The 72,089-nt window shown below is 36.0% G+C and overlaps 2 non-coding genes across 2 annotated transcripts; one reads left to right on the plus strand and one right to left on the minus strand.

Moving 5' to 3' along the window:
• Nucleotides 1–35,704: 35,704 nt before the first annotated feature.
• Nucleotides 35,705–35,810, minus strand: LOC121210405 (small nucleolar RNA R71). The gene has a single exon (XR_005905518.1). It is a non-coding gene; the product is annotated as a small nucleolar RNA R71 (small nucleolar RNA).
• Nucleotides 35,811–52,374: 16,564 nt separating this feature from the next.
• LOC121210723 (small nucleolar RNA R71) lies at nt 52,375–52,481 on the plus strand. Its single transcript, XR_005905836.1, has one exon. It is a non-coding gene; the product is annotated as a small nucleolar RNA R71 (small nucleolar RNA).
• The last annotated feature ends 19,608 nt before the right edge of the window (nt 52,482–72,089 follow it).

The raw sequence follows: 72,089 nt of genomic DNA on the forward strand, positions 1-72,089 counted from the left end.
AAAAATATCTCCTATAGGACGCGTTTTTAGCTGCCGTGGCAAGAGAGGGGGTGAAAGCTTTTTGCCCCAGCTGAAACACATCATTTACGACGCGTTTTTGAAAACCCATGACCCTAAACCTAAACCCTAACCTTAAACCTGGGAATCTCGAGATAAAATTTACATCCAATCCTTCTTTTACATGGAATAATAAGAATCTTTAAAAATATAATAATAAAAAAAAACACTTCTTGTTAGAAGCGTTTTTTTGATTTGTCATGTCCAATCTTTTAGCATTTTGAAATTATGTTTCATATTCGATGGTAGAGTTTCTTATAAAATGAAGAAATTCTGCGAAGAGGTTTTCATAATTAAACTTCGAACAGATTGTCTTCATAAGAAGATAAGCATAAGGAGAAGATAGTTAATGTTAAAAATCTAAAGTTCAAAAATCGAGTCAACAAAGTAAATTAGTTTAAGGTAAGCGTCATTGTTTGAATTTGGATAATGAGTACTTATTTTTCTATGTAAGGTTTTCGTTTTAAACATGTGAAACAAACTTTTTTGGCGAAGATGAGTAGAAAAATTAGAGTCATTATTTATTACGTGGTCAAATTTCTGACACGAAAGTAGGGTTTTTTTATTAGCCTAATCTATAGAATTGGCTTTCAACCGAAGCATAAAATTGAACGAGCTTTGGTCCGGTCAATAAAGGAAAGTGTCGACTTCAAGCTGGAAGAGAATTTCAAGCTTGAAATATGGATATCAAATGTTATTGAACCCTGTTAGATATGATATATTTTAGCTCAAAGATGACACGAATGTCGAGATAATACTTGATAGACATTGCTTTAGTGAAAATGCTATACTAGAGTTATATGCCCAGTTTGTCGATGTTGAGGAAGGTGGTTTGAGTTCGACAACAGTTCCAGTAAATTTGTTTTGAGAATAGGAAGCAGAAAGTCCAACCACACAGTTGTGCGATGGTTTCAGAATATTGTTACAAAGCTTGGGAAATGCTGGAATAACCAATGGGAAGGTGTTACTCAATTTTAGTCCTCGATTTCAACTTTGGCGTACAGTTGGTGCAACCTCCGCAACTTAACCTAGACATTATTGCTAAATTGTAAAGACCACATAAGCCACCGATGTGACTAAATGACCTTTCCCTACTTTGAAAACCTTAGTTACTCTCTTTTAAGAAAAAACACAGTTTGCTCTTGTGTCAATTTGAAAAACATTCATTTTATAAGTCAACTGTTCTTAAGTCATTTTCTTAGAGATAGTGAGGTTTTAGAAAAAAAAAACATGTTGTGCGTCATTTCATCCAAAAAAATTCTAACAACTTTTGTTGCAACGAAAAACTTAGTTCATGAAAAATTTTAGTTAAGCCAGGTATCATGCATTGTCTGATTTCAGAACACATATTTAAATCCAATCAATGATATGAGTATGCATGCATAAAACCCTAAGATGAAGAAAAACCCAAACCACAGTCCAAAACCAAATAAACCTTAATAAAATTTTAAGCAAAAGAAATGTTTAGTATGAAGTCCATCGTATGTCTGCATGCCGAGTCCATTCCTAGTCTCGAGCATTACTTGATATGTTTGAAACTATGGGGTGAGCTAACTAGCTCAGTATGAGTCGAAAATAATATAAACACTCAATTAATCATACGGATAACAAAAACCAATTTAATATAACACAAAACATAACATTAATCATTATCATTTGAGTGTGACATGGACATAATACAATGCAAAATTATTCTTACCCAACCATCTGCTACACTCTACGAGTTCCCCAGAACCCGTCTACCAATCTCCAAACATTGTGAGCTATGCTCGATGTGGTTAAACCACCATGATATACAATGTAGTTATATTGCCAATCATTATACGATATAATCACTGTTCTCCTTATTACTCCCAGTTTAGTGTACTGAAAACATAAACGTGGACTTAATCTATCACCGTTACTCCATGAAACTCCTCTATCATCCACAATATCTCACCCCATGCACATGCATTATGTCATACATGATGCAAACAAGTACTTGTTTCCATGACAATTACATTTCAGTGGCATGCTTTACACGCCTTCATTATATCATTCATTTCCATTCAGTGGTTACACTTATCAAGCTTTCAATTTCACAATCAATTCGATGACAGTCTAACATGCCTTAGTTTCATAATTATTTTATAAGCAATTTAACATGCTACAAAAGCAATTTTCTAGTGTATGTATAACAACTTTCAATTAGTTTGTTCCATGGCATCTCACTCAAGTATACAGTTCAAACTTTCAAACTTTCATTCCATAATAACACATGCTATACAAACAACCAAAAATATTTAATAATCAACCAATCATGTTATATCATATCATTTCGAAACAATTAGTTTTGTATTCACGTTATTTGTTAGGGCTCGAAATTTACCTGGTTCGGCCAACTTTAAATTACTTATTTAGTAATTTAATGAAGCTTATCCAGCAAGCTTAATTACCACATGAAATAATAAAATACTTATTTAACATTTATCTTACTAATTTAGAACCCACACCTTGATTTCGAAAATCACAACATTAAATCGTAAAATTTATACTTTTGCTCCTAAGCCTTAGGTGAGCCTATATCCAAAATCAAAACTTAATACGATAATATACGGTTAATGACCAGACTTACAACATCCAAAGGGGTTTTACCAAAGCAGTGTTACAAACACAAATTTTCATATTCAAATTATCAAGCGAACTTACACTGTATTGATACAAAACGCAAGTGCGAAAAAGATCTGCAGCAATTGTTGATTTGGGTCGTTTGAACCAACAGTTAAACATAATTAATACCAAAAAATTAGTAACCAAAAACTCCTATTCAGACTTTAAAGCAATTAGCCAAAGAAAAAAAATTATTAACAAAGCGAAACAGTGCAATATCTTGCATAAATCTACACTTTGCACTACCCATTACCTAGATTATAGTTGTTGGATGATCATTTTGGTTAATTACTCAATTAGGAACATCTAAATTAGATCCAAATAGGGGGAAAAATCCAAAAAATTAAAATAGTAGGGGCAACATCTGAAGAGAAACAACAATCCCAAAACAATGATGTTTTAAGGGGTGGCAACACCACTTGAGACGACAAAAAAGGTAGATCTGGGGTGGCACAAGGAGGGATAATAACCAGTAAAGTGGCTGGAAAAATAAGGGTAAAAGTTTAGCAAAAGGAAGCGACACAACAATGGTGAAATCCTAGAGAAAAGAAAAAAATTCGAGAGGAGAAGAGCGGTTAGGGTTAAAAAAAATGACTAAATGCTAAAAAATAAGTGAAAAAGTGGTATTTATACTTAGGTTACTAATCTTGGGCAGCACAAAAATAGGGGGAAGGAGAAAAATTACCAAAATTAAGATATTTTGCAAGAGAAAGGAATTGAACTCGAGTCCTTGATCTAATTACACTATTTACTTTTTTTCTTTTAACCACTAAGCCAATTACTTATCCTTAGAACACTTTTACAACCTTTAAACCATAAATTTGGGATGTTACAGTCGGGGTTAGTTGGTAACTCGAACTTGGAGACCTGGGCTCAAAATTCTGTGAGTGCTTTTAATTTCTACTTTGAAACATTGATGTTTTATGCTAGAAACACTTATGCATGTATGCCATCAAGTGACACGGGTGAACAATTCAGAAGTAATATTGGTTTTAACATAATGTTGGCGAGAATGGATAATGTACTCCTTACAACCTACATCGGCGAAGGGACATCCAACTAGGTTGATAGTGAAGAGGAGGTTGAGAACGAAGAGAACAAAAAGGGAGCTAAGAACGAAGATGAATCTAAAATCGATGATGATCCAATCCGAGAGTCTGGGCCAGATGGTTCAAAAATTGCATTATTTTTTTAACTAGAGGTCGTTCCTACTTAAATAGAAAGGAATGGTTCTAACGATGAAGGTCTGGAAAATGCTAGAGGAACCCATCCAGATTTTACGACATATGCACCTCCATCGCACATGCTTAATGTCAAACTTGATGCTGAAGATAGGTTAGAATTTCCAGAACTTCCTTATAAAAGACTGGACCATGCGAGTTCTTTTACAAATTTAGAAGATTTATAAGTTGGAATGGATTTTTCCTCTAAATATGCTTTTTTTGTTGTAATGAAGCGGTATAACATAAAGCATGGGTCAACTTCTATGTTAAAAAATCACGAGCCAAAAAATATGAGGTGAAGTGCACAATGCATGACAATAGATATCCATGGAAAATAGAAGAAAATGGAAAAGATGCATAATGGGTGAGATAAATCATTGAATGATTTGTGGCAATGGTTGAAGGTACTGAATCAGTATGTTCCAAGTATCATCAATCTTGTGAAGTTTATCGAGTTCCTGGTGTGAGGGCAAAATATTTTGCACAAACCCAAACTGCTGCATCGCTCAGTCAGATTAATGCATCTCAACTATTGAAAAAACTATCAATGACACATTGACATGTCAAATATTATGATTCGTCAAAAATTTGACTGAGATACATTCTTGAATTCTCAGATTAGAGTACGACATCCATTCAAATTATAGTCTAAAATTATAAATTTTATTACGTACCTAATATTAAATTTCAAATCCTTACGTAATTATTATATAATTGAAAATTTTAAAAACTAACCTTGGCTTCTGAATATTGATCTAACAATAACCATATGTCTTCGAGCTCGTTTGGTATACCCTCAAGACTTGCATCATTGTTCCACCTATTCAAATAATATGTTATTTCAAAAATATAATAATAAAAAATAATATGACAACTACAATATTAAATGAAGCTTACCTTATTACAAGTGCGAATTGATAAGATAAGTTTACTTGGGGAGGTAAAAATGGTATGCAATAGTATTTCCATGACTGAAGAAGGAAAATACAGCCACTAATTTTAATTTTCTGTGCTTTAGTTCCCTGACACATCTCTCGGTACAATGTAGTCAAGATATTCTGATCCCCAACTGAATCGCTCAGCTTCTTTTAAGTTGATTAGTTGTAGGAGCCACCTTAAATGTACCAAAATTTGAGATTTATCTAGCATTTGAAGACCCTTGATCAACCTCAGCATGAATGCTCGAGAGAATTGTTGTCTTTCAATTACACTAGAAGAGTTGTCAAGATGTGAGAAATTTATCTGGCTACCACTACACTTGTCCGTCACCTTGCCTGATAGGTGGTGGTAAATTGCGCTCTAATTGCTAACATGCACTACCACTATAATAACTGACCCATCAACTAGTAAACCGAGTTGTAGTGCCACATCCTCAAGTGTAATCATACACTCACCACACGAAAGATGGAATGTGTGTGTATCGGGTCTCCATCTAACACTCCATGATAGGTGCTAAAAGTAACATGTTTTAACCTCATTCTTAATGCATTTTTGGGTGATTATTCAATATTAATGGTGAATTTTATGCTCCTAATCCTTTAAATTCATATTTTTATACTTAAGAGAGCATTTGGGAGTCAAAGGAGTGAAAAAAAAGTGAAAATCGAAAAATCGGAGCAAGTTATAGGAGCCACAAGGGCTGACCCATTCCATACGGCCTGTGCACATTGCCGTGTGAGCCACATGGCCTGCCACACGACCATGTGGCAGATCGTGTTGATTTCATGAATTGCACCCAAATAGTGGGAAAAAATGCAATTTTTAGGGTTTTTGGGGCATTCTAAGACCTATATCTGACAAAAATAAAAAGATAGGAGAGAGTTGTTATAGAATATTCAAGAAAACAACTCAAAAAATACCATTGAAGTGATTCTAAAGCAGATTTCCATCAAGATTGAAGATTCCTTTTCGATTTCTTTTGATATTATTATGAGGTTCTTTGTTTCTTGTGGTTATACAATGTTTTAGATGTTTTTATTTGCATGTATGAACTAATTTTCTAAATACCTAAGGGAGATGAACCCTATGATGGATTCTGTTGTTTTATTTTTATTTTACACAATAAAGACTTAGATCTTTTTCTCAATTATGTGTACTTAAGTCTTAGTTTAATATTTATAGATTATTGATCTATGTTTGATGTGCTTAAATTAGAGGAGTTATTTAAGAGTAGATCTAGCGTAATTGAGTGGAGTTACATGCAATCCTAGAAATATGATGACATAAATCTACCAGATTAGAGTCAAATCTAATAGGGGAATCCATAAATCGAGTTAATGATATAACAGGGGTTTTAATTAGAAATAAATTTCAATTAATCAACCTAGATTCAGATGCTCTTATTCTTAAAGAGAGATATTAACATAATTTTGGGATTTCTACGGATCAAGATACTAAGTGAAGAAATTGCGTAATTTAGATTGATAATGACAGATGAAGTCTAGGCGAATTCTTTCCTGGGTATTATTTCGCTTCTTGGTTATTATTCGATTATTTTCCCAATTTGTTTTTTTTTTGCATTGGTAGTTAATTATTTTAGTTAATTTTAGTTATCAATCAATCGCTCCAATTATTCGGTTAAATAATAGAAAGATAGTAATTACTAGTACTTCTAGTCCTTGTGGGAATGATATCTTTGCTCACCGTAGCTATACTAATAATTGATAGGTGCACTTGCTTTAGTTGGATTTTTAGTTAGTTTACGATTTCATCACCCCATACCTGACCTAATCACTGAGTCCAAGCTACAAAGTGCCACATTAATTGCCAGAGCAACTACGATAAAATTACATTTGATATAAACCATTAAACTTTAAAATATAGTTAAAACAAGTGTATAATATGATATTGATCTTCCGTAATTTGATACGTCAAATTAGGCTCTCCATTATACTTAAAGAGCTTATTCTCAAGCAATTTAGGTGTATTTTTGTTACTTTTTTCAATTTTTAGTTTTTATCGTTAATGAAGTATTTTTGTTAGTTTTATGGAGTTTTGAGACTCAAATTGACCAAATGTACCATGGGGAACCTAACGTTATAATTGAGTTAGTGTAGGAAGTTGGTAATGGCCCAAACATGAAGAAATCATCTTTAGGAGGGGGTATCAAGATATTGAGCCATGGAGAATGTGATAACCCTAATAGTGTTGAAGTGAAGGAAATTAAGGCCAACTCCAATGATATCTTGATACCGAGGATGGGTATCAGACTCCCAAAACTCTCAATTGCATTATTGTTTTGGGTATCGTGATACCGAAGTGCGATATCGCTACCTGAAAAGTGAAAAAATGCAGGGGCAATTTTATTTCCAAACAAGATTAAGTCTTTTTTTTTCATTTAAGGGCATAATGGTCAATGTTAGGTTAAATATTAGTAGACTATAAATGTAACACCTTACACCCAACTCGACTGTCGGGTCTGAGCTACAAGATGTCACATTCATAGCCGGAGTGACTGTGATTAATTTTATTCAACTTTAAACCATTGTAAGATTTAATTCAATCAAATGAACATTAATCACAATAACCAACCATTTACGAGATTTATATGATGAGCTTACAATAGCTCCTAGAACAAATCCGAGGTTGAATAGAGATCAAACATCCATCATATAATAATAAATTCAATAGGCGTATTCACTTAAGAACAAACCAAACTAGACTTAACTAGGTACATGCCAACTTAGAATAAAAACAGAATATAAAAATATTGATGAGTTCGGGATTGTTGACTGAATGCTAAAGTTGTGGTTCAAATATCTTGAATTATACCTAAACTATGCACGAATAACAAACCGTAGGTTGAGCAATGGAACTCAATAGTATTTCTATGATTTAAATAACAAAATTTCAAGTTGAGAAAATTGTAACATCAAACTAATATGTCATTTATATCAAGTGGAAAACCAATTCATTTAGCATTGCAAAAGAAATGATCTATAACACCCCTTACCTAAGTCCGAGGCTAGGACTGGGCATGAGGCATTACCATACTTAATCACATGCATACAATCATTTCCAAGTCACCAAAACTTAATCAAATTCAAAGCTCTTTCGAACTTTGTTTAAACTCTTTAAATGTGGGCCTACAAAGCCTCAAACTTTCATTAGAAACCATTTGGAACCAACTCGGGTCCTTAAACCGTCTAAATAAAAATTACTCTTGAAACAGGGCACACGCCCATGTGGAAGGGTAACACGCCTGTGTGGTCATTATAATATGGCCGTATTGATGGCTCGTGTGACACACACGGCCTAAGCACCTAGGGACACACCCATTTCCCATACCCCTGTGAATTTAATTCCAACATCGAACCTACAGGGGTTTTCACACGGCCTGACACACGCCTGTGTCTATGGCCCGTGTCCCTCACATGGCCATGACACGCCCGTGTCTAAAAATCTTAACATTCTGTTTCTGACTTCAGAAATCCTTAAGGGTCACACGGCCAAGGCATACGTCCGTGTGCTAGGCCGTGTCCTTCACACGGCTGAGACACACGGTCGTATCTCTACCCGTGTGTTTACTACCATGCATACTGATTTGAAATTTCTACATGCAGGGGACACATGGTTGGACAACACGCCTATGGGGCTTGCCGTGTGTCACACACGGCCTAGACACACACCCGTGTGTCTAGCCGTATGGACAACATAGGGCTTGGTCCAAGCCCTTTACCACCCTAAAAAACAAAATAACAACATCCATCATGCTAAAGATTATCATAATATGATTCCCAATCCAACAACCACATCTAAGGCCTTCACACATTTCATTTTTACTAAAAAAACTAATAAATTACCCATTCATGAAATAACTTATTGTATTCATATAACAACTTTCAACTTTAGCCATTTTCGTTGCCTTATACAAAATAAATCAAAATGCTAAAATAAGCCAACATATTTGGCCAATTAACAATGACACAAAATTTTAAAGTCAGGGTCCTATACATGCCATAATCAAAATAAATAGATCTAACTATATCAAGTGCTTCGATTGATAGTGTGACCGATGCCCCCGACGTCCGTTGATCCACGAGCTAATTAGGCGGCACTATAAGAAAATGGAAAGAAATAGGGTAAGCATAAAGCTTAGTAAGTTGCATGCAATAAATATAACAACAACTTTCCCATTCATCATCATGCTCATAGTACTTAAGTAGGCATAAGCACAACTTACTCATCACTAGCCAATACATTTCACATAGCATATATTGAGCTCACATCTCATACATTTCAAATAGGTACCTGTACCGCTCATAACATGGTTTTTAACTTAAATTGTGACTCTCACAGTTGAACCATTTGGAATGCTATCAGATATTCATTAAGCCTCAAACATAAGGTGTAATGCCGATTCCATGTCCCAGACATGGTCTTACACTGACTATCAAAATTGAGGCCGACGCCATGTCCCAGTCATGGTCTTACACTGGCTCTCACATCTCCGTGCCAATGCCATGTCCCAGACATGGTCTTACACTGGCTTTCACATCTCCGTGCTGATGCCATGTCCCAGACATGGTCTTTCACTGACACATCTCGTAGCTGACGCATGTCCCAGACATGTCTTACACTGGCTTACATCACGAGACCGATGCATGTCTCAGAAATGTCTTGCACTAGCTCTCGTCTTCATGCCAATGCCATGTCCCAAATATCATCTTACACTGGCTCTCACAATGTGGCCGATGCATGTCCCAGACATGTCTTACACTAGCACACAAATAACCTGAATGTCATGGCATGAATATCTGATTTATTTCCTAAGGTTCAAACGGGAATTCTACAATCTCAATATTCAACATACATAATCATTTCCAAAAACAAGCAATTTATGCTACATCAGTTCTAACACATATAATAACAATGTAGTTGTATTATTTATAGACAACTTACCTCGGTGCTTAAAATGTGGCGACTAGTTCGGCTTAGCCACTTGTTTAGCTTTTCCCCGGTTTAGGCCCGGATTTTGTAATTCTTGATCTAGAATGATAAAAATTTACGAATTTAATCATTTTATTAATATAGATACTCAACAATTTAAAATTGGAAAAAATGACCATTTTGCCCTAGACTTTTGTAAAAATGACTATTTTACCCCTAGGTTCGAAAATTGATTTTTATCGAATTTCTTTATATCTTAAGTCTAGTCGATTACTTTTTACACTAGAAGTAGTCCAAAATTCTCAATATTTCACACCTTTATAACCTATTTTACAACTTATGCAAAATGGTCATTTTTAGGGTTTTCATGAGAAATCTCTTCACAAAAGTTGTTTGCTTCACAACCGTGGTTCATTTTCTTCCATAAAATTTCAGAAAAAAAATGTCTACTATCATGGCAAAACCCTAGACTTTCAACCATTTTGAAAAATAGTTCCCTCATTTGAATGCTCATGATACAAGGATCTCAAAAGTATAAAAATATTCAAGAAAAGCCCTCAAAATCACTTACTTGTAGAGAGACTAAGTGGATGAAATTTCATTGTCAAAAAATCCTCTAATGGATGATATTTTCAATGAAAGAAGGAAAGGTAAGAAGAGATGGCAACATTTTTCTTTTATTTTATTTCTAGACAATATTAAGTCATCAATTTACCTAACCCTTTAACTTGATGAATTTTCTTGTCTCATGGCCAGCCAAGCTAAAATCCAAGGGTCTATTTTCCCTTTAAAGACCCCTAATTTAAGTGTCATGGCAATTTAACACCTTTACCTATCAATTCAAAACTTTTGAACTTTATGCGATTTAGTCCTTTTTCGCGATTAAGCTTACAAACGCTAAAATTCCTTCACCAAATTTTCCATGCACTAATATAAACATGCTATAACTCTAAAATACTAATAAAATACTTTCTTTGAATTTGGATTGGTGGTATTGAAACCACCGTTCCGACTGAGCCCAAAATCGGGCTGTTACAATTCTCCCCCTTAAGAATTTTCGTCTTCAAAAATCTTACTGGTGAATAGATTTAGGTAATGGTCTCTCGTTGTTTCTTCAGGTTCCCATGTGGCTTCCTTAATTCCATGTCTATGCCATAATACTTTTACAAGTTCTATACTCTTATTCCTCAACTTTTTAACCTCTCGAGTTAAAATCTTAACCGGTTCTTCGCCATAAGTCATATCCGGCTGAATTTCAACCTCAGTTTGTGCGAGCACATGCGAATGATCCAATCTATATCGGTGTAACATGAACACATGAAATACGTCATGAATATTTTCCAACTCTGAGGGCGAAGCCAACTAGTAGGCAACAGGCCCCACTCTCTCCATAATCTCATAAGGTCCTATGAAACGAGGACTTAGCTTGCCCTTTCTACCGAATCTGAGGACTTTTCTCCATGGAGATACCTTCAAAAATACCTTATCACCAACTTGAAACTCGATCTCTTTCTGTTTCAAATCAGTGTAGGATTTCTGTCTATCCGATGCAGCTCTCAGGCAATCACGGATCACCTTAACCTTTCCTTCAGTCTCTCTGACTAAGTCAACTCTGTGAATCTGATTCTCTCTCAACTCGATCCAATATGAAGGCGTTCGACACTTACACCCATACAAAGCCTCATAGGGCGCCATTTTCAAACTCGACTGATAACTATTGTTGTAGGCGAATTCCACCAGTGGTAAATACTTTACCAGCTGCTTTGGAACTCAAGAATACAACACTGCAACATATCTTCTAAGATCTGAATTACTCTCTCTAATTGTATGTCGGTTTACGGGTGAAATGCTGTACTAAAATTTAGTTTCATTCCCAATGTCTCTTGTAAATTCTTCCAAAACCTTGAGGTAAACCTTGGATCTCTATCCGAAATAATTGATAAGGGCACCCCGTGAAGTCTCATTTTCTATGAAACATGCAAATCAACCAATTTCTCAAGGGAGTAGTCAGTACGCACTGATATAAAATGTGCTGACTTGGTAAGTCTATAAAAAACGACCCAAACAGAATCCTTTTTCTTTGGCGTCAAAGGCAACCTTGTCACAAAATCAATGGTTTCTCAGTCCCATTTGCACCCAGGAACCATCATAGGCTGAAGCAAACCCAAGGGTACTTGATGTTCGGCCTTTACTTGTTGACAAACTAGACACTTAGAGACAAACTCAGAAATGTCTCTTTTCATTCCCGACCACCAGTACATTTTCTTCAAGTCATTGTACATTTTCACACTACCCGGATGGATAGATAAGCAACCACTATGTGCCTCTCGTAAAATCTTCTGAATGAGCTCCTTATCCTTGGGTACACAGATCCTGTCTCGGTATATCATACAACAGTCAGTAGTAATACGAAATTCTGATTCACATCTCGTCTTACACTGAGCCATTTTAGCTTACAAGTCCTCATCACTTTTTTGAGCCTCACAAATCTCTTGAAGGAACATAGGTCTAGCTCTCATCTCGGCTAGAATTGAGCCATCATGAATCACATTCAGCTGAGTATTCATAGCCCTCAGGGCGAACAATGATTTCCTACTTAAAGCATCGGCGACTACATTCGCCTTTTCGGGGTGGTAGTCAATCACCAACTCGTAACCCTTTATCAACTCCAACCACTTTCGTTGTCATAAATTCAGTTCTTTCTGAGTCATCAAATACTTTAGACTCTTATGGTCAGTGAACACTCGGCATCTCTCGCCATACAAATGGTGTCTCCAAAATTTCAGCGCGAACACAATGGCGGCCAACTCGAAATTGTGCGTCAGGTAATTCTTCTCGTGTGGCTTTAGCTGTCTCGAGGCATATGCTATCACTTTGCCTTCTTGCATGAGTATGCACCCCAATCCATTTAAGGAGGTGTCGCTATATACCATGAATTCTTTCCCCGATTTTGGTTGCACTAGAACAGGAGCCTCGGTCAACACGGCCCTTAATTCTTCGAAACTTTGTTGGCACTTCTCTGTCCGTTCAAACTTGATGCCCTTTTGTTACAACTTTTTCATTGGAGTAGCTATTATTATGAACCCATTTAAAAATATTCTTTAGTATCCAGCTAAACCCAAAAAGCTTCAAACCTCTGCCACATTCCTCGGCGATTTCCACTCAACAATGGCCGAGATTTTGTTTGGGTCAACTCTGATTCCATCTCCCGACACAATGTGTCCCAAGAATCTGACCTTTTTAAGCCAAAATTCACTCTTACTGAACTTGACATATAACTGCTTATCTCTCAAGGTTTGTAAAACCATTTTCAAATGTTCCGCATGTTCACTCTCATCACGTGAGTAAATCAGTATGTCGTCGATAAAGACCACCACAAACTTATCCAAATACAGCTGAAAAATGCGGTTCATAAATTCCATAAACACCGCAGGGGTATTTGTTAAACCGAAGGGCATAACAAGAAACTCATAGTCCCATACCTCTCTTAAATACGATTTTAGGTACATCTTGCTCCTTAACCCTTAGCTAGTAGTAGCCAGACCTTAAGTCGATCTGAGAAAACACGGTGGCTCCCTTCAACTGATCGAACAAATCATCGATCCTTAGCAATGGATACTTCTTCTTCACAGTCATCTTGTTGAGTTGTCTATAGTCTATACATAACCTCATCGACCCATCTTTCTTCTTCACAAAAAGTACCGGAGCACTCTACGGGGAAAAACTCGGTCTCGTAAAGCCCTTATCAGTCAATTGTTGTAGTTCAACCTTCAACTCCTTCAATCCGTAGGAGCCATTCTATACGAAGAAATCGAGATGGGTGTCGTATCGGGGACTAACTCAATTCTAAATTCAACTTCCCTCAATGGAGGCAGTCCAGGTAATTCTTCCAGAAACACATCCGTGAACTCACATGCCACTGGTACGGACTCAATCTTCAATTCAGATGCTTGGGTATTCAATAAAAAGATGAGATAGGCCTCATATCCCTTTCTTAAATATCTCACTGCTGATATGGATGATATCATCACAGGTAAGTCATCTGTTCTACCCGATTCAACTCGAAGAACATCCCCGCTTTTGCACTTCAACTAAATAACTTTTCTCCCACAGTCCACTACAACACTATGAGAAGTCAACCAATCTATCCCAAAGATTACATCAAATTCATTAAACAAAAATAACATCAAGTTAGTCAGAAAACAGTGACCTCTAATTGCCAAAGGACAATTTCTACACACTTGGTCAACTAGCACATGTCTGCCTAAAGGGTTGGACACTTTTATCACAAATTCAGTGGACTCTATTAGCATGTTCATACAGGGTATCAATTCCATAAAAATATAAGAGTGGGTAGATCCTGGGTCAATTAAAGCAACAATAGATATATCATGGATAGAAAAGGTACCCGTGAGCACATCGGGAGACTCTGCCTTTTCACGGGCACGTATAGCATAAGTCATTGCAGGCGTTCTGCCCTCGGACCTCACAGCTGCATCTCTAGGTGCACCTCTACTGCTAACTCCACTTCCCATGTTCTTATATGGTCTAACTCTTGAAGGAACGTTACTCGATCTTACGCTTTGATCCTTATCTTTTTCGATCATCTCAGGACAGCTACGAATAAAATGGTCCAACGACCACATTTAAAATAGCCTCTTTCATTTCCTCAGCATTCACCAAAATGACATCTGTCGCACTGTGAACATTTTGGTCTATTCGGGCGAGCACTACCAATAGTCGCAGTAGAAGTAGTTTGGGCTTTTGTTACCATGTACTGCTTATTCTTGCTCTCGTTCAAGAACTGCATTAATGCGTTTGATCGAGTAGGAAACTCTCTCGATCTCTTAGATGAGGATTGCTGTGATTTCCCCATCTTTCTTTTCATTGAGTCTTGGGACTCGATTCTGCCTTTCTCTTCTCTTTGGCCAACTCCTCGGCCTTGCAAGCTCTTTCAACCAGTACCACAAACTCCCTCAACTCTAGGACACCAACTAATAAACGAATGTTTTCATTCAGATCATCTTTAAACCTTTGACACATGATGGCCTTTGTAGATATACATTCTCGTGCATATTTGCTGAGCCTCACGAACTCGCGTTCATATTCTGTCACATCATACAGCCTTGCTTTAGTTCTAAAAATTATTTCCTTTTCTGGTCTATAAACCTCTGGCTAATATACTTATTTCAGAACTTTTCCTGAAAGAATTCCCACGTTATCCGCTCTCTCGGTACAACTAAGATGAGAGTATTCCACCACTGATAAGTCGAATCTCGTAAGAGTGACACTACGCACTTCATACACTCTTTCGACATGCATGATAATTTATCAAATACTTTAATGGTATTTTCCAACCAAAACTCGGCCCTCTCTGGGTCATCATCGATATTTGCCCGAAATATTTTGGCCCCATATTTACGTATTCTGTCCACTAGAGGTTTCTCTCTCCTAGCCATCTTTGTTCCTTGAGGAGGTATATGAATGGGTTGAGGAATTAGGGGAGGTGGAGTATTCAGATTCGCTCGAATAAACTTCGGTTACCACACATCCATCATATGGAGGTAAGCTTCTCTAGCCTCTCCGCCCTGACTCATTATCACGGGCCTACTATCAACTAGCGCGGTCCCTTCAGTGGGAGCCGGCGCATTACTTTCCACATCATCCGCCATAGCTATGTCAGGATCCATTTACTATATGAAAAACATAATTTACAATCATCAGGGGTCGTCATACTATCAATATACAACTATGGCATGTATAGTTAGACTCGTACTCAGGCTAGGTTAGTCCTAGAACTGACTAATCCATAGCTCTAATACCACTAAATGTAACACCCCTTACCCAAGTCCGAGGTCGGGACTGGGCACGAGGCGTTACCATAATTAATTACATGAATACAATCATTTTCAAGTCACCAAAACTTAATCAAATTCAAAGCTCTTTCGAACTTTGTTTAAAGTCTTTAAATGTGGGCCTACGAGGCCTCAAACTTTCATTAGAAACCATTTAGAACCAACTTAGGTCCTTAAACAGACTAAATAAAAATAACTCTTGAAACAGGGCACACGCCCATGTGGAAGGGCAACACGCCCGTGTGGTCGTTATAACATGGCTGTGTTGATGGCTCGTATGACACACACGACCTAAGCACCTAGGGACATGCCCGTGTTCGATACCCATGTGAATTTAATTCCAACATCAAACCTACATGGGTTTTCACATAGCCTGATACAAGCTCGTGTCTATAGCCCTGTCCCTCACATGGCCATGATACGCCCATGTCCTAGCCTGAGTCTAAAAATCTTGACATTCTATTACTGACCTCAGCAATCCTTAAGGGTCACACGGCCAAGGCACACGCCTGTGTGCTAGACCTTGCCCTTCACACGGCTGAGACACATGGCCGTGTCTCTACCCGTGTGTTTACTACCATGCATACTGACTTGAAATTTTTATGTGTAGGGGACACACGGCCAGACAACATGCCCATGGGGCACACGGCCTAGACACACGCCCGTGTGTCTATCCGTGTGGACAACATAGGGCTATTTACCAAGCCCTTTGCCACCCTGAAACACAAAATAACAACATCCATCATGCTAAAGATCATCATAATATGATTTCCCAATCCAACAACCACATCTAAGGCCTTTACACATTTCATATTTACCAAAACAACTAATAAATTACCCATTCATGAAATAACTTCTTGTATTCATATAACAACTTTCAACTTTATATATTTCTATAGCCTTTTACAAAATGAATCAAAATGCTAAAATAAGCCAACCCATTTGGCCAATTAACAATGAAACAAAATTATAAAGTTAGGGTCCTATACATGCCATAATCAAAATAAATAGATCTAACTATACCAAGTGCTTCGATTGATAGTGTGATCGATGCCTCCAACGTCCGTTGATCTACGAGTTAATTAGGTGACACTATAAGAAAATGGAAAGAAATAGGGTAAGCATAAAGCTTAGTAAGTTGGATGCAATAAATATAACAACTTTTCCATTCATCATCATGCTCATAGTACTTAAGTAGGCATAAGCACAGCTTACTCATCACTAGCCAATACATTTCACATAGCATATATTGAGCTCACATCTCATACATTTCAAATAGGTACCTGTACCACTCATAACATGGTTTTTAACTTAAACTGTGACTCTCACCGTTGAACCATTTGGAATGCTATCGGATATTCATTAAGCCTTAAACATAGGGTGTAATGCCCATGCCATGTCCTAAACATCGTCTTACACTGAATATCGAAATCGAGGTCGGCGCCATGTCCCAAACATGGTCTTACATTGGCTCTCACATCTTTGTGCCGATGCCATGTCCTAGACATGATCTTACACTGACACGTCTATACGTGTCGATGCCATGTCCCAGATATGGTCTTACACTGACACATATCATAGCCGACGCATGTCCCAGACATGTCTTACACTGGCTTACATCACGAGGTCGATGCATGTCCTAGACATGTCTTACACTAGCTCTCGTCTCAATGCCGATGCCATGTTCCAGACATGGTCTTACACTAGCTCTCACAATGTGACCGATGCATGTCCCAGACATGTCTTACACTAGCATACAAATGACCTGAATGTCATGGCATGAATATCTGATTTATTTCCTAAGGTTCAAACGGGAATTCTACAATCAATATTCAATATACATAATCATTTCCACAAACAAGAAATTTATGCTATATCAATTCTAACACATATAATAACAATGTAGTTGTATTATTTACATACAACTTACCTCGGTACTCAAAATGTGGTGACTAGTTCGGCTTAGTCCACTTGCTTCGCTTTTCTCCGATCTAGGCCTAGATTTTGTAATTCTTGATCTAGAATGATAAAAATTTATGAATTTAATCATTTTATTAATCTATATGCTCAACAATTTAAAATTGGGCAAAATGAACATTTTGCCCCTAGATTTTTACAAAATGACTATTTTACCCCTAGGTCCGAAAATTGATTTTTATCGCGTTTCTTCATATCTTAAGCCTAGTTGATTACTTTTTACACTAGAAGTAGTCCAAAATTCTAAGTATTTCACACCTTTATCACCTATTTTAAACTTATGCAAAATGGTCATTTTTAGGGTTCTCATGAGAAATCTCTTCACAAAAGTTGTTTGCTTCACAACCATGGTTTATTTTCTTCCATAAAATTTCAGAAAACTACATGTCTACTATCATGGAAAAATCCTAGACTTTCAACCATTTTGAAAAATAGTTCCCTCATTTGAAAGCTCATGATACAAGGATCTCAAAAGTACAAAAATATTCAAGAAAAACCCTCAAAATCACTTGCTTGTAGAGAGACTAAGTGGCTGAAATTTCAAGCTTCAAAAACTCCTCTAATGGATGATATTTTTGATGGAAGAAGGAAAGGTAAGAAAAGATGACAACATTTTTCTTTTATTTTATTTTTAGACAACATTAAGTCGTCAATTTACCTAACCCTTTGACTAGATGAATTTTCTTGTCTCATGGCCGGCCAAGCTAAAATCCAAGGGTATATTTTCCCTTTAAAGACCCCCAATTTAAGTGTCATGGCAATTTAACACCTTTAGCTATCAATTCAAGACTTTTGAACTTTATACGATTTAGTCTTTTATTGCGATTAAGCTCACAAACGCTAAAATTACTTCACCAAATTTTCCATTCATTAATATAAACATGCTATAACTCTAAAATACTAATAAAATACTTTCTCTGAGTTTGTATTGGTGATCTCAAAACCAACGTTCAGATTGATCCCAAAATTGGGCTGTTACATGATCGATTCTAGTTATAAGCCAACACCTACCGTAAGGCCTTTTTAAAATTCAATACCAATCATGAATCAACCATTCATATCCTTGACATTATAACAATCAATTCCATGTTCATTCCAAAATGATAAACCATTAAACTCTCTTTCTGAATTCAGTTGACACATTCATATTCATTTCAGCATCCTTTAAGGCTCGTTTCCAATTTATTCACACAGAAGTTCACGTATTTCCTTTATCATGATCCACACACACACACACACACACACACACACACATATGTACAATTGATGCCATAACATTATACTATTTCATTTCGATATCTTTTATCAAGTCGTAAACTCACCAATTTCACATAACTCATTTCATTACATTTCAATCCAATATATATATTCACATTTAATTTTAGAATCACAATTCAATTCATCATCAACACATAATGTCTCATGATAAATGTGTCTTATGAATCTTCTTAAACATGAACAAATAACTAGTTAGAAATATGTCATATTAACATGTAATTTCCTAAATTGAATCGTTGAATTTATCACAATTTCGTACCAACCTTCTATACTTATAAATCCAAATTTCTTTCACATTAACAATTCTTTTCATTATCATTATAAATTTTTATATACTAAATCCAATTAACTTGACTCAGACATGAATGGATACGCAAATCCAACCAATACCCCACAATTTCCAGAGAAAATAGATTGCGCCCAACGCTTATCGGTATGACCGAAGTAAAAATTGTGCCCAGTACTCTTCAAAACATAGTCGAATTATCCATTTGACACCCAGTGCCTCATCGAAACGTTCGAAGTAATTAGTTTGCACCTAGCGCTCATTGGTATAATTGGAGTAAATGTTTTGCCCATCACCCATCGAAACGTTCGAAGTAAAAATTGTGCCTAGCACTCATCAACACGTAGTTGAAGTAACTATTTGACACCTAGTGTCTCATCGGAATGTTTGAAGTAATTAGTTTGCACCCATCACTTATCGGTATAACCAAAGTTAATGTTGTGTCCAGCACTCATCGAAATGTCCGAAGTAAAAATTGTGCCCAGCACTCATCGACATGTAGTTTAAGTAACCATTTGGCATCCAGTGCCTCATCAGAACGTCTGAAGTAATTAGTTTGCGCCCAGTGCTCATCGATATAACTGAAGTAAATGTTGTGCCCAACACTCATCGGAACGTCTGAAGCAAAAATTTTTCCTAGTACTCATCGACACGTAGTCGAAGTAACCATTTGGCACCCAATGCCTCATCAGAACGTCCGAAGTAATTAGTTTGGGCCCAGCTCTCATCGACAAATAGTCGAAATAACTCTGCCTGAGCAATTAATAGGGTAATCATTTATCCAATTCCCTTATAAGATGAATTCTCGTTCTATTGATCTCAATATCCTCAATTCATCACTCATCATCAATTCAATTTAATCCTATATCACAATAATCAATTAAATTCACACCAATATGATACAATCAATCATAATAAACTATTAATTCATTTATAGTTCTTGTATTATTTTTCGTCCCCCTCCTCTCCATTCCACTTCCTTTATCTACGAGTATTTGCACCAGAATCTTTAGCCTTAGTATGACATGCTTTTATGTAACATGAATTATCCTTTCACTATTTATACATATACTTGTAATAAAGTTGTCTTCTTGAGTAGTATTCACTAAATTATTTATATCCAGACCTACCGAATTCGAAACTAAGATCCACTTTTTGTTTTTGAAACTAGACTCACTGAACTTTTTATCCAAAAAATTTTAGAATTTATTTCAAAGTAAATTGATACTAGTTTTTTTTAAAACCTCCCCTGTTCTACAACTAGGCAGCTTCGACTCTTTTTCACTAAAAATTAAATATCTTTCAATACAAGTCTCATACTATGTTGTCGTTTGTTTCATTTGAAAATAGACTCATTAGGATTTTAGGCATATAAATATCATCTCCTAAACATTTTTGTACAATTTATAATGATTTTGATATTGCCTCATAAAATGTATTATATGTTATAATCTAAAATTTCATTGCTTTCACCGTTGCTTTTATGCAAAATTAGACTCGATAATATTTAGTTTCATATTTTATTAAACCTCTAACTCGATTCCTACAATTTTTGGTGAATTTTCAAAGTCGTACTACCATTGATATCCATAAAGTGTTTAGTGAAACATTTTGCTCTTCCATGATTTGATTAAGTTTTTCTCATTTCATTATATTACATACTACATTCCAACCAAATTCAATGTCAAAACATATAACCATTAAGTTACACAAATTCTTATTTTTGTTCAAATTAGTCATCTAGTTCAATAATCAATCTCAAACATAGCATTTTAAACTTAAATAATCATTTTCAGTTTACCTTGGTGTCGTACTTTACAAAATAAATTAAATATGTAACGAATATAATGATTCAATTTATAGAAATACAAATATAACATGAATTATCTTAGTAATTTCCATAAGAACTTACTTGACACACACAAAATGTTGAGGCCTCATCCGCCAAAAATTGACTTTTCCTCAATTATCCCCCGATTAGCTCAAATCTCTATCTATAATATAATTTATTTCAATTTATTAATTTTAAACATCTCCAAAATACCCTATTATAATTATATATTAATTCAAATATTTTTTTCAATGTTCTCTAATTTTTTTCATTTTATTCAATTTATTCCTTAAAACCAAAATGATTATATCTTTCAAATTTGAGCACCAAAATTTTTTAAAAGATTTCAAATACATCCTATTACAGCCCTACAAACAATAATTACAGAAAATTCATACTAATTTTAAAATATTTACACTTTGGTCCCTATGTTCAAAACTAACAATTAAACTTTACAAATTAGTCTTCTTTTTTTTTACAAATCTAAGCTTAAGAATTAACCATTTAACATCAGAACTTAAAACATTCAACTAAAGTAATATCCTCAAATTTTAATAATAACAAAATTTACAACATGGATCAGCTAACTTATAGTATTGGGATTCTAAAAATATAAAAATTACAAGAAACAGACTAAATTAAACATGCCAATTGAAGCTTTGAACATCCTTCTCCAATTTTTTTTCTTTCCCTCTGTTTGGACGATCTGCGGGATGGAAGGAACAAAATGTTTCTTTCCACCCACCACCACTCATTTAACTATTTCTTTCTTTCTTATTCTTATTCTTATTCTTATTATATACATATATTACAACATTCACCACCTAACGACACGAACCACTTTAGTGGTTAATTGCCACTTTAGTCCTTCTTATTTATTTCTAATTATAATTCTTTTATAACTGGCATTTTTACCTCTTATGCAATTTGGTCCCTATATTTTAATTAAATATTATATAAACGAAATTACCTAACCAAGATTCAATTTGCCTACAAATTAACCCCGTAAATATTATAAAAATATTTATGAGTTAAGTTTACGAAAACGAGGTCCCGATACCTCAAATTTTAAAATCACTGACTTTAGAATCGATGCACTTGTGCTTTAATTTTCTATCAATTAAACAAAATTACTAGACCAACTTTAATATGTTTCTATATTAGTCTCATAACTATTAAATATTAATATCCAAAAACAAGTTTTGTGAAAATGACATTTCAAAACCATAATTTTTTACACCACCGGAAACTAGGTCGTTACAATAAATACTACTTTATAAGCTTTTGATTTAAGATTTTGTTGGCCAAACATTTTCTCAGTTTCATAGTTCTTAGTTTAGGATTTCATTTTTTTCTTTTCTTTTTATTTTTGTTGAAGTATTTTTATTTCTTCTTTTTTTCTAGAACATCGTGGATGGATATGTATTAAACGTTTACGCTTCATTGGATGTTTGTCTATTAATGTACATTTTCTCAACCTTATCTTTTATATTTTATGCCTACTATGTGTTTTAAAATGCTTGTATGGAATTTAAGTTTAATCATGTGTTGAATTGTTTTATTGGTTGATTGATGAATGAGCTACTTAGCTAAGTTATATCTATGCTTTGATTGGTTGTTTCTTCAAGGGTATTTGTAACACCCCTACTGAGTTCTGTAATAGCCCGGTTTAGACCCTAGTCGGAACAATATTTTTGGGACCACGAATCCTAGTCAGAAAAATATTTTAATATTACATTATGTACTTAAAGATGTGAATTGATATGTGTGAAAGTTTTGTACAAAAATTTTATCATTTGTGTGCTTAATTTAGAAAAAAAGGACTAAATCGCAGAAAATGTAAAAGTTACATTCTATATGTGAAAGGTATTGTAGTAGTTAAATTTTAATGATATATGCCATGAATAAAATAGTAAAATAATTAATAATGGATATTAAATAAAGAAAACAAAGTGGAAGCATGCAAAAACATTTGGTACAAGCAAATATTGAAGAAAGAAAAACCATTTTAGGTTTTTAGCATTTAGCACTTTGAAGATCAATTAGGTATGTTATTTTTATTCGTTTTTGATAATTTTTACGTTTTTGAGATCGTTGCTTTGAGTATTAGCTAGCCCATGCTTGAATTTTTGAATTTGATGATGATTGTGTGTTTTTCCATTGTTGAAAGCTTGATGATTTTTGTGTTTGATGATGAAAAATAAATATGTGTTAATAGATTTTCATATTTAATTAAGTAATTTTTAGTAAAAATGCCTATTAAGGACTAAATTGAGAAATTTGTAAATTTTGGGGTCAAAATATAAAATAAATGAAAGAAATGGGCTGCTAAGGACCTTAGTGAAATTTGGCCAAGCATGGGTGTGGTCAAATTTTGAATATTTTGTGTTTTGTGAAATAGAGACTAAATTACGAAAAATATGAAATGTCAGGGGAAAAAGTGTAATTAGCCCCTTTATGTGTTTTTAGATGAACTTGATTGAATATATGATTAAATAATTTGAATTTGTATTGAATTAGATCAAGAAATTAGAAAATCAGATTTTGATCGGGGAAAGTAAAAAATTATCGAATAGTCATTCCGGTCCATTCATGTTAGTACGAGGTAAGTTCATAAGTAAATAAATGTTATTAAATTGAAATGTATGTGCATTATATGTGCTGAATTAAGTTGTAAAGGAATATGATTGTGAAGTTGAAGTATGCAAAATGTGAATTGAATTTGAGGCATTACGTGTGCGATAAATGAATTAGCTACGGCTATTAAAATGGCACTGAGTGTGCGAGATTATAACAAAATTGGCTGAGTAAATGGCACTATGTGTGCGATACTGATATAAGTTCAATTTAATGTAAAGACATTAAGTGATCGATATAATTATAGCTTCGACTAATTAATTGGCACTAAGTGTGCGAGTTCGTTGAATGTTCAAGGGTGATCGAATGAATTAGTGTTTCAAGCATTGAAGTGATAAATGGGATAAATAAGAACGTAATGGTACAGGTATGTACAGAACCTATGTGGTTGATTATGTTAAGTATGAAGTAGATGAAAAATTATGTAAATGAATGGTGAAATGAGTTGGATTGAATAGCATTATTAATGCTGTTTATAAGATTAAAGTTGTGAAATGAGAGTAAGATATGGTTTTGAATAAGGATGAGTAATATGATGTGTTATATGCACTCGGTATATGAAATTATGGTGTTATGTTTCAGATATGAGATTTACGAAACATGAAACATGGCTTTGATGTATGATTGCTTGGTTCAAAAACTTGAACTGATAATGAAATTAAAATGGTTGAATTGGTTATATGATTCATGTATGCGAACTTGGTTTATGTGAACAAGGAAGTTATAGATGTTCAAGTTTGGAAGTGTCTATAAAGAAGTTGATATAACTTTATGTATGATTTGTAATAAATGACCATGGTTTGGTTGGCGATGAAATGAATATGTACGAGCTTGACTTATATGATTAAGTTAACGATTGTTAATCGAATTTGAAAGCATGGTTATACGTTCATTGATAAATAAGTTAAGTGAATTATTTAATATGGTTACATGAATTTACGAGTATAATGAAGGTATATGTGATTGAGATTTGTTAATTTTGGTTTAGTGATATTGGATTATAAATATCATTGAAATGATTTATTTGCTTATGGCTTACTAAGCTTTCAAAGCTTACTCTGTGTGTTTTTTCTATGTTTATAGATTTTCAGAGATCTGCTCGGGTTGGAAGTCGATGGAGACGTCATCACACTATTCGGTTATCATTTCGGTAAATAATATTCTGAAATTTGGTTATGTGGCATGTATAGGCTATAAGTATGTGAATATGGTTTGAGATGTAAATATATGTTTTGCCAAGTGATATGGCCTGATAATGGATGTGAATATGGTTTGGTTTTGTTATGGTTTATGTGATGAGAAAATGGTATGATTTGATGCATATGAATGACTAAATGAAATGGTCAATTTGGTATGTGCTTAACTATTAAATTTGGTATAAGTCCGGCATGAAGATGGATAAGAAATTGAGATGTTGGTGATGTTGATTGAATGAACTTGGCTTATGATTTTGGTATGTTTTGGTATAGAGAATGAGCATAAAATTGGTTGATGATATTATGGATTGATTGATAAATGTTTGGAGCTGAATTTGGCTGAAAATGTTGCATATATGATGCTTGATAATGGAATGTAGGGAGGACCCAAATGGGTGGCATATTGGCCTTGTAAATGGCCTATTTTTGCCTACACGGGCGTGTGTCTCTACCATCTAGCTCGAAGACTATTTTGAAATGAGCCTGCGTAGATCACACGGTTGCACACACACGGGCGTCTACCAGACCGTGTGGCCAAGTCAGTTTCGACCACGGGTTAGACACACGGGCGTGTCTTGTGGCTGTTTGGATAAGTCAGTATGTATGCCATGTTTTTCCACGGTCTAAACACACGGGCATGTCTAATGCCGTGTGAGGCACATGACCTGTTCACATGAGTGTGTGATCTTTGTAACTTAGAAATTGTTAAGTTTTTGAAAAATTTTGTATGTGTTTGGTTTAGTCCCGACCCCTTCCTAATGCATGTTTAAGGTCTCGTTGACCTAAAATAATAGACTTTATGTTGATTTTTCATTATGAAATGATGATGTATAACTTTTGATTGCTAAATATTCTGATATGTCCGGTAATGCCTCTTAACCCTAGTCCGGCGATGGATATAGGTTAGGGGTGTTACAAGTTCGACGCCAGAATAAGATACGAGGTGTTACCGGACTTAAACACATAAAAACATACATTTCCTAGTTATAAAATTTCGTTCCAATTTAAAACTTTTCACAATATTTTAATGTCCCTACTATAGGCCTACGAGGCCCCGAACACACTTTGGAATTGATTCAGGACTAATCTATGCACTCTAGAAAACTTTGTAAAATTTTAAGTAGACAGGGGAACACGCCTATGTGGAAGGGCAACACGCCCTTGTGTCTTCTTAACATGGCCATGTTGAAGGCCCGTGTGACTCACACGGCTTGAACATATCGGGACACGCCTGTGTCCCTAGCCCGTACGAATTTATTTCTCAATTCGAACCTATAAGGGTTTTCACACGGCTTGGCACACGCCCGTGTCCATGACCCGTGTCCCCCACACGGCCGGGACACTTCTGTGTCTCAGCCCGTGTGCAAAAACCTTGACATTCTGTTTCTGACGTCAGCAGCCCTTTAGACGCACATGGCCATGGTACATGCCCGTGTACTAGGCCGTGTCCTCCACATGGTTTGGACACACGGCCATGTCTCTGCCTGTGTGGTTACTACTGGGCATTTTTTTTGCCAAATTTAGGTGCAGGGGACACACAGCCTTACCACACGTCCATGGGGCAAGCCGTGTGTCACACACGATCTAGACATATGTCCGTGTGTCTGTCTGTGTGGACAAAAACAAGGCTATTTACCAAGGCCCAAAATCGGGCTGTGAAAAAGTTAGGGTATTGATCTCTCATAGTCTCCTCGGATTCCTATGTGATCTCTTCAATCCCATGTCGATGCCATAGTACTTTCACAAGTGCTATACTTTTATTTATCAATTGCTTAACCGGCTCTTCATCATAAGTCGTGTCTGATCGAATCTCAATCTCTGTTGGCGAAAGAACGTGCGAAGGGTTAGAATGGTAATGACGCAACATCGATACATGGAAAACATTGTGGATCTTCTCTAACTCGAATGGCAAGGCTAGTCGATAAGCTACTGGTCCAATTCTCTCTGTCACCTCATAAGGTCTAATAAAACGTGGACTTAATTTCATAAGGTCCAATAAAACGTGGACTTAATTTTCCTTTCTTACCAAATCTGAGGACTTTCTTCCACGGGGATACTTTCAAAAACACCTTATCATCGACTTGAAACTCAATTTCCTTTCGTTTGAAATTCGCGTAGCATTACTGTCTATCTGAAGCGGCCTTCAAACAATCACGAATTCCCTTAACTTTCTCTTTGGTCTCTTTGATTAAGTCGACCTCGTGAATCTAATTTTCACTAAGTTCAATCCAAAACAAGGGTGTTTGGCAATTACGCCCATATAGAGCCTCATAAGGCACCATTCTCAAGCTTGACTGATAGCTATTGTTGTAGGCAAACTCTACCAGCGGTAGATACCTTTCCCAACTGCCTTGGAATTCAAGACACAACATCGCAACATGTCTTCAAGAATCTGAATTACTCTTTCCAACTGGCCATCAGTTTACAGATGAAAAGCCGTGTTAAAATTTAACTTTGTCCCCAAAGCTACTTGTAACTCTTTCCAAAACCGCGAAGTAAACCTCAGATCTCTATACGAAATAATCGACAAGGGTACTCCATGAAGTCTCACAATTTCAAAAACATACAACTCGGCTAGCTTGTCAAACGAGTAGTCGGTACACACAAGAATAAAGTGAGCTGATTTCGTTAGTCGATCAACTATGACCCAAACAATATCTTTCTTTCTTGGTGATAACGACAATCCTGTCACAAAATCCATGGTAATTCGATCCCATTTCTACTCGGGAACCATTACAGACTGAAGTAAACCTGAATGTACTTGGTGCTCGGCTTTCACTTGTTGACAAATTAAACATTTTGACACAAACTCTTGGATGTCTCTTTTCATACCCGGCCAGCAATACAATCTTTTCAAGTCATTCTACATCTTGGTACTACCCGGATGGATTGACATGCAACTACTATGTGCCTCGTGAAGAATTTTCCCAATAAGTTCATTATCTCTAGGTACACAAACCCTATCTCGAAACATCAAACAACCATTGGTACTAATCCGAAAATCTAATTCGTCAACTGTCTCACACTAAGTCATCTTGGCTTGCAAATCTTTTTCACTCTTCTGAGCTTCACAAATATCTTGAAGAAACATAGGTCTAGCTCTCAACTCTGCTAGAATCGAACCATCCTCGATTACAGACAACTGAGTGTTCATAGCTATCAAGGCAAATAATGATTTCCTACTTAATGCATCTGCGACCATGTTCGCCTTTCCCGGGTGATAGTCAATTATTAACTCGTAATATTTAATCAACTCCAGACACCTTTGTTACCGTAGATTCAAATCCTTTTGAGTCATCAAGTATTTTAGGCTTTTAGAGTCGGTGAATACCAGACATTTCTCGCCATACAAGTGGTGTCTCCAAATCTTCAGTGTGAACACTATGGCTACTAACTCTAAGTCTTGTGTTAGATAATTTTTCTCATGCGACTTCAGCTGTCTCGAGGCATCTTAATCCATTCAAGGATGCATCACTATATACTACGAATTCTTTTCCCAATTTCGGTTGCACTAAAATTAGGGCTTCAGTTAACAAAATCTTAAGTTTCTCAAAATCTGTTGGCATTTTTCCGTCCAATCGAACTTGACATCTTTCTGTAGTAACCTCGCTATCAGAGTAGCAATCATAGAGAACCCTTTAACGAATCATCTATAGTAACCCACTAAGCCTAGAAAGCTCTTAATCTCTGATACGTTTCTCGGAAGTTTCCACTAAACAATAGGTGAGACCTTACTCAGTTCAACTCTAATTCCATCACCCGACATGATGTGTACTAAGAATCTGACCTCTCGGAGCCAAAACTCACTTTTACTAAACTTGGCATACAACTGCTTATCTCTTAAATTCTGCAAAATAGTTCTCAAATGCTCCACGTGTTCACTCTAATCACGAATATAGATCAATATATCATCTATAAAAACAACAATGAACTTATCCAATTTTAGTTGGAAAATACGGTTCATTAAATCCATAAACACGGCAGGAGTATTTGTTAAGCCAAAGGGCATGACAAGGAACTCATAATGCCCATATCTCGTCCGAAACGCAGTTTTCGGCAGATCTTGCTCCTTAACTCTTAGCTGGTAATAACTGGATCTCAAGTCTATATTACAAAACACTATGGCTCCCTTTAATTGATCAAAAAAATCATCGATCCTTGACAAGGGATACTTACTCTTCACCATCACCTTATTGAGCTGTCTGTAGTCTATACATAACCTCATCGACCCGTCTTTCTTTTTCACAAAAAGTACCAGAGCACTCCATGGAGAATAGCTCAGTCTCGCAAAACCCTTATCCGTTAACTCTTATAGATGAGCCTTCAACTCTTTTAACTCCAACGGTGCCATCCTATATGAGGTAATCAACATAGGTGCAGTACAAAGGACTAACTCGATACCAAATTTGACTTCCCTAATTGGAGGCAATTCGGGTAACTCTTTTAGAAATATATACTGAAATTCAGATACCACTGACACTGACACTGACTCGATCTTCACTTCCGTCACTTGGGTATTCAACACAAATGCAAGATAAGACTTATACCCTTTTCTCATATATTTCTCAGCAGTCATAGTAGAAATCACTACAAGTAAGCTATCCAGTTCACCTCATTAAACCCGAAGAATATCCCCATTTTCACATTTCAGTTCAATGAATTTCTACCCACAATTTACTATGACATCATGGGTAGACAACCAATCCATACAAAGGATAACGTCAAATTCATCAAATGGCAATAACATGAGGTTAGCCGAAAAACAATGACCTCTAATTGTCAAAGGACAATTTCTACATACTTGGTCAACTAATACATGCTTGCCTAATAGGCTTGACACCTTTACCACAAATTTTGTAGACTTGACAGGCATATTCATGCTAGACACTAGTTTCACACAAGTATACGAATGGGTAGACCCTTCTATCAAAGCAACAACATAAATATCATGAAGGGAGAAAGTACCCATAATCACATCAGGTGATGATGCCTCTTCGCGAGCGCGAATGGCATAAGTCCTTGCCGGCGCTCAGCCCTCGGACTTCACGGTGGAATCTTTAAGTGCACCTCTACTGCTAGTCCCTCTTCTCGGGTTCTTCTGTGGTCTAGCTCTCGAAGGAGCATTACTTGCTCTCAAATCTTGCTTTTCATCTTTCTCACCCATTTCAGGATAGTTTCGAATGAAATGGTCTAGCGGCCCACATTTGAAATAACCTTTTTCATTTCCACAGCACTCACCAAAATGGCATCTACCGCACTGTGAACATTCTGGTCTGTTCGGTCGAGCATTACCAACAATCGCGATAGAAATGGTTTGAGCCTTAGACGCCATGTACTGCTTACTCTTATTTCTACTCGAGAATCCCACTGAAGCATTTGATCGAGTAGTGAACTTTCTCAATCTCTTAGATGATGACTGATATGATTGCCCCATCTATCTTTTCTTTGAGTCACGAGACTTGATATCAGCTTTTCTCTTTTCTTTGGTCAATTCTTCTGCCTTTCAAGCTCTTTCAACCAACATCACAAACTCCCTTAACTCTGAGATGGCAACTAATAATCAGATGTCTTCATTCAATCCGTCCTCAAATCTCTTGCATATGATGGCTTTGGTGGATACGCACTCCTTAGCATATTTGCTGAGCCTTACGAACTCACGCTCATATTTTGTTACTTTTATTCGGCCTTGCTTCAATTCCAGAAATTCCTTCCCTTTTTGATCTATAAACCTCTAACTAATATACTTATTTCGAAATTCCTCTTAGAAGAACTCCCATGTAATTCTTTCCCTTGGTACAACTAACACAAGGGTGTTCCACCATTGGTAGGCCGAGTCTCGCAGGAGTGGCACAACACACTTCATGCACTTCTCAGGTGTGCAAGACAACTCATCGAATACCCTAATAGTATTTTCTAGCCAGAACTCTACCCTCGCTGGGTTGTCATCTATATTCGCCCTAAATTCGTCGGCTCTCTACTTCCTAATTCTGTCAACTAGAGGTTTCTCCCTTCTTAACATCTCTACCCTTTGGGGCGCTATGGGGTTAGGTTGAGGGATTGGAGGGGGTGGGGGAGGTGGAGTGTTTGGATTTTCACGAATAAACTCTGAATACCAGGCATCCATCATATGGATGTAGGCTTCTCTAGCCCCTCTGCCCTGACTCATTGTCACGGACTCACTCTCTACTGGCGCATTCCCTTCAGCGGTAGCCTACGCGTTACTCTTTACATCATCCGCCATTGCTCCGTCAGAATCTATTTACTATATGAATGCACAATTTAAATTTGTCAGGGGTCATCACACTATCACAATATATTTATGGCATGTATAGGTAGACTCGTACTCATGCTAGGTTAGTCCAAGAATCGACTAAACCATAGCTCTGATACCACTAAATATAACACCCCTACCCGAGTTCGATGTCAGAACAGGATATGAGGTGTTACAGGACTTAAACACATACAAACATACATTTCCTAGTTATGAAATTTCGCTCCAATTTAAAAATTTTCACAATACCATAATGTCCCTACTATTGGCCTACGTGGCCCCGAATACACTTTGGAATTGATTCGGGACTAATCTGTGCACTCTAGAAAACTTTATAAAATTTCAAGCAGACAAGGGCACACACCCGTGTAGAAGGGCAACATGCCCGTATGTCTTTTTAACATGGCCATGTTGAAGGCCAAGTGTGACTCACACGGCCTGAACATATCGGGACACACCCGTGTCCCTAGCCTGCACTAATTTATTTCTTGATTCGAACCTACAGAGGTTTTCACATGGCTTGGCACATGCCTGTGTCCCCCACACGGCCAGGACACGCCCCGTGTCTCAGCCCATGTGCAAAAACCTTGACATTCTGTTTCTGACATCAACAGCCCTTTAAGGGCACACAGTCATGGTACACGCCCGTGTGCTAAGCTGTGTCCTCTACACGGTTAGGACACATGGCCATGTCTTCACCCGGTGGTTACTGCTGGGCATTCTGTTTTACTAACTTTAGGTGCAGGGGACACACGACCTTACCCTACATCCATGGGGAAAGCCGTATGTCACACGCGGTCTAGACACAAGTTCGTATGTCTGCCCGTGTGGAAAAAAACAAGGCTATTACCAAGCCTTTTTGTCACCCTTTCTTGCACCAACCTACACAATAGCAACTAAAACCAGTCCAAGCATAACACATATAACCAAAACAACCACAACCATGAGAATTTTCATCAAATGCATTAATAATCAATATTAGCCAACATTAATGGCCTATACAAAATGAATATCACATCCTTATGAGCCAACACTTGTGGCTAAACTAACATGACACTAAACAAAAGATCAAGCCCCTATACATGCCACACTCAAAACATTTAAACTAGCTATACTAAAAGCTTCAGGTGATAGTGTGATCGATGCCTCCAATGTCCCTTAATTCTCGATATTAACTTAGCGGCACTTTAAGGAAATGGAAATGAGAGGGAGTAATCATAAAGCTTAGCAAGTTGCATGTAAATATGTAACAACGTCAACCACACATATTTAAACACATAGCATGTCATACACCAACACAACATTCTTGAGTGCACAGAGGTAGATATCACCACATACTTATACATTACAAATAAGCCAAAGATTTCAAAATCATCCCAAAATCATTTTCATAGATAGAACTTACTTATGTTATTCTTACCATTAAGGCATCATAACTAGACTCATATCTCATGATTTTCTAATAAAAACCTGTACCACTCACAACATGATTATATCATTCCATATCTTTATAATAAGCCTAAAAAATAACCTATGAAACCTTTTGGAATACTAAAGGATATCCGATAAGCCTCATACAAGAGGGTAAATTACTGATGCCATGTCCCAAACATGGTCTTACACTGGCTCACATGCCGAGGCCGATGCCATGTCCCAGACATGGTCTTACATTGGCTCTCGTAAAATGGTCGATGCCATGTCCCAAACGTGGTCTTACACTAGCACACATATCAATACCGATGCCATGTTCCAAACATGGTCTTACACTGGCTCTCATATCGTGGCCGATGCCATGTCACAGACATGGCCTTACACTAGCACACATATCACCCAAATGTCATGGCATGGATATCCAGTCTATTCCTAGGTTTAATCAGGACTCTACTACATTAAATTTCATCATGCATTATTCATAAGCAATTTCAACCATATTACACAAAATTAATCATTCAACACATATTAACGATAAAGTTTCCTTACTTACGTGCAACTTACCTCAATATACAAAAAGTGGACGACTAATTGGATTTAGTCTACTAGCTTGGCCTTTCCCCGATCTAGGTCCAGATTTCGTATTTCTTGATCTAAAATGATAAAAATTAACTAATTTAATCATCATATTAATCAGTGCATTTCATAATTCATATTTTGGCAAAATAACCATTTTGCCCCTAGACTTTCATAAATTACGTTTTTACCCTTAGGCTCGTAAATCAATTTTTATCGAATTTCCTCATTAACCAAGCTTAGTCGAATACTTTTTATACCTATAACATCTCAAAATTTTAAATATTTCACACAATTACCATCCATTTAACAACTTCACAAAATAGTCCATTTTAGGTGTTTTTCATGAACACCACTCCACAGAAGTAGTTTACTTAACAACCATAACTCATTTTCTCTCATAAAGTTTCAGCTAACAACACAAATACTCTCATGGTAAACCTCCAAACTCTCAACTTGATAAACCGTAATTTATACATATTTTTATCCCATGCTTAGCACATTTATGGATGATTTCTCCTTAGATTTGGTGAATTCGATGCTCCTACTCCTTTAATTTTATGTTTTATACTTAGGTGAGCATAGGAGAGTAAAAAGAGCGAGAAACGGGCCAAAAATGGAGAAAATGGGCCAATATGGGAGATCAACACGGCTTGAACTTCCTGACACAGGTAGGCCACACGGCTGGGTCCATCTGGCAAAATTGAAGCACGACTCACACGGGTAGACCACACGCCCATGCCTATTTAACAGCTTTGACCACGGTCTGAAGCAATCACACATGGGCGTGTCACACGGGCGTGTCCCTGTCGACCCCAAGTATAGTCCTATTTGGAAAAGGCCATTTTTGAGTGCTCTTAGGCATTCTAAAGCCTATTTAAACACTTGATGAGGAACTTAGAGGAGACACACAGAGTAGGAGGTAAGGAATTACTTAAGGAAAGCCGATTGATCCATCTCAGAAACTGGATTCATTGTCAAGACTAGAGATCTCCCTTCAATTCCCTTCAGGAGTTTTGGGTTTTCTTTATGTTTTGCTATCTTTATTCTTTTGAGATATTTTCTTTCCTAATTATGAACTAAACCCTCTAAATACCTAAAGGGAATGAAACATAGGATGGATCTTGTTATTATTATCTGAATTGTATGATAAATATTTGACTTGTTCTTATTTATGTGTTCTTAATTCTTGTTTTAATATTCCAAGATATTGATTCAAGTTAATGCACTTATTCAGGGGAGTAAAAGTCCCTGTCTAAGATCAAATTTGTCGTAATTAAGTGGAGTTGATTGCACACCTAGAGATAGGGTGACAAGATTTTGCCGAATTAGGGTGAAACCTAATAAGGGAGTTCATAGATCGAGTTAATGCAACACTAGGGTGTTAATTAGAAAAAGATTTCAATTAATCAACCTAGGGTTGGACATTATTAGTCTCGAGAGAGATAATAATATAACTTAGGGATTTCTACAGATCAAGTCAAATGAATAAATCGTCTGATTCAGAGTTAAATAACAAGTGAAGTCTAGGTGGATTTTACCTTGGGTATTGTCTTAATCTATCAAGTTTTCCCAAAAGCTTTTCCCCAATTTTCTCTCTGTGCACCCTTAGTTTAGTTAATTAGTTTAGATAAACGAACTCCTTAATTTTTAGGCTAGATAATTAAAAGAAAGTAATTACTAGTACTCTTGGTTCCTTTGGGTTCGACAATCCGGTCTTGCTAAAGCTTTACTACTGTTCGATAGGTACACTTGCCTTCATCGTGATAATAGTTAGTTTCAAGAACGATTAATTATAAATTTTTAAAATCCTATCGTGAAAGTTTTTGGCACCGTTGCTGGGGAACTTAAGACGTTAGGAACAATCGATTTTTATTACTTTAGCCATTTTATTTATTGCAATTTAAATTTTTATTTTCTTTTCTAATTTTTTGTTTATTTTCTTCTAGCAGGTTTTTTATAGTGTATGACTAGAAGAAACCCATCGGGACCATTACTTTTTGATAGTGAGATCGATCGTACAGCTCGCAGAAACCGAAGAGAAATAAGGTGAAGCTTAAGATACACAGAGGAAGAGCAAGAGGACGATATTCAAACCACAACCAAGGTGATGGCTAAAAATCAGGAAAATCCGTTACCTCCTGCGATTGTTGCTGATCCAGTAAATTAGAATCATGCTCCACGCACTATGTATGATTATGCTAAACCTAATTTAACAGGAACTGAGTCAAGTATAGTTAGGCCTGCTATTGTTGCAAATAGTTTTAAACTGAAACCTAACACGATTCAAATGATACTGCAATTTGTTTAGTTTGATGGTTTGCAGGATGAGGATCCAAACAATCACTTGACAAATTTTCTGGAGTTTTGTGACACATTTAAAATCAATGGCATTTCTGATGATGCCATTTGTCTTTGGTTATTTCCCTTCTCATTAAGGAATAAGGCTAAACAGTGGTTGAACTTGTTACCACGAAGGTCAATCACTACTTGGGAACAAATGACCGAGAAGTTTTTATTAAAATATTTTCCGCCGGCTAAAATGGCTAAATTAATAATGATATCTCTTCTTTTGTACAGATGGATTTAGAAACACTATATGATGCATGGGAGAGATACAAGGACCTGTTGAGAAGGTGCCCTCACCATGGGTTACCACTCTGGCTACAGGTTCAAACTTTTCACAATGGCTTGAATCCTTCATCTAGACAGATGGTTGACGCAGCCACTGGTGGGACTATCAATAATAAGACACCTGAGGATGCTTATGAATTTATAGAAAAGATGTTACTAAATAATTATTAGTGGCAAGTGATGAGTACAAAGCCAACGAAAGCAACCAGAGTTTTTAACGTCGATTCGGTCACCATGCTCTCTAATCAGTTAGAACTTTTGAATCGAAAAATTGACGATTTTCTTGGTTCTTCACAGGTTCACCTAGTAATGCAATGCAATGCAAGTGAAGGAGGAACGAGCAATTCAGAATACCCACCTTATGGCCACAACATGGAAAACGAGCAATTAAATTATATGGGTAATAACCCTCGACCTCAAAATAATTCCTACAGCAACACTTACAATGCAGGATGGAGGAAGCACCCAACTTTCTTATGGGGAGGCCAAGGGAATCAGAGACCACCACCACCTCCAGGCTTCCAACAACCACCTTACGAACAAGAGAAAAAACTGAACCTTGTGGAGATGCTAACAAAATTCATCTCGGTGTCAGAAACTAGTTTTTAGAATACTGAGACAACACTTAAGAATCAACAAGCGTCGATCCAAGGGCTCGAAACTCAGATAGGCCATCTCGCTAAATTAATATCTGAACGGCCACAAGGTAGCTTACTGAGTAACACTGAATCTAACCCAAGAGAGCAGCTCAATACGATTACCATTCAAGATGAGGAAGGGTTAGTTGCACCTGAACCAGAACCGAGGCAAGAAATTATGGTAAGTAAAGGTAAAGGTGAGGTGGACCACAATGACCAAAAACTGGTAAGTAAAGAGTACAAACCACGTGTACCATACCCTAATGCAACAAGGAAAGACCACTCAAACGAATAATTCGGTAAATTCCTTAAACTTCTAAAGAAATTACATATTAACTCACCGTTTATTGAAGCTCTTTTACAGATGCCGAACGCAGTCAAAATTTTAAAGGAGGGTGGGTAATGGATTGAGTGAATTAGTTTTCCCCAAAAATCCTCTTTGTAATTGACGTCTATTCCCCTGCTCTGTCAATTTTCTTTTTCATCCATCTTTTACTCTATAGTCGAAAATTATTTTCTCCTTTCCCTACTCTTTTTGTTTTTGTATTTTTGCAAATCATCATCGTGGGAGCCAACTCTGAGTTCATCTACTTCGGTAAGTTGGGGTAAGCGTGTTATAGTTTCGGAATTCTTGAATCAATGATTAATAGAGTGGTTTTGTGCTTCAAAGACTCTTCAGCGGCTGTAGGGTTTCAATCGGTATCGAGGAGGTGCGATTTCGTTATTGTGCATTCAAGGTAAGAGTTGTTGGAATATTTGGGAATACCTCTTCTTAATAATTTGGTGTAGTATCGGTTTAAGTGACTGAAATTGGGCTTTGGTTGGTCGAATATAGGTTCTGGAGTGCTCGGGAGTGTTTTTGCAACAAATTGATACCAGGTATGCACTCAAAAACGCAGAAAATGATGTTTCGAAAAAAGATGAAAACCTCACAGTCGACGCCACACCGGCGTGTGGTCACCCGTGGGGTAGGCCATGTGGTAGACACGGGCGTGTGATCGACGAGGACAGGTCATGCATATATGACACGACTGTGTGATAGCCATATAGGCCATGTGCGACACACGGGTTGGATTGATTTGAGCCGTGTAGGCCACACAAGTGTGTGGGCCCATACGGGCGTGTGGAATTTTTGGGCCAGGCCGTGTGATCCACACGGCCAAGGGAAATTTAGGCCGTGTAGGCCCTCACGCGCAGGCCACATGGGCATGTGGGCCCATTTTTACTAAAATGACTGTTAAAAGGGCACGGGTGGCCCAAGTCGATTGTAAACCTTTCGTACGATCGGTAAGCACTACTTAGACCCTTATCTGTTTGAAATTGGCTATATGAACTATGTACTGAGCATATTATATATGTAAGCATGTATACTGAATTGTATGTGTATTTGATAGATCTATGATAGCATGACATTCTATTGCATGTTGTATTGTATGGGGTTGGGGTAACACTATTGCGAAGAAGTGTACTGAAAGGCTCTTAAGCCTAATACACTGGTAGCTCAGCTGCAAATTATTGTTTATGCCGCATTCGGTACTACCTGGAGTGTAGGGATGGGTGGGTTGATTTAATCCTCACATAGAGTGTAGGTTGGACGGAGATGGTCTGTAGAGGCTGGTTGGGCAGGACCTTGTTACTGAATAATGCATACTGATACTGTGATGGGCTAAGGCCCTAATGCATACTGATACTGTGATGGGGTAAGGCCCTACTGCATATTTGATATTATACTGAGATGGGCTAAGGCACAAACTGTTACTAGTACCCAAAGGGGCTAAGGCCCTGTATTTGACTGTGCACTTTGTTTACTGTGTTGTTTTTCTGTGGATTACACACTGAGTTTACGTAAACTCACCGCTCACTGTTTAATGTGCACAAGTAATCCCCAGACTTGACGGATCAATACAGCGGAGGACTCGACGATGACCACACGTATTATTAAACCATTTTAATTTCAGTTTTGGTATTTATTTCTTAATTATTTTCTGGGTTATTTTTTATGTAAATTGGACTTTTCGGACTATTTTCTTTTATTTCAGATTTTAGGCCGTTTTTGTGGATTTAATAACAAACAAGTGGTTTTCTCTAAAACAAAAGGGGTTTTTCTAAGATGGACGGATTTGCCTAATTAATTCAAATTTTTATAAATTAAATGATTTCTAAAGCTTCTATGACGAGTTGTGTTTTAAACAATTGATTAAATAAGTAAGTGATTTTGGAATCAACAATAATAAACAAATGAAAACGGTTTTCTCGTAACAACTTAGTTTCAACACGCTATCATGTGACATTACCAGATTCAGCCATAACGTCTAGGCCAGGTTTGGGGTGTTACAATTAGGATAAGTACTAAACATTAACTATAGAAGTGAAATTCCTCTACTGCTCAACCGTTGAAGGACCACTCGTCAGCCATCGAAATGCCGCCACCGTCGGCACCATCGTGTCCAATGGTGACATTGCAAGTGTGACACCCTTACGGCACCCTGAGCCGATTTGGTCCAGGCCCGTGATGGCCTGACCAGTTCGGTCCTACCACCAATTGGACCATCAGCCCAGTTTCACATATCAGGCCCAATTTGACTAGTTTTTACATCTCAATCTCGGTTTTCGGTTCTTGGGCCCAATCTTTAATCTCAGGTCCAATTTTCAAGTTCAATTACCTATTGGGCCAATTTTTTTACTTGAAAATTAATTTTCAAAAATACTATATTAATTTTAATTAATTTGATTAATTTAATTTTACTTGATCAAAATTAATTTTCCCAAAAAACACTAAGATTTTTCAAATTAATTTTTCAAGAAAATTCTTTAATCAAATTCCATAGTTTAATAATTCTCACGACTGCTTAGTTTAATTCCACATCAAATAAATTAACTAAACTAAATTATTTCCAAATTCGTAGAATTCTCTTCTAATTCAAATGCAGTTCGATCGAGCTTTTGTTGAGCTAGAGGAGGGACCAATCAGACATATACAATTAGGCTCAAGTAATTTCAATTATGTCTAAAAGCATTGTTTTGGTAATTCACAATTTACTTAAACATGGAGTCAGTCCACAAGAAGTACCACGATTGAAAACTCCTTATTGTATACTCTTTACTAAAGCAATTCATCCAAGTACTTTGTCCAATGACCTCATGATGCGTGTCTTACCCTCATATGATATCTTGATTCGTATAAGTTAAATCCGTTCACTCAATGCAATCCTATTTTATCTCATTGTTACCAATGTGTATTCTTAATGATTAATATAATCATTGTTAACAAATGACTATGATAAACTGCTTGTTCAAGAATAAGCAACTTGTGGTCACGTTCCATATTTATCAATCCACACAATGCCAATAAGAGGATATTGTTGACTCTTTAATCGAGCTATGAATTCCATTGTTGTTAGTAAATCCATGCCATATACAAGTGAATTAATTCACAAATGAAAAGAGGAACAACCAAAGACGAATAGTGTCATCAGTGACACCATTTGTGAATTAATTCACTTTTGGCATTCATGGTGTGATTTACCTAAATCCCGAGTTAGCCATTGACTATTCGTATGTAACTCACGTGAGTTACATACGAATAGTCAATGGCTAACTCGGGATTTAGGTAAATCACACCATGAATGCCAAAAGTTAATTAATTCACAAATGGGTTCAAAATTAATTCATCTCTACCGGTGGAGTCAACTGCTCTGATGAACAAGATAAGTCATCTCCCCAATTGGAATTATAGACGTCATAATAATCCTTCTAAGTATTTGAATAAAATGTTCATTTTGTTTCCTTTACGGGATTACAAACTCGTTTAGATTATCTACTGAAGTAAGTTGTATTCCTCTCAATGTAAACATTCTTACAATGCCACTTATCATCAGTTTGAGCTTAGACAGTCAATGAGCTAATATTTTCTTGTCAGAATTTTGCTATGTATGCAGAATATGAAGGACAGAAACATGAAAGATATAATAGTGAAATGTGAAATTAACTTTATTTATTTATTTATCGTTCAAATACATAGAAAACAATTACATGTTTACTACAATATGAGTACATTTCCCAACATTCCTCATATATAATCTTTGACTACATCCACTATTCCTTCAAACACTACTGTCTCTCTTATGATACTTTCTATCAATATGTTTTGTCCTTGTGTAGTTTCATTGGGTTTTAGCTATATTCGCACTTTTGTAGTTTTTGGGACCATCGGTACACCCTGTGGCACAGCAGATAAATTATTCTGGCGATCCACAGCCATGGATCCATGTACGAGGAATGAAACGGGTTGCAATAAGGTTGAAGATGCACATTCTGAACTGAAAAACAATAAAAGGATGTTGTTGATTCGATGTCTATTCCAAGCCACAACGAATAACGTTCCAACCTTTATGTAGTCCACCCAGTCAACCACGAACAAGAAAAAACTCTTTAAACAATTTAAGAAAGAATTCAAAGACGACTGCTAGACCTTATTTGTTTTTCTTGGTAACCTTAACACTCTAAGGGATTCATTTCCTTTTTATTCTCTTTGATATCATATCTCATAAAATAAAAACGAGATTATTCTTTCAAAAAAAATCACTTTGCACGTCTTTTTATATTTTGACTGAAATTATTATAACTGTTTATATTAATAATTTCGGTAATATATATAATTAATATTTTGTATGATCAAATTCATATATTAATTTTATTTATGTTCTCTATTTGTGTAAAAAAAGTTTGTACATATATTTTATTTAATATTTAACTATCAAATTAAATTAATTCGACAATTAATTTAATTCATGTCATAGATAAATAGAATACCAAATGTATTTTGATTCTGTTTTCTTCTACTATAGGGTGTGACCCTGTAGGCTCTTGTAATGTTGGTACTAATACTAGAACGTTTCTAACATTACAAGCAATGAGTGACATCTAGCAATGCAACATTCCTACCCAAGTTACAAGAAGTCGTGATTTGATATAACCTTTCTGTGATAATATTTTCATGTATTATATCCTTTTATCCTTAATATCTAGATTGGACACAAGTCATGGGATAGTCACACTTGTACAATCCAATATCATATTTCTTGATTTTCTAAGTAGACTACAATAAACAAAAAAGTGTGATATTTCATATCAAATTATTCGAGCATGGCCATGCATTTCTAGTCTCACTCCACCAAGAGGCCTAAGATATTGCTCCCATTATGTAGGAGGGATAAATCCTATCTTGATCAACCACATCCCACTACATGGGTTGTGGTATATCCAACATCAATCTTTATAGTCCAACTTGTTACGGTAGACGTTTGACTATATCAAAATATACGACCCACGATATTGGGATAATAATGATCTCAAGTCTGAGGATCATATACGTAGTTATCACTATGAAAAATATTGTGACTATTACATAATAATCCAACAAACATACTCATAGCGAGTCAGTCTAATATGTTGTTCTCTAACACATACTCATGTATTGATTTTGACATCCCTGTGTCAATGACAACCTTTTTTCATCAATCAACTACACATTAGTCTCAATGCATTATTGTTGTCCAAGCCTACAATAATACTTGACTAAGTACCTTTTAAGAATAATCATATTTTCTTAGGACTTTATTACAATTCAATTTGTTTATATACACAAAAAAATAAACTGAAATAATAATGGCAATGTCTTATATTAATAAATAAGGTAAAACAAGTATGTAATTTCAATCATATAATAATTGGTCTTTGGGCATGATATATCAATAGTGCCATAGTTTTTTCCATATCTCATATTCGGCCCTCCATACTGAAGTTACTAGTGTAACCTTGTTTGACACTTATTCACACTATGAAACCACCATCTAGGATAGAAGCACATCCCAATGTCGATTTCCTTGAATCTTGCCACATTTGAAAGTTAAAATCAGTGTAACCGATATAAGTAAAATTTCTTTCGGAATACAAAAGCATATAATACCTCGTTCTCCATAAATACTTTAGTATATGCTTAATTGCTAACTTGTGTCTTCGTCCTGGATTCACCTGATATGGACTCACCAACCCCACTATGAAAAAGATATATGGTCATGTGCATAACATAGCATACATAAGACTTCATACTGTAGAAGCATAAGGAACCTTTTTCATGTTTTTTTCTTTATTTCACTGTCTTAGGACAATCATCCAAAGATAGATGAAATCCCGATACAAAAGGTTGATCTTCTTTCTTTGAATCGATCATTTGTATAACATTCTAAAATGTTGTCTATGTATGAAGCTTGGGATAGTGCTATCACTTTGTTCTTTTGATCCCTTAGGATTCAAATTACTAGAACAAATTAGCTTCTCCCAAGTCCTTCATGCTAAGCTGTTGGGTTAACGATAGTTTAACGATTATAATGTCCATATATCATTCCTAATTAGTAGAATGTCATCGACATAGAGAACAAGAAAGACCACTTTTCCATCCCAATAAATTTTGGCATAATGCCGAAAATTTCCCCCTAACATTTGATTATTTGGTCATTTTGGAGCACTTTAACCCTTAACATCTTTTGTTGTCAAATTGATCCATTTTTAACAGAGATGCTAACGTGGCTGTTAGTTGGCTAACGGTTAACATTAACCGCTAATGTGGCAGTCCAAATGTAATTAAATCTTGAAATGACACTCTTTTGTCTTATATGCCACGTCAGTAAATGTTTTTAAAATTATTAAAATTATTTTAAAATCATCATCATCATCATTTGAGCTTTAACTTTGGGAGTTCCATGATCTAACCAGAAGTCTAAATTCGCATTCACCAGCCAAAACAATATTGCATCATCAACATCAATTCCAATATCGTGATATTTCCCGTCCAAAAACCATCCTAAAAATGGGGTTAAATGTAACACCCCTAACCCATCTCTGTTGTCAGATTAGGGTTATAGAACATTACGGATCAATTAGAAAATATTTATCAACATGACATTCAATACTTTAATCTCATTCAAAATATATCAATGATAAGCTTTTGGTCCCTAAATAGAGCCTTCGTGTCCCTAAAAAAAGCTTTTAAGCCATTCAAAACTAAACTGAAACAAAATAGAAGTTTTAAGAAAAATTTGAAAATTTTCAAAAACAAAGGACACACGGTCGTGTGGAAATGCCCAGACCGTGTAACTTTTGAAATTGGGACACATAGTCATGTCTCTGCCCATGTAACTCATTGAGTTGAGCCACACAGCCGTGTCGCAGCCTATGCGCTAAACCGTGTAACACACTAACTTAACACACAAGACCGTGTCTCAAACCGTGTGTGGCACATGGCCAAGTGACACGGGTGTGTCCTAGGTCCTGTGCACCTAAATGAACCTTAAATGTCAAGTTTACCATTTCAAGCTTTCTTGGACACTAAGCAAACCATTTACCAACCATTTAGACCTATTCAAAATGACATTAAACAAGCTTAAATCATGTTATTTTCAAGCATCCTAAGTGCCTAACCAATGTACCGTCATTGGTACCACAAGTGTACACAATTATACAACATTATGAATCTTCACTCAAAACATGTCAATTCACACAACTTAACACCCAACAAATATGCCTATCATAGACACCTAAAATCACAATAAGTCAATAGAGACCATTTAATCATACATTAACTATAAGTTAATGTCAAAAACACCTTCCATTATTCATAATCCATATCAAGTCATTAATTAAACATTTGCCAAATAAACATCGAGGTCATATAATGATGTTCATGTTACGAATTTGCAAAAAGGATCACTTTATAAAAATATACATGCCAAAACCTAAGTAATGACCAAAACAAGCCTATTACATGCCATATAATCCAAAATAAACGTTCCAAAAACTACTGAAAATGGATGGCTACTGATCGCGTGATTTCGTGATAGGTTTTAAATATTTATAATTAATCGTTCTTGAAACTAACTATTATCGCGATGTAGGCAAGTGTACCTATCGAACAGTAATATAGTTTTAGCAAGACCGGATTGTCGAACCCAAAGGAACTAAAAGTACTAGTAATGATTGTCTTTTATTATCTAGCCTAAGAATAAAGAGGTTTTGTTTTAACTAACTAATTATCTAAACTAAGAACTCACAGAGAATAGAATTGGGGAATTGATTTTGGGAAAATCGATTGAATTAAGACAATACCTAAGGAAAAATCCACCTAGACTATACTTGTTTTTTTGGCTCTGAATCGGACGATTTATTCATTTAACTTGTTCCGTGGAGATCCATAAGTTATGTTATTATCCCTATTCAAGACTAATAACGTCTAATCCCTAGATTGAATAATTGAGACTTTTCTCTAATTAACACCCTAGGGTTGCATTAACTCGATCTATGGATCCTCTTATTAGGTTTCACCCTAATCCGGCAAAATCTTGTCACCCTATGTCTAGGTGCACAAACAACTCCGCTTAATTATGACAAATTTACTCTTAGACAGGGTCTATTCCTCCTCTGAATAAAAGCTTATCTTGAATCAGTATCCTGGGATATCAAAACAAGAATTAAGAACACATAATTAAGAACAAGTTAAATATTTATCATACAATTCAGAAAATAATGACAAGATTCGTCTTAAGTTTCATTCCCCTTAGGTGTTTAGGGGTTTTAGTCCATAACTAAATAAGAAAACATCTCAGAATAATAAAGAATATAAAACATAAAGAAAACCCAAAACTCCTAAAGGGCAAATTGAGGAGAGATCTTCAATCTTGATGATGAATCCGGCTTCTGAGATGGATTAATCGGCTTCCTTTGAGTAATTCCTTCCTTCCTCCATGTGTGTCTGCTTTTCTTCCTCCCTAGGGTGTATTTGTAGGCTTTGGAATGCCTAAGAGCCCTCAAAATTAGCCTTTTCTGAATTGGACTCAACTTGGGCTCGGTAGGGACATGCCCGTGTGACACACCCATGTACATTACTTCAGGCCGTGCTCGAGCCTGTCAAATTGACACGGCCTTGTGGTCTACCCGTGTGAGGAGGTCCAGGCCGTGTTGATTTCGTACTTTGGCCCATTTTCTCCATTTTTGGCCCGTTTCTTGTTCCTTTCGCCCTCCTATGCTCTCCTAAGTATAAAACATGAAATTAAAGCATTAAGAGCATCGAATTCACCAATTCTAATGGGAAATCATCCATAAAATGCGTTAAATTACGGTTTATCAAATACTCCCACACTGAAGCATTTGCTTGTCCTCAAGCAAAATTCTCAACTCATAATCAAAATAAATTATTCTCAACTTATAATTTCTATTGATAATATCTCAAAATAATCTATAGGTAATCATACATTGAGAATTCAACTCAAAAAACATAAAAGTTTCAAACACTCCAAGTTGAGCATTTTATTCTGAAAACATAGGTGTCTCCCCTCGTTTAGGTAATTACCTTGTATTCAAAATGTCACAGAGTTTTACATCCTCTCTAAAGATTCATTCAAATTACTCGAGGTGTTTAAGGACAATAAATGAAGCACTCAATAGTCAATAATGAAAAGTCATTACCATAGGCTTGCATGAAAATCAAATCTCCACCACTATAAATTGAAATGATACATCAATCAAAAGGTCTTTAGAGGGTTTTAATGAGGCTTGGTTAGGGGGTGTGGTCACAAGCTGAAAGAAAGTGTTAGAATCGAGATTGAGTTGAAAAATTACTTAACTAGAAAAATATTTAATCATCACTTACGTACAACATACCTCCTTCTCTGACTATGGAATTTAAATACTGAAGCTTACAAACAAAAGATCACTACTAATATGTATACATTTTTTTTTAAGAATGAGTTAAATAACATAGACTAACTATTAAGAACAAGACTTAGCTAACCAATTTATTCAACTCAAATCTCAACAAAAATAGGGATCAGATTAATTTAGGGGATTTCAACAATAATGTGTTAAGGGTTAATATTAAGGGTAATACAAGAAATGGCTTGTTAGCTCAATGGGTTATACTCAGGGTTAATCGTGGAGATGGGCTTTTCATGGCATGAGTGGGTTAATCCTAAGTGTCTTTCTCATTTTGACATATCAAATCAAATGGTGTGGTCTTGACATGCATAATCAAGCAAGTTCTAGAATAACAGTTCAATACTGACGCACTCAAAGCAATAATAAAAGTGAGCATGAAAGAATTAATAGATGCTCAAAAGGCTCAAAAATCTCACAAAAATTATGGCTTTTTGATATTTAAAACTTATGAATTCCAACTCAAAGTAATACCTAAACTTTGGGGAAACAACCTAAGATTTTAAATTCTTAAAAATCAACTTATCATGCTTGATTCTCTAATGTCTTAAAGTTTAAAAAATCAATGCATAAATTCCTATGTTTTAATTCAAGATATATCAATCAAAATCATAAATCAATTAAAATTTATCCTAAATATGATATGAAAGCTTTTCAAGAGAATAAGGCAGTCATTCAGGGATTTTTCTGATAGGGAAATGAAGTAAATACCCCCCACACTTAAGATGTACATTGCCCTCAATGCACAAAGATAGATATAAAAATATAAAAATAAGATAGGGAGAGAAGTGAAACTTCCTGAGTTGAAAATGGATGAAATTCCTAGATTAGCAAGAGCGAGTTGCTGGAAATACAACTGGAGGACAAACATGATTCTGAAGGACAAAAGGATAATTGGGGGAATAATTTCATAGTAATCTTAAAGATAAGTCATTTTAAAAACAAAAGAATCTTCAAAAATAAATAAAATAAAATCGATAATCTAATTTTTTTCCAAGTGGCATGGTCGGTTCACACGTCCGTGTAGATCGTGTCCCCCCCGTGTTTGTCGCAAAGTGAGATGTTGTCACACGGCCTTCGGGCATGCCCGTGTGTCTAGGCTGTGTGGCTACATGATCATGTTAGATGACCGTGTGTGATGTGGTTCGCTTCTCCCACGGTCATGTAGCTCTGTGCACGCCCATGTTATTTTCACAGTGTTGTCCACAGGTGATAAACACGGGTATGTCACATGCCCGTGTGCATTTGGCTGATTTGACCACAGCCAGATCACACGCCCATGGCCACTTATCGCATCTCGTGTTGGGAAAGATAACTTTTACCCAGTTTTCGCACGACCGTCTTGCACGGTCGTGTTTTCGTCTGTTATGGTCACAAGGTCCAAAGCACAGTTGTATAATCGCCGTGTGGAGTTGGGAACTTTTGCTTCAAAGACTCTCTTAGTGACTTAGATGTTTAAAAATTGAAATTTAAATAATTTAAAACTGTTAGTACCCGGGTTGCCTCCCGAAAAGTTCTTGTTTATAGTCTAAGCTCAACTGTTACCTTGTTGGTTTATTTAGGGCAGTTTGTGGAGTTGTAGCTCCTCTCCATCTTCTTTAAAATTCTCCCCGTTATAAAGTTTCAGACAATGTCCGTTTACTTTGAAAGTACGGTATGATGGGTGACTTACCTCTATTGTGTCATATGGAAGAACAGATTGAATTACTAAAGGTCCTGACCATCGTGATTTAAGTTTCCAAGGAAACAATTTGAGTCTTGAGTTGTATAGGAGGACAAGATCTCCAACTTCAAATTGTTTTTGTTGCTTTAAACGAGAGTCATGGCGCAGCTTTGTTGCTTCCTTGTATAGGCGTGAGTTTTCGTATGCATTGGCTCGCCACTCATCAAGTTCGTTCAGCTGCATCAACCTATTTTTTCCTCCAAGTTCGGGATCAAGGTTTAAAATTAGTAGCCCAAAAAGCTTTATGCTCTAGATCGAATGGTAGATGACAACTTTTTCCATAAACAAGTCTATAGGGTGATGTCCCTATGGGGGTCTTAAAAGTAGTTCTGTAAGCCCATAAGGCATCAACTACTTTCATTGCCCAATCTTTTCTGTTTGATTCTACTATTTTTTCAAGGATTCGTTTGATTTCTCAGTTTGTCACTTCAATTTGTCCGTTAGTTTGAGGATGGTATGGGGTAGTTGTTCTATGATGGACTCTGTATTTCTTAAGAGTTTTTTCAAATTGGGTATTACAAAAATGAGTGCCCCTGCCACTGATAATTGCTCTAGGTGTTTTGAATCTCGAGAAGAGTTTCTTAAGGAAACGTACTACAACTCTAGCATCATTAGTAGGTAGAGCTTAGGCTTCCACCCATTTGGACATATAATCAACTGCTACTAAGATGTATTTATTCCCAAATGAACTGGGGAATGGGCCCATGAAATCGATACCCCAAACGTCAAATATTTCACATGAAAGCATATAGTTTTGAGGCATTTCATCACGTTTAGATATGTTACCTGTCCGTTGGCATTTTTCACATGAGTAACGTACCTGTTAGCGTCTTTGAATAACGAGGGCCAATAAAAACCTGATTCACGTATTTTATGTACGATCTTAGTTACACTATAGAGTCCTCCAGTTGGCTCTGAGTGGCAATGTTCCAGTATTTTTTATGTTTCGGATCTTGTAACGCATCTTCTAATGAATTGATCTGCACATCTGCGAAAACGAAAAGGGTCGTCCCAAAAGTAATTTTTCACATCATTAAAAAATCGCTTCTTTTGCTAGTGTGTTAACCCGTTTGGGATAATGTTAGCGGCTAAAAAATTTGTGATGTCTGCAAACCAAGGTACCTCGGAGTCAGATATAGCGAAAAATTATTCTTCAAGAAACGAATCATTTATTTCAACTTCATCTAGTTCCTTGCTATTGAAGTTCTCAAACCTGGACAGATGATCAGCCGCGAGATTTTCAGCTCCTTTCTTATCCTAAATTTCCAAGTAAAATTCCTGCAATAGGAGAATCCATCGAATGAGTCGAGGTTTTACATCAGTTTTAGTTAAAAGGTAGCGAAGGGCAGAATGGTCAATGTAAACAACGACTTTAGACAATATGAGATATGATCGAAATTTATCAAATGCAAAAACCACAGCTAGCAATTCTTTTTCTATAGTAGTATAACTCTCTTGTGCAGCTGTCAAAGTTTTGCTAGCATAACAGATAGGTTGAAAATGCTTGTCTCTTCGCTGTCCCAATACTGCACCTACTGCAAAGTCACTCGCATCACACATTAATTCAAATGGTAAGTTCCAATCAGGTGCAATTATAATTGGAGCATTAATTAATTTATCCTTTAAAGTATTAAATGCTTGTAAGCACTCTTGATTGAAATTAAAAGGTATATCTTTTTCTAGCAATTTAGTCAAAGGCTTAGCTATTTTAGAAAAATCCTTAATAAATCTTCTATAAAAACCAACATGTCCTAAAAAGCTTCTAATAGCCTTAACCGAACTAGGAGAAGGTAACTTTTCAATTGTTTCTATTTTAGATTTGTCCACCTCAATCCCTTTACTAGAAATTTTATGCCCTAATACAATACCTTCTTGAACCATGAAGTGACATTTCTCCCAGTTAAGCACAAGATTCATTTTCTCACATCTTATTAAAACTCGTTTTAAATTTTTAAGGAAGAGATGGAAAGAGTTACCGAATACCGAGAAATCGTCCATAAATACTTCCATGATATCTTCCACGAGTTCGTCAAAGATGGCCATCATACAACGCTGAAAAGTGGCAGGAACATTACATAATCCAAAAGGCATTCTACGATAAGCGAACGTACCTTATGGGCATGTGAATGTCGTCTTTTCTTGATCTTCAGGAGCTATTGGGATTTGGAAGTAACCAGAGAGTCCGTCAAGAAAGCAGTAGTACATGTGCCCCGATAATCTTTCCAACATTTGGTCAATGAATGGCAAGGGGAAGTGATCTTTTCTTGTGGCATCATTCAGTTTCCTGTAGTCAATGCAAACTCTCCATCCTGTGACTGTCCTTGTTGGGATTAATTCATTCTTCTCATTGGTCACAACCGTCATGCCTCCTTTCTTAGGGACAACCTGCACTGGACTTACCCAAGAACTGTCGGAAATAGGATAAATAATTCCAGCATCTAGAAGTTTAATTACCTCAGGTTTAACAACTTCTTTCATGTTGGGGTTCAGTCGTCTTTGAGCTTGCACACACAGTTTGTATTCTTCTTCCATCAAAATTTTGTGGGTACAAAAAGAAGGGCTGATTCCTTTAATGTCTAAAATTTTCCACGCTATGGCCTTTTTGTGTTCTTTTAATACTTGGATTAACTCCTCTTTTTCCCTGGGTTGCAAGTTAGAAGCAATAATAACTGGTAATGTAGAATTATTTCCAAGGAATGTGTATTCCAAGTGGTTTGGTAATTGTTTAAGTTCCAGTTTGGGAGGCTCTTTAATAGAGGGTTTTTGCTTAAGTTTATTGTTTATCTTAATGCCCTCATATTCTACTTGTCTTGAAGAATGCTCATTAGGTTCATCATTTTTCTCCTCTTCTTGAGCTAGATACAGTTCTATCGTGTCTTTCTGTACAATTTCCTGAAAAGAGTCTTGAGTAGTATGATCAATAGAGTCAATAAAATAACATGAGTCATCCTGTTCCCTAGAAAACCTCATAGCATCATAAATTTTAAAGATAATCTCCTCGTCACCCACTCTAAGTACCAATTTATAGTCTCCCACATCGATTACAGCCCTAGCAGTGGCTAAAAATGGGCGCCCTAAAATTAAGGGCACTTCCACATCTTCATCCATGTCAAGCACAACAAAGTCAACAGGAAATATAAGTTTATCTACTTTCATAGGTATGTCTTCTATAATACCCCTAGGATATTTAACAGATCTATCGGCTAATTGAATACTCATCCTAGTAGGTTTAGGCTCCCCAAGACCAAGTTGTTTGAACATTTTATATGGCATCAAATTAATGCTAGCGCCTAAATCAGCTAGTGCTTTCTCAACATTCAGACTACCAATTAAGCAAGGGATAGTGAAACTTCCTGGATCTTTCAGTTTGGTTGGCAGCTTGTTTTGGAGTATGGCTGAGCACTCCTCGTTGAGTTTTACTGTAGATAAGTCCTCGAACTTCATTTTATTTGTTAAAAGCTCTTTCAAGAATTTTGTGTAGGTAGGCATCTGCGAGATGGCTTCAACAAAAGGTAAGTTGCTATGTAATTGCTTAAAAAGTTCAAGAAACTTATCGAATTGTGCATCAATGCGGTCTTTTTTCAATTTTACTGGGTATGAAACCGGTGGTTTATATTCCTTCGGCACTGGGTTGTCACTATTTTCGTGTTTTTCTTCCCTCCTTTCGCTTGTCACAGATTCTTGTGTTAGCTTCTTTTCAGATTCCACTAACACTTTCCCACTCCTTAGTGTAACTACTTTTACATGCTCTTTTGATTTGGTGTTACTAGGTAAACTTCCTAGTGGTCTTTCTGAAATTAGTTTGGACAGCTGGCCTATCTGCGTTTGGAGCCCTTGGATCGATGCTTGTTGATTCTTAAGTCCTGTCATATTATTCTAGAAACGAGTTTCTAACACCGATATAAACTTTGAGAGTATCTCTTCAAGGTTCGGCTTCTTTTCCTATTGGTAGGGTGGTTGTTGGTAGCTTGGAGGTGGTCTCTGATTTTCTTGGCCTCCCCAGGAGAAATTTGGGTGGTTCCTCCAACCCGCATTGTAAGTGTTACTATATGGATTGTTTTGAGATCGAGAATTATTACCCATGTAATTTAACTGCTCGTTATCCATGTTGTGGCCATAAGGTTGGTTTCCGAATGGCTTGTTCCACCTCCACTTGCTTCGCATTGCATTACTGGATGTACCTGAGTAGAACTAAGTAAACCATCAATCTTTTTATTTAGAAGTTCTACCTAGTTTGATAGCATAGTAACCGAATCGACATTATAAACGCCGGTTGTTTTCATTGGCTTTTTCCTCATGACTTGCCACTAATATTTATTCAGTGGCATATCCTCCATAAACTCATAAGCATCTTCAGGTGTTTTATTATTGATGGTTCCGCCAGTAGCTGCGTCAACCATTTGTTGTGTCGAAGGATTCAGGCCATTATGGAACGTTTAAACCTGTAGCCAAAGCGGTAACCCATGGTGAGGGCACCTTTTCAATAAGTCCTTGTATCTCTCTCAGGCATCGTAAAGAGTTTCTAAGTCCATCTGCACAAACGAAGAGATATCATTACGTAATTTGGCCATTTTAGACAACAGGAAATATTTTAATAGAAATTTTTTGGTCATTTGTTCCCAAGTAGTGATTGACCCTCGTGGTAACGAGTTCAACCACTATTTAGCTTTGTTCCTCAATGAAAAGGGAAATAACCGAAGACATATGGCATCATCAGAAATGCCATTGATTTTAAATGTATCGCATAGTTCCAAAAAGTTTGCTAAGTGAGCGTTGGGATCTTCATCCTGCAAACCATCAAACTGAACAAATTGTTGTATCATTTGAATTGTGTTAGGTTTCAGTTCAAAAGCATTTGTAGCTAAAGCAGGTCTAACTATGCCTGATTCAGTTCCTGTTAAAGAAGGTTTAGCATAATCATACATAGTGCATGGAGCAGGATTTCGATTAACCGCGATTACAGGAGGTAGTTGATTGTCTTGGTTTTTAACCATCTCTTCGGTTGGGGGTTGAGTATCGTCCTCTTACTCGTTCTCTGTGTATCTTAAACTTCGCCTTATTTCTCTTTGGTTTTTGCAAACTGTGCGATCGATTTCTTCGTCAAAAAGTAGTGGTCCTGACGGGTTTCTTCTAGCCATAAACTATAAAAACCTGCCAAGAGAAAGAAAAAGTAAATTAATAAATAATAAAAAATTAAAATAAATTGCAAGAAAAATAAATAGCTAAAGTAATAAAAATTAAGCGTCCCTAATATCTTAGTTCCCCGATAACGGAGCCAAAAACTTGATCGCGTGATTTCGTGATAGGTTTTAAATATTTATAATTAATCATTCCTGAAACTAACTATTATCGCGATGTAGGCAAGTGTACCTATCGAATAGTAGTATAGTTTTAGCAAGACCAGATTGTCGAACCCAAAGGAACTAAAAGTACTAGTAATGACTGTCTTTTTATTATCTAGCCTAAGAATAAAGAGGTTTTGTTTTAACTAACTAATTATCTAAACTAAGAACTCATAGAGAATAGAAATGGGGAATTGCTTTTGGAAAAATCTATTGAATTTAGACAATACCTAAGGAAAAATCCACCTAGACTATACTTGTTATTCTGGCTCCGAATCGGATGATTTATTCATTTAACTTGTTCCGTGGAGATCCTTAAGTTATGTTATTATCCCTATTCAAGACTAATAACGTCTAATCCCTAGATTGAATAATTGAAACTAGGGTGGCATTAACTCTATCTATGGATCCCCTTATTAGGTTTCACCTTAATCCGGCAAAATCTTGTCACCCTATGTCTAAGCATGAAAACAAATCTGCTTAATTATGACAAATGTACTCTTAGGCAGGGTCTATTCCTCCTCTGAATAAGAGCTTATCGTGAATCAGTATCCTGGGACATCAAAACAAGAATTAAGAACACATAATTAGGAACAAGTTAAATATTTATCATACAATTCAGAAAATAATAACAAGATTCATCTTAGGTTTCATTCCCCTTAGGTATTTAGGGGTTTTAGTTCATAACTAAATAAGAAAACATCTCAGAATAATAAAGAATACAAAACATAAAGAAAACCCAAAACTCCTGAAGGGGAAATTGAGGAGAGATCTTTAGTCTTGATGATGAATCCGGCTTCTGAGATGGATCAATCAGCTTCCTTCGAGTAATTCCTTCCTTCCTCCATGTGTGTCTCCTTTTCTTCCTCCCTAGGGTGTATTTATAGGCTTTGGAATGCCTAAAAGCCCTCAAAATTAGCCTTTTCTGAATTGGACTCAACTTGAGCTCGGCAGGGACACGCCCGTGTGACACACCTGTGTGCGATTACTTCAGGTCGTGCTCGAGCCTGCCAAATTGACACGGCCATGTGGCCTGCCCATGTGAGGAAGTCCAGGCCGTGTTGATTTCTTACTTTGGCCCATTTTCTCTATTTTTGGCCCATTTCTCGTTCCTTTCGCTCTCCTATGCTCTTCTAAGTATAAAACATGAAATTAAAGCACTAGAAGCATCGAATTCACCAATTCTTATGGGAAATCATCCATAAAATGAGTTAAACATGGGGTAAAAATATGTATAAATTACGGTTTATCAGATAGTGTGACTCGAGTGCTGATCCTGTAATGCCTTGATTAATTTAATTTTATTTCTGTGAATTTTGATATAAATGAGTATCTACTTCAGTAGTTAAGTGATATGGATGTGTGTTTGAAGTCGTGGGTTCAAGTCCCATTTATGAAAAATTCTGTTATTTTTTACCCTAGTTTATTCCTAGCTTATTCCTGGTTTGTTGAATTTGGTTAGTGGGTAGGATTCTAGGGGATTAGGTAGTTAGTGGATAGAGTGGGGGATTTTTTTAATATTTTAATTTTAATTTATTTTTATTCTTTTTCTTTTCCCCAAAATTCCTCTCCACATTTGACATTCTTTCTTTTCCCAAATTCTTCTTCCAAACATTTTTCCTTGTCTTATTCTTTGAACTTTTTTGTTTCTTTTTTCTTTGAATTCTATTCACGAAACAGTCGTTCAATCGTTGCATTTGGTTCTATGTTTCCTATTCGAATCACGGTAGGTAAGTGTTCTTGTAATACCCTAAAATATCTATTCTGTTTTTATATGTGTATGCCATAAATGCTTGTCTACTTCAATGGTTAAGTGCTCTAGGTGTGTGTGTGTGAGGTCCCAAGTTCAAGCTTTAGTTTTGACTAATTTTGGTATTTTTATGAATAAAGCCTTAACCTTGCCTAGAGGGCTTAAGTTTAATAGTTGGTAAATAGTTAACAGAATGGGCCTGCTAGTCTCGTGGTTAAGTGGAGTGTCAATATACTGGAGGTCTTGTGTTCGAATCGTTGCGTAAGCATGAAGGCTATTATTTTATAGCTTGGTCGATTAAGAGAGTTTGAGTTGGATTGGACAGCAGGGTGATCAGAAGTGGCTCATTTGATTTTCTTTTTGCAAATTCTGGTGCCCCCTTCTGCTTCTAAGATTCTGACATTACCTTGTGTCCACCTCTCTGTCATTTTCCCTCTTTTTCCCCTGCTGCCTTTTTGCATTTTTCCCATATATTTCTTAGTAGCTGCAACTTGTTATCTCTGTACCATTACGTGTTAACAGTAAGTATGGTAAATATGGTTATCTGTTAATTGTTGAATCATCGTCTAAATAAGGTTTCAATTCATTTTTAGGAAGACATTGAGTGGTTGTGGAATTTCGACTAGTGCCATAGAAGTGCGAATTCGTCGGTGATTGTTCAAAGGTAAGGGATTTAATGGTTTTAATTTGGAATACCTCGTCAAGTCTTCCATCGAGTAATGATTTAAGTGGCTAAATTGGGAAAATATTTGTGAATTATAGGCGTTGGATATCTCGGGAGTGTTAGTACATCAAAACCGTACTAGGTGTGTACTCGATTGCACTGAAAACAAGGTTTCGGTGAAAGCCAAAAACCTTACTATCGATGCCACACGGGTGTGTGGTCGCCTGTGTGGTAGGCTGTGTGCCCCAACATGGGCATGTGAAAGACGAGGCCAAGCCGTACGCACTAGACACGATCGTGTGATGGCGAAGGAGGTCGTGTACGACACACGGGCTAGACTAATTTGGGCCATGTGGCCCACACAGGCCAAGGCCAATCTAGGCATGTGAGCCACACGGGTAGGCCACATAGGCGTGGGAGCCCATTTTTACTGAAATGTGTGTTAAGGTTGCACGGGTCACCCAAGTCAACTGCGAACCTTCTGTAGGGTCGGTAAGCACTACTTAGACCCTTATCTGTGTGAAATTGATTATGGGAATTATGTGTCGAGCATGTTATATATAAGCATGTATACTGAACTGTATGTGTATCTGACAGATCTGTGATAGCATGACATTCTATTGTATGTTGCATTGCATTGGTTTGGGATGACATTATTTGGAGGAAGTGTACTGAAAGGCTCTTGAGCCTAATATACTGGCGGCTCAGCTGCAAATTATTGTTTGTGCCGCATTCGGTACTACATGGAGTGTAGGGATGGGTGAGTTGATTTAATCCCCACATGGAGTGTAGAGGCTGGTTAGGTAAGATTTTGTTACTGAATATTGCATAACTGCTACTGATATTGTGATGGGCTAAGGCCCTACTGCAGATTTTGATACTGTATTGAGATGGGCTAAGGCCCAAACTGCTACTGATACTGAAAATGGCTCAGGCCCAAGACTCTTTTTGACTGTGCACTGTGTTACTATTGTTTGATTTCTATGGGATTACACTCTGAGTTTAGGTAAACTCACCCTCTTTGTTTTAATGTGCACAGGTAATCCCTAGACTTGACAGATCGGTGCAGGAGAGGACCCGATGGTGGCCACACGTATTTAAACTATTTTAACTTCGGCTTTGGTATTGAATTCTTAATTATTTTTTCTGGGTTAATTTTTGGATGTAAACTGGACATTTGGACTATTTGACTTTATGTTGGATTTTAAACTGTTTATGGGTTTTTAAACTGCAAACTCAACGAACAAACAGTTTTCTCTAAAACAAAAGGGGTTTTTCCTAAAATGGACGAATTTAGTTTCCATAAACTAAATGATTTCTTAAGCTTCCACATAAATTGAGATTTAAAACAATCGATTAAGTAAGAAAGGATTTTGGAGTCAACTAGAGTAAGCAAATGAAAACGATTTTATCATAACAACTTCGTTTTAACACGCTATCATGTGACATCGACAAATTCGGCCATAACGTCTAGGCCGGGTTTGGCGTGTTATAGTTCTTTAAGTTAGTGCAATAGTGGGTTGTTTTTGGATGTGTTAATATTGTGGTTTCTTGTGGTATGTGTTAATTCTTGTGGTAGGTGTTAATCAAGGGGATCAAAATTCAGCTTCTATCGTGTAGTGCGTTTGGGCTGCCGTAACTATTTTGGTAAGTGATTGAGCCTTTCAAATGGGAAATACTTTCGAGTGGTTTTGGTAATTTGTTGTTTCAGTATTTAGAATTGATCATTTGAATGTTGTTTTTAGGATTTAGAGGTCTCAAGATTTCTGTAGCGTCAAATCTGAATTAGGTGTCTAACGAAAACACGAGAAAACGAGGTTTGGCAAAAGCCAAAAAATGGCCTGTCGACGACATACGACCATGTGCACGGCCGTTTATGACACATAATCGTGTGACGGGCGAGTGTGTGGCTGTGTGAGTCACACGAGGTAGGTCGATTTGGGCGTGTGGCTGTGGGTCAGGCCGTGTAGGCCACACGGGCATGTGGACCCAAAATTCTAAAATTTTCCCTAAGGTCACATACGTCGTCCTAATCGACTGTGGGCCTTTTGTAGGGTCGGTAAGGGCAAAACAAACCCTGATGCATGAGATCTGCTATTCTGATAGACTGATTTGATTTAGGAAAACCATTTTGTATGTTTGACTATTTTGTATAAACATGTATGATATATGTATACGAGTATGCAGGTCATGTTAACTCTGTTACATCTGTATATCTGTATTCTGTATCTGTATATAGGGTGGAATTTGTATATGTGGAGGAAGTGTTCAGATAAGCGACATTCCGCCATTATTCTGGCAGCATGACTGTTTTGATTTTGATAAGTGTTGTTCGGACACTATGTGGTGTGTAGGGCTGGGTGGGTGTTTAATCCCCACGTGGTGTGTTGGGATGGGCGGAGATGGTGTGTAGAGGATAAGGGTAGGATTTTGCATATATGTATGATTCTTTTGATCTAATTATGCTAGGGACTTATGTCTGTATCTGTATCTGTATCCATTTTGTATACGAAAAATTTGAGTTTATGTGCATGTATGACTCTGTATAGTTACACACTGAGTTTATGAAAACTCACATCTGTTTGTCTATTTTGTTAAGGTTATCCTCAGACATAGGCGAGTCGTTGTGACAGAGTCTCAGCGGTGACCCCTAGTTCGTGAACTGGTTTAGTTAACAATTTTTTTTTAAATTCTGGATTATTTTGAGAGTTTGTAATTTTTGGACTCTCTGGACTGTTGGTTTTAACTTCGGGATTTTGAAATGGTTTATATTATGATTCTACGACTTTTTACGAAATGATTTACAAAAACAATGGTTTTACGCAAACAAATATTTTTCTGAAACCAAGCTCAGATTTCAAATATAACGATTTCAAACTTCCGCGGCAAGATTAATCTAATTGTAGGAGTTGACTATCGACGCTTTCCTTAATGAATATAATATAAATAACATGTTTTATAAAAGGTGGACTCTCTTTTAGTAACAAATTATTTGGGAAATTTCAACATGATAAAATTGGTTTCAAAACCCTTCTTCATAACATTACCATATTCGGTCATAATGTCTAGGCCGGGTTTGGTGTGTTACAGATCCAATCATCTAACCTTCAAAAGTATCTATAAGAACATAAATCAACACAAGTAAGCTTATTGAAGCTTAGTAAATTCGACGTACAGAAATAATAAATCTTACCAAAGTAAATATAACAATTCAATAAAAAAATAACCCAACAACACATGTTTCCTGTCATCCACAACTACATACCGGTGAATTTCATTTCTCAATTCAAAGCTCAGCAATAATATTCGAAAAAATATACATATCCAAAATAGAATCAATTATAGATATCAATTACATGTCATGCCATTCAAAATCATTATACAATTTATAGTTTAATAATTTACAATATGGAGAAGGACTTACGAATACGAGTACACAAGTAATCCAACTGAAACATGCCAAAAGCTCATAAGAGCTAATCCAACCGATAACACACCAAGTTCTCATAGAACCTAATCCAACCGATAACACGCCAAGTGCTCCGAAAAGCTATACATCCGCCCCTATAACACGCCAGAATAAGATAATATAACGTGAGAATTCGCAACAAATGCTGAACCTTGGTATACTCAGGAAAAACATATAAAGCACACCTTATCAATCTCCACTCCCAACCCCACATAACACGCCGTCATTACATTGTATTCTATCACACGTTCATCAACCCAATTATTGAATTTCAATAACATTTTCTCAAACAACTTTACATCATCATTAAGCAATTAATATCCTCTATATTATATTATATCATCATACAATTCAAATAGATATTGAATTATAAACCGTACGAACTTACCTGGACTAAGTTGTAATAGTTACAGAAGTTTAGGGACTATTCTGTAATTTTTTATTTTCCACGTAAATCAACAAGGTCTTGATTTAAAATGTAAAATTTCCCAATTATCATCTTACAATTCATATTCCTATTTATTCTACATTTTGTATTCTTTCATTTTCAAAGTTTACACAATTCCCCGAAACTTTTATAATTTATGCAATTTAGTCTATTAACCCAAAAATCATCAAATTGACCATTTTCACGAGTTAAAATTATAGTTGAATATTCAAGGCTTCTAAGCAGTCCACAAAACACCCCTTATTCACCCTTAAACCTTGAAATTTTGGCATTTTAACAACTTAATCCTTAAATCAAAATCTAACAAAAATCACTTCACAAAATAACCAAATACCACAGTCAAAGCTTCAAACTCATAGTTATCATCACAAACAACTAAGATTCATCAATAGTAACTTCCAAAATTTTTAACAGATTCAAAAATAAAGGTATGGGCTAGCTGGACCTAGTTGTAACAATCTCAAAAACCTAAAAATTACAAGAAACAAGTTTAAAACGGACTTACATGCAAGAAATTATTGATGGCCAAACTTTAAACGTTAAAAATGGTAGTTTTCATCTTTCAAATTCGACAGCCAAGTCAATTAAGGAAGATGATGTTGTTTTATTTTTATTTTACTAAATTACAATTTTGCCCTTTAGTAAAACATTCAATTAAACCAAAACACAAACCTATAACCATCCATTAAGTTATAACATGGTATAATTATCATATAAGTCCTCCATCATTTAAGATTTAAGCTATTTGATCCCCTAAACGCAATAATTACTAAGTTTTTTTCAATTTAGTCATTTTTCTTTAATTAACTATCTAAACTTAAAAATTTCTTAACCAAATTTTAATACGACTCTAATGACTATAATATTTACTGATCGACATGACATAAATTTGTAGTTTCAAAACTACTATTTCGTCACCACAAGAAAACAAGTTTTTACATTAAATCTAGATCGTAGCTTGGTAAATTTAAACCCCCAATCGCCATGACTGGTTCCCAAAATAATGGTTAATCCCACCAGTGAAAACATCTGGAAAAACCACCTTCGATCTCATGAATTTCTCGTCGATCATCATGAACACTTCCTTGTACGTGCCGTTGTCAAATTGTTTATTCAGATGTACGAATAAGGTGGATTCAAATACCAAAACTTGTTATCATCGTGAAATGATGTGTATAATTCCAAAAATAATTTGACGTGAACGTCCAATTCACTTTCCAGTCTGAACCAAAATCCTCTTTTTTCGTCGCTGGAGATCGAGATTATAGAATCTGGCGGTGTTTTAAACAATCCCAATTAGGTGATTCCCAAATTGTCTCACAATAACTTTTTGCACCGTTTGCATCAGCATGCTAAGCTTTGGCTTTCTAACTCTAACCAGCCCATCGACCCCAATGTCTACATCTCATGTAATAAAGTACTCCATTTGTGGGGGGTTTCTATTTTTAAATTTATGAGTTTTCATGTGTCCATTCAACAATCTAAACAGTGAGAAGCACAAGCTCAGAGAGAGGAAATACATACTAAAAAATGGAGTCCATCTGACGAACGGAAGAGAAGATCGGAGATTAGGAAGGTTGAGGCTCAAGGATAGATTTTGAGGTTTTCAAAAAGTTTTTTTGAGAAAATACATTGGAGAAATTGAAAAAAGGGAAAGAGAAGAGTTTTTTGGAGCAAGGCAGCTTGAACGGCATTGGACAATAGTGAAGGTGAACGGAGACGGTGATGATGATGGTAAACAATGGAATGAAACAATGGAGAAGAAGAAATGGTGATGATAAATTTAAAATAATTTCAATAATTTTAAAATTATTTGCTGACATGACATATAAGACAAAATAGTGCCACGCCATTATTTAATTACATTTAGACCACTACGTTAGCTGTTAATGTTGATCGTTAGTCAACTAACAGCCACGTTAGCATCTTTATTAAAAATAAATCAATTTGACGAAAAAAATATTAGGGGCTATTTTTGGCATTATGCCATACGTTTATAAACACAAGGTTGATATACGTTTTAATCAAATCCAAAGGTATTGATCACTTGTAGATCCACTTACACCCTATGGGCTTTTTTTCTTCCAGTCAGTCTACAAGTTCCCACACTAAGTTGGAATCCATAGAATTCATATAAGCTTTCATAACTATTTCCCATAGCTTGGAAATAACACATTGCATCATTTCATCATATGAGTGGGTCATCATATTCCCATTCAGCAAACTCGATGTTTAAAACACTTCCACCATATTGGAAGAACTCAAGCCTACTAGAGACCCTCCCACTACGATAAAGCACCCTATGCTGCTGGTTGTTTACAAGTCTACTATTAGGAGTTGGTTCTAGAACCGTTAATATAGGACTTTGTGTATTTCCCAAAAGTTCCTTGAGTACTTCTTTACTTCGAGGATTGAACTCATTAATGTAACTTTCCTCAAAGAAAGTAACATGAATTGACACTATCACAATTTGCTCTTCTAAGATATAAAACAAACCACCCTTTGTCCTTTTTGGATATCCCACAAACATGCACAATTCTATCCATGAATCCTACCTATTCACATCTTTACCCAATACGTGGACTAGGCATTGATATATCGTAATTTGATGTAGCATATTAAACTAGTTTTCATATTTTAGGAGCTTGAAAATAAGCATTTTAGTTGTGTTTTAATTATAATTTAGTAAAGTTTAGTTAAATGTAATAAATGTGTAATTTGAGTCTTTTATTGACCTTAGGGGACAAGTGAGGCCTAAGGGTAAGCTAATATACATTGTGGGTGTGCAAGAGAACCTTAGAAGACGTACTGACTCGATACTAGTTGCTAGGTTGCAACAAGAAGCATTTGATGCCGCAATGTAGGGAGCAGAAAAAGAAAATTCCAAGACTACCTTCAATGTCACTACACAGCCTGAGGATGTCTCGACATACCATTGAAGCTAAGCATACTGCCCCAAATGTCATGACACAAAACTGGATATGTCGCGACATCGCCTCTGCAAGGGAAATTAATATAAGCAAGGGGTGTTTTAGTCTGCACAATCCAACTTTAAGCTATGGAACATCAGCTGACATTAGGTTAAGGACAAAGGCCATTCTAGGTTTATAAATAGGCTCAGTTAGCATAGGTTATGGACACCTTTTTACTCTGTATAATTTTCTCTTTAAATATGGACTTTAGATTTTCTCTTTTCTTAGGTTTTAGATTTCTGTCCTTGTTATTTCCCATTGGGAAGAAATCAAATTTTGGAATTATTCTCAAACTCTGAGGATTATGTGCTTAAATTTAATACAATCAGGCTTCTTCTAAACTTTACTCTTGAAATTATTCATTATGTTCATTCTTTCATTCAAGTTTACATTGTTTACTAGATCCAAGAGGAATTCATCCTCCTGTGGGGGATTAGCGAGTGGAGGTATGAATAATTAATTGTTTTGTAGGGATTTCTTAACAGATCAACTTTTGAAAAAAGAAAGAACCTAAACCCTAGGCCTGACAACCCTAGGAAGTAATCAAGGTGGGAATTAACCCAAATTTAGTATAGACTATCCGTGAACACCTTAACCCTGAATCGGTCTAGATTGTAAGGTCGGAAGATAAGTAGTTCTTGCCTACTCAGTTGATTACGATCACCAAAGCAAACTAATCACCCATGTCCAAATTCGATACATATTTCCTTATTTGATTTCTTGCCTTTCGTTTGTTTAATTTCCTTTTATGTTTTTAGCATAGTTTATTAAAACTCTTCTTTTTTATCTTTCATACTATAATTTGATTAAATTATTAATTATATCTATTTATATTTAAATTAGAATTAATTTAATGCTCGCCTCCCTTAAGTACAATCCTCAGAGTACTTACCTACTCCGTTGTAACTATATTACAACTTGACCCGTATACTTATGGATACCATCTGTTCATATCTTTTGAGCAAGATTTCTACTCTGGATGTTGTTGCGTCTAGAGGCGGTCAAGTTTTTGGTGTCGTTGCTGGGGAGGCAACGTCATTATATCAGTTTTAATTTTTTCCATTTTAATAGAATAAATAGGAAATTCTTAGCTTATAGTTATGAATTTAATTTCTTTTCTACTAATCTTCTATTTTTAGGTTAGTGTATGACTCATAGTAGGGGGACACCTATAACACCCTTAACCCGTATCCGTTGCCAGACTGGGGTTATGAGGTATTACCAATCAAGTCACAGATTCAAATAATCACAAGAATATACTTAAACAAATTTTTAAGTAATTTATTATTGGTAGGAATAGTCAATTTATTCATTAACATCACATAACCGAATGTAACATGGATTCAACTTATAGATTATACAAAATATACAATCAGTTTATACCTCCATGACAATCTAAAAATTAATTCATAAGTAGAACTCATAAAATCAAGTACACCAAAACATTCCAATTTCACCATGTCATATTCGGCTCATTACAGTAGTACATATTTCATCAACTTACTATAAATTCTTCTCCTGTAAATAACATGCATGCAATTTATTAATACACAACTTGTTATAACACAATATACGTTCCCTATCAATGCATAATCAAACATATAATATATCATCATCATATTTATATATACCTTAAGATAAAATAGATATTAGATCAATTTCTCATATGCATAAATATTTATAAAAGCATTTGCCGAATCACAAGTTAGGAATAACCAACTCACATACTTTTATCTTATGAACTAATTTATAATACATTATTATATAATTTCCAGACCAACTCATATTACTAATTATACATCACAATAATAAGACATTAACCATAATTAGGCATACAATTAAACCTTAAGTATATCATGCCATGAAATAACCATATTTTAACAAGCTTATATTATGTTCGAACTTAGCTAACAACCTGTATTACCGAATTACACATTATACACTATTTAAATAATACTACATATTCGCATATTTTTTTCTATGTATACCTAAACAAAAACAGCCATGTATTCATCCAAATCATTAACAATTTTCAAATCATAAAACCACCTATGACAAACATCATTCCATTATAACACTCAACATCATAACCAAACTAAATTTAAGCCACAAACAAGCCTAACTGAACTCAACATAAAAGATTAGCCCTTTCCGCATGGCTTAGATTATACAAACCAAAATTCTAATTTTCAAATCACATTCCAGCCTATACATGCCATAATTTAAGTTTAACTTATAAAGATACCAAAATAGCTGATAGTGTAATGAACTTTGCTGACAATCCCCGAGCTCGTAGCTTGACTCCAAATCTATAAAACAGAGTAAACATAAATACACAGAGTAAGCTATCTTAGCTTAGTAAGCCATAAGCAAATAAACAACTCAAAAATATGTTAGACCCATTTTAAGCTAAACCGAATTATATTGCCATCACCAATGCTTAACCTTAAACCTACAAATGAGATACAATAATACATTTCCATGTACCATTTTTTTCTTTTTTTTTTATCTTGGTCGAATACTCACTTAAACTAATTAGCCAAATGTCATTCAACTTTCAGGTCAAAATATCACCATAAAATCACCGATATTTATACCATTTAAATAAGTTCAAGAATCATAATATGACATTTTACACACATATTTCTTATTTGGCCGAATACTCATATAGCCACTTTAACATATTAATAAGCAACTTACAAAGCCAAATAGACATTAAAACTTAGTACATATTCACTCAAGTACATAAACTCAAGTATCGAAATGATATTTCATATATATATATTAATTATATAACCAAATATACCTCATCATATATACACATATATAAGGGTTATTCATGACATACAAATTACTCATTCGATAAACCAAATACACATATCACATACACATATTTTCTTTATTTGCATCTTACAAGATTTGTAACAAATAACCAAGGTGTTTTCTTTAACTTACCTCAAGTAAGTAACAAGTTAGTTCATAGCTGGCATATAGCTCGTTTTACACATTCGAACTCAATTTACCTTTGCCCAATGAACTATTCGGAATTGGGTAGGACACTCAAATAATCACATAAATCGTACAATGCCAACGTCTCAGACGTGGTCTTACATGTAGTCACATATCGATGCCACTGTCCCAGATAGGGTCTTACTCGTACACATATATCGGAATCACATATTGATGCCATGGTCTTACTCGCACACATATATCGGAATCCTATGTCATGACATATGTATCCTAGCTATTCCTAATGTTCATACGGGGCTTTGACTACAATTAAACACATCTATTTGCTTATAAACTTACCTTGGAGTTATAAAACAGGATAGGGCTTCTAGTCGACAACTTTTGTTTTCCCCCGATCCAAATCCGATTTCTTTGGTTCTTGATCTAAACATATTGAAATTAAACTTATTCAAACATATTTTCATTCAATTTAGTCCAAAAACACATAAATGGGCAAATTATCATTTTACCCCTGACATTTACAATTTTTACAATTTAGTCCTTATTGCACAAAACACAAAATACACAAAATTTCAGCATACCCATGATGAGCAAAATTTTACCCACTCTCAAAAAAATCCATATATTTCATTAATTTTACATTTTAGTCCCTCAAATTATTATTTTTGTAATTCAGTCCTAATTACTCAAAATCATCAAAAACTCCAATACAAAACATGTTAATCTAGAACATATCTTTCATATTTCATCATCAAACAACAAAAATCTAACTCAAAATATTCATCAAAATCAAAAATTCAAGCATGGGTTTTGTAGTACTCGAAGCAATGATCTCAAAAACGTAGAAATTATCAAAAACAGAGCTAAACACATACCTCAATCAAGCTTGTTTATGGATGAACCAGGTTTTCTTTTCTTTTTTTCTTTCTTATTTTGGTTTCGATCAAAAGAATATAAAACGAATCATGGCTTATTATTTTTTTTATGATATATGTTATATTATAATGGTTTATAATATTAGTTTACTAAAGTAACCTTCATATATTTATATCAAAACATTATAATATAAACCTATTTCCATCCACTTAATAAATTAATGGGATAATTGCAACATAAAGGCTCCCATTTTAAAAGCAAATGGCATTTTGGCCCTTTATACATTTAACTACCCAATTTTTAAATTACGCGATTAAGTCCTTTTATTAAATCGGACACTCAAACGATAAAATTAAATCACGAAAATTTCACAGATATAAATTCACAAAAAATAAACATAGAAAATAATTTTAAAATATTTTTCTGACTCAAATTCGTGGTCCCAAAACTACCATTCTGATTAGGGTCTAAATCGGGCTGTTACAACACCTATATAGCCAGCCACTGATCCAGAAAGAGTTATCTGAAGGAATCGTGACAGCAACAAATGCAGAACCCACCACCTGCTATGGGAAACGTACCTAATGAGACTTTGCTATTCAGAAAAGCCAACGCTAACCCACTAAACTTACCACCACCACAATTACCCACAAATCTAAACAAGGCACGTAACAAGAGGATTTTGAAAAAATATGTGCTACCAAATTTGGATATGATTCAAGGGAGCATAACGAGGCTAGTTATCACGACCAATAATTTTAACATTAAGCCAGCTATAATCCAGATGACCCAGAATGTAGTTTCGTGGAACAATGAAAGAGGATCCGAGTCAGCATTTAAAATGGTTCCTCCAGCTTTGTGATACCTTTAAATACAATGGTGTCACTGATGACACTATTCGTCTTCAGTTGTTCCTCTTTTCATTAATCGATAACACATTTTCTTGGCTACACTTGCAAGCACCAGGATCTATCATGACATGAGACGAACTTGTAGGAAAATTCCTACAAAAGTTCTTCCCCATCAACAAAACGGTCCAGCTAAGAAGGGAAATTTTGACGTTTAAATGGTTAGAAGGATAAAGCCTTCACGAAGCATAGGAGCATTTCAAGATGCTGATTCAGAAGTGCCAACACCACGGAAACCTGAGTAGTTACAACTGTAAACTTTTTACAACGGGTTGGATGTGCATTTGAGGTCAGGATTAGAGGGAGCAGTAGCAGGAGTCTTGATGAGCAGAACAAACGAGGATGCGTATGAAGTAATAGAAAATATGGTAATGAATTCCTATCACCGGCCAACTGAACGTCATACATATGGTCAAAGACCTATACGGTGTAACGCCCTAATTTTTGGGATTTTCGGGATTTCTGTGGTTTTCAACGAATTTTAAAATTTCTGTGTTTTGACTGTTTGGCGTAGGTTTAATTATGTTAGTGGGCCTTTGGAAGGCCCAAGCTTAAGCTAAAACCCGGTAATTTTAAGTGCTTTTAATCCATAGGGAAAAGAGGTTCTGGTTAGCTAGGCTTTTAAGTATTAACTGGGTAAAATAAAACACAAGGAAGCCTGTGGTAAGTTGGCATGTGACGCCACTTGGGGCCTTTAGAGGTGGCGTGTAGATGACCAAGGTGAGCTAAGGTTCGAGTCGCAAGGTAAGCAAATTAGTGATATTAATTTTATGTACAGAAAAGGTAAGCAGTGGAACTGAAGTGACAGGCTATCAGGAGAAGATTTAGGAGCAGATAAGGGAGAGGATTTAGGAGTTGATAAGGGAGAAGATTTAAGAGCAGATTACGGAGAACGGTGTTGGCCGAATGGTGGACTCTTGAGGAGCAAGAGTTGGCCGGCCAAGGGGTGCTTTAGGGGGGCAAATTTCGGCTAGGTTAAGTGCCAGTATAAATTCGGCACTAGGGGTAAGTTGTGCCGCTTCCTGACTATTCTCCTCTTCTTTTCTTTTTCTCCTCTCTCCATTAACTTTTTCTTTTTATTCTTTTCTCTACAGTCGAATCTTTCTATCCTCCTGTTCATCTCCATCTTTTTTTTCAGACGATCCTAACCCTTCATAGCCATTTGCCATAAGAAAAGCCGAAATCCCGAAAGCCATATTTCCTTCTGTGCCGATTTCTCCTAGCTAATTCTCTCATCTTTTTCATCATTCTTGACCGATTTTTTAGTTCTATAAACCTCAAGTTTTTTCGACAAGACCACAGCAAAACCCTCTTATTTCATCTTTCGTTACACGGTTGCAAGGGAAAAACTGAAAACTCCACACTCCTAGGGACTTAGCCAAATATTGGGATCACTGAAGGCTCGCTTTTGCTATCATTTGAGGGCTTAGAACTGCATCAAAATCGAGTGGGGATTAAGAGGTATTGTTGACTGAAGGAATCGGTGGTAAGTCTTTTCAACCTAGTCTTTATTTCGTATTTTAGGAAAAGCTGAAATCCCTAAAGGTTAAGGAGGTTGTCGTTTTGGACTTGTAGCCCTAAGGGGTTGTGATAACTTTTTTATCTTGATGATAGTGTGATCTAGAGGCTGCTGATCAAGGGCTAGGACAAGGGGAACAACAGGATCTAAATCTAGTCGCTAATTCCAGCAAAGGTAGGATTGCTAGTGCCTAAGGTGTTATTGGCCGAATAGGGTAAGGGGTTAACATGTAGTTCGTTTCGGTAGTTAGATTAACGTGGTATTAATATAATTGTAGGCAGTTTGTGCGTGGATCTCGTCAACGAATCGTCGCAAATAGGTGTGTAACTGACACCCTCTCATAGACTAGATCGGCAAAAGCCGAAAAGCCGAAATGCCGAAAAGTCAGTATTTTGGGAACTTGCGAGTGTGCGAATGCTTGTAAGATAAGTGAGTTAATATTTTTGGTAATCTAAAGTGATAAAACTATAGTACGTGCAATTTCGTGCATTAATGATATTTTGGGTTTAACGGGCTGAAAACGGGTTAATGGGCCAACGGGCCCAATTCGATAAGAAAATGCGGTAAATGTTTCTGGTCGTATGAAAATGGCTATTCTATGCATGAAAACCCTAAGAATATTTGAATTTCTTGAATACCCCTATATATGGAAATTGTTGATACACTCCTAGGTGCAAAATTACCATTATACCCCTAGGGTTACTTTTGACTGAAAAGCATGATAATTTAATTCCGTATGATGTATGCCATGATTGTATATCTGCTGCATGGGGACACGGGTTATATTATGGAGGAAGCGTCCTGGTGTCTATGCCATATTTATCTGATCTGGTGGCTCTGCCACATATATCTGTTCTGGTGGCTCTGCCACAATTATCTGTTCTGGTGACTCTGTCACATTATCTGTTCTGGCAGCCATGCTGCATATTTCTGTGGCGTGTAGCGGTTGGGTGGGTCGAGTAGTCTCCCCACATGGTGAAAGGTTGGTATGGGGGTGCATGTGGTTGGATATGGGTTGGGTTTTGCATAGACATGTAATATCTGTTCTGTTCTGTTATGGGCCTATGGGCTTTATTCTGACTTCTGTTCTGGGCTAAGGCCAACTTATTTTGTTCTCTGTGGTTTAAACCGATATAGGCTATGGTTGGGTTAATTTACACACTGAGTTTCCCCAAACTCACCCCTTTATTTTTCATCCACGCAGGTAATCCCCAACCATAGTGGGCTTAGAGTTGTGAGGGATTCGGAGTGGCCACACGTTCTGCAAGTTGATTTTATTCTGGTGAATTGGACATTTTTTTTATTTACGTTTAAGGTTTTGGGTTTTTAAAATGTAATAAGGCCGCTTAATTATTTTCTTTGATGGGTTTTATATGTTTTATTAAGATAGGTACTACTTATATTTAACTGTTGAATTTGGATAGCATTAGGGCGCATTTTCAAAAACGGTAATTGATTTCAAAATAACACGACAACAAGCAAAGCTTCCACAATGAGAATATATTTCCAAAATTAATCACTTTTCCTAAAAAGGACTTAATCAAATTGGTTTCCTAGAAATATACACGACGTTAAGGTGTGGTAACGGCGGTGTGCATGTCTAGGATTGGATCCGAAGGGAGCTTGGTACTTAAGCAGTCCGAGGGACTCACCTCCTCTTTTCCGATTTCCTACCTAGTGCGCAGCTTCCATTCACTTTAACCTGCATTGAAATTATCTTTTAAAACACTAAGTGAGTTTTTCTAGAACAACAAACTAAAATGTTTTGAACGCTTCGATGTGGCATGTCAGATCCGGCCATAACGTCTGGGCCGGGTTTGGGGTGTTACATTTTGTGAAGGTTGTCTAGGAAGATAACATATACCAGCAATTACATGAAAAAACCATCTGAATAGAGGCTGAAAAAGGTGCACCGGATATCTATGGAGGAGACAAACTGCTCTTTCACTATATTAATAATCCTACCGAGGATGTGAACGACATAAAAAATAAGGGTGGAAATCCCTATTCAAATACATAAGTTTTGGATGGAGAAATCACCCGAACCTGAGTTAAGAAGGATACCAAGGAGGAAGTACTAACTCGAATCAAGTTAAAAACACTAACTATCAACCTTCTTATTTGTAGAAACCTCAGGACAGGGCCTACCTGAATGACCATACTATATATGGTCAACGTCTAGGTAGAATCGAGGGGGAAATCCAGTCAATGAAAATGGACGTGAAGTAGGTACAATCTAAGTGCACCAACTCAACAAGAACATTAACTAAACTTGAAGATCAAATGAGCCAATTGATGAGCATGATGGGTGACATCAAAAGAAAAATTGACAAAGGTATTCCCAGCAATACAAAAAATAATCCTCGTAGGGAAGGGAAGGAGCACGTAAATATGGAGAATACTGATGATCTTCAAGAAAGACCCCTAAAAGCTGAAGATGAATTGGAGTCAGAGGAGGTAATTGCACCGATAGTTGAGCCAAAAAAGAAACAACTAAAAATTTTGTCATTGCAAAGATACCATTCCCTTCAAGACTAGAAGAAAAGCAAAAATAAGATGAAGACGAATTTGTAAGTTTCCTAAACTTGTTCAAAACGTTAAATGTTAACCTGCCTTTAATTGAATTAATTGATAAAGTTCCTAAATACGTCAAGTTTTTAAAGGAAATTATGTCTAGGTGTAGGAAGATTAAGATAAGCGAATGGAACAACGGAAAATGTGCAAGTTTACACAATCGCAACAAGTAATAAAGTGACAAGTAAATGTCGAGTTATTGTACCCACAGGGAATGTAAAAAGAATTATTTATGAAATTAATTGTACAACACTTTGGCGAGGTAAAAATAATTTGGTATTAAAATATGGTCAAAAACTATTTAAAAACTAAGTAAATAATTAAAATAAAACAAAAAAGTTCTAATGCACGATTTCAAATAAGATTTAATCAAGATAACATACTTTTGTTGGATTAATTACATTTCTTTAACTTAGAATTATTAAAATTATGTTTATATTGCTACGAATAAATTCACAGCAACTCGGTAATTTGCTAACTACTGCTCATACATGCTTATTAAATTAATCAATCTCTTGAACATTTTTCAATGTCAATCCAAGCGGTTAATTAATCTTCACAAGCATATAAAAGATTAAGTGAGGTAACAGGGTATTTCTACCTTGAAACAGTTTAATCACAAAAATCTTGCAAGTTATGCAAGGCATATGTATCACCGAATACAATGCTAATTTAAACTTC

This window comes from Gossypium hirsutum, chromosome A11 (genome assembly GCF_007990345.1).
Source record: "Gossypium hirsutum isolate 1008001.06 chromosome A11, Gossypium_hirsutum_v2.1, whole genome shotgun sequence".
Lineage (NCBI taxonomy): Eukaryota > Viridiplantae > Streptophyta > Magnoliopsida > Malvales > Malvaceae > Gossypium > Gossypium hirsutum.